We start from the raw sequence: 72,089 nt of genomic DNA on the forward strand, positions 1-72,089 counted from the left end.
ATTCCTGCTTATGTTTTCTAAGTGCTGTGTATTTCTAGGGTGCGAGTCCTGGATGGGTGCCACCAGCCAACTAATGTTGTTACATAGTGTTACACTGGAGATAATAGAAGGATGTGTAGCTTAGAGTGAGGAGCCTGCAGTCCCAGCGTGGACAGTGACAGTAGACAACGCCAGCAGTTCACCGTAGGGCATTGCCCTATTTGTTGGTTGACATCAGGGTGAATTATCACTCTTGGCCTACAGTGTACCCTGCCTGCCTGTGTACTGCTCTATTCTCACGGGACCCAGCAGCAGTTTCCTACAGATAGAGGCACTAGGGACACATGGTGCCACATTTATCACCCTGCAAATTAATGGAAAAAATAGGAAGTGAGGCGAGGTCTCAAAGCAAGCTGTGGACTGAGCAGGATAATTGGGAGGTTTTCACCGCAGCATGCATTCTCATTATGCCTTAGTGATGCATCATCTACTACTGTACCACCTCAATCTAACTCAATTAGGACTTGACAATCGATGAATGAGCTCATCGTTTTCTTTTTGAAAGCAGATATGTCCTTAAAACTCTGTTCACACAGTATATCACTTTAAAATGTTGCCCAAGATGTTTCTAACAGGGTGGATATTCCCTGCGACTGGTAGAGTTCTTCAGTGTTTTCTCTTGTGTTGAATGTGCTCTGGGTTTGATTTGTGTTTGTCTGCTTGCTTCAGGTAATGAGCTGATTGAGCACACCTGTTCCCCTCCCTATAATTGAGGAGCTTAACGGTGCGCGTTGGGCGAAAGTCGAGCCATATCAAGTTGCAATGCCAGTTGCTGTAAGGTTGAGTTGTATTGTTGATGGCCAAAGCTATAATACTGCATATCACTTTTGAGTGACCTGACCAAATTCACAGAGAAATGTGTGTTATATACTGTCATCAGTCTAAGAATCGGTAGATCTGTTCTATTTGAGTTATGTCTATGCTTCCCGTTCTTACGTTTCTGTTTGGGTGTTTTACTTTCAGTTTTATATAACAGCTGAAAATACAATATTTTCCGTTATGGAAAATATATTTCACAGCAGTTTAGATGGTACAATAATTCTCTATAGGAGGACGTAGATGTACTGTCATTGTGGTGCCAGGACAACATCTCCCTCAATGTCAGCAAACAAATGAGTTGATTCTTGATTTCAGGAAGCAGAGGAGGGAACATGCCCAATCCACATCAACAGGACTGCAATCGAGAGAGTCAGCAGTTTTAAGTTCCTCTGCGTTCACATCAGAGGACTTGACATGGAACAACAACACCACCACTCGTCTCAAGAGGGCTCAACAGGGTCGCTACTTCTTAAGGCAGCTGAAGAAATTAAGCATACCACCCCGGGTCCTCTCAAAACACTACCGCTGCACCATCGAGAGCATCCTGACCGCTTGCATCATGGCCTGGTACGGGAACTGCTCCATCCACGACTGCAATGCCATTCAGCAGGTAGTGCCGGCTGAGTACATCACCGGGCTCCCACCCATCCAAGACATCTACTCGAACCGGTGCCTGATGAAGGCCCGCAGCATCATCAAGGACCCCACACACCCCAGCCACAAGCTATTCTCTCCCTTACTGACGGGCAGACGTATCGGAGCATGAGGTCTGATACCAACAGGCTCAGAGACGATTTCTATCTACAAGCCATCAGACTGTTGAACACCTGAACTGGACTGACCACCTGCTCTGATTCTCTGCACCTTAGAACACAAGCACTCACTCACGTGCACACCCACGTATACATTCACAACTGCTGCTACCAGACTCTTATCATGATTGCTAAATACTGCACAATTTTAACACTTGCCCCCCAATACCCCCTTCCCCAAAACAAAATATTTTACAATGAAGGGTGCCTTCCTGTATTACGGTAAAATGTTTATTCTATTCTACTGAGACATTTACGATGTTCCTATTATTTTCTTATTATTGTTGCGTTGTCGAAGGAAACTGGAAGTAAGCATTTCTTTGGACTTTTCAGCCCTGTTTACATGTATATCCTACTACTAGTCAAGTTTTGTGTATAAACATACCTCAACCGCTCCTGTACCCCTCACGTTGAATGAGGTACTGGCACTGACCTGTATATACAGTTGAAGTCAGAAGTTTACGTGCACTTAGGTTGGAGTCATTAAAACTCATTTTTCAACCACTCCACAAATGTCTTGTTAATTAACAAACTATAGTTTTGGCAAGTCGGTTAGGACATCTGCTTTGTGCATGACACAAGTACCTTGTGAAGATGCTGGAGGAAATGGGTACAATTTTATTTTTAAGAATGTGATGAAATAAATAAAAGCTGAAAGAAATCATTCTCTCTACTATTATTCTGACATTTCACATTCTTAAAATAAAGTGGTGATCCTAACTGACCCAAGACAGGGACTTTTTACTCTGATTAAATGTCAGGAATTGTGAAAAACTGAGTTCAAATGTATTTGGCTAAGGTGTATGTAAACGTCCGACTTCAACTGTGCTTGCATTCTCATGTTTCTAACTCGCATCATAGTTCTTGTTGTTGTTTTTTATTTTATTCTATCTTTATTGTAATTATCACGGCATTGCTGGGAAAGAGCTCTCAAGGTAAGAATGTCACTGTACTGTTTTACACCTGTTGTATCCTGAACCTTGTATAATACAACTTGGCCTCTCTCAGCAAGATTCTTGTGCAACAGGCAACAATTTGCGGTACGGCCTTCAACACCTAACCCGGGATTGAGTCATTGAAACTGTAATCACTCATTTATAACACTGTAATAAACTATATATATTTTTAACTCTGTTTAGTGTGATCTGTTTCCATGGCCTTGTATCTAGTTGTAGTCCTGGTTGACACTGCTCTTTCCGACAAGAGTCCTTTGTTACAACTGGCATAGTATCAGCTACAGGAACAGTATTTTGTGTAAACCCTGCTACGCGTTACACGCTCAACCTCAACCTCTAGGAGATTAGAGGATGCTTTTAGTCACATGAAAATGGCCACAGGTGTGAGTCAGCTCTTGTTGTTCATTCTGTTTTTCTTTTTATCTCATTCATTGCAGATGGTTTTGGCTGCTTGCAGGATGCGGGGTATAAGCACTGCACTCTATTTTGTGTTTTGCAGCGGTGGATTATTCTCCAAGATGGGACAGTAATGGTTTATATGGACAATGAATAAGCCCTCTGCTGCACTGTGTTACCAGGGTCGCCCTAATCAGTTGAGATTGTGTGTGTGTGTGTGTGTGAGAGAGAGACAGGAGAGCAGCAGGGGCGGGCACTGCAGGGGACAGAGATGCAGTCCCTGCCTGCCGTGAGAGCTGGATTAGGCACTGGCTGCTGTTTTCAAATTGCTCTAAATTCTCTGAGATTAAGGGGGAAAAATGAATGAACAGTGACAGTCTGTCATGGGGGGAAAATGCTTAATATCAAAGCAGCCATGCAATGTCCAGAACACATCCATAAAAAACAATATACAGTATACATGGGATCCTGTTTGAAGATCTACAAATATAAATGCAACAAGCATGAACAGTGCTGGGTACAGCCTTTACTTTATTATCAGGGGGTTTACATTGCTTTGCTCACTTTCAAGGTTTAAAGAGCACCCTTTGGGCTGACGATCAATGTCCTTAGCTGAATGATGCTAACCATATTCCTATGCAGCCTTCCACTACAGGCTGTTAGTGGGGCTTTTAATGCCAGTCTTAATGTCAGACTACTCCAGACTGCATAGTGAACCACATGGGAACAATAGATCAGAGTAACCACAACCCTGCAATGTCATAGTCGAGGACCTAGGGATGTGTGTGCAGCATTACACACAAGGGAGAATAGTCATGTAATTTCGCTTACTGGCAGTATCTGTTTGTCAATGTTATAAACCCCAATACCTCTACTCCGGTAGTACTGTTAGTCTCTGACATCTCTCAAGCAGTATAGACAGTACAGACAGTACATTTTCTTCTGCAATGCATCATATCCTTTTAATGACAGTTACTTAGTTAATGGGGCAATCTGGGATTTTTTTTTTAAATATGCATGTACCAATCCCAGATTACCCCATTTATATACGACTAATTAGGACTTCAGTAACCAGCAGTCATTAGAGACATCAAACCACTGCTGGTATGTAGGTGCTCTTACCATGTCATGGTTTGCAATCAAAGTGAGCGCCAGCCGTCATAGGCACTGCTGGAGCTATTTCCAGTCTTTCACACTCAGGAAGCTGACTGCTGAGAGGTGAGGGACCAGATTGGAGGATCTGTAATGTCCATACCCAAGGGCACTAGAGGGCCTCTGTGGGAGACTGCTTACCTTGTGTGGAACACTCAAACGAGATCAGTAAATATCACCCCTCACCCACCCGTCGGTTCTCCTCCGCCGTGAACACTCAGCATATTTGATCATATAAATCAAACACACCCGTGACTAAAATATGTGCATTAGTCATATTCTTGCACCATCTCTAGAGTAAATACAAGTTGTTTTGTAGTGTCTTGTACTGTTCTAAGAATGAATCCGTTTCAACATAACAAATTCAGCTTTAATTGTACAACAGTACGGATGACATCAAAACACACGCCATGGTTATTTTTTTTTATTATTTTATAACTCATAACTTGATTGTGAGTGAATGATGACCAGGCCTGGTACATATCTGCAGGGTCCCCGTGTAACTGTAGAATGAGTAATGGGTGAGGCCTTGCGATTCCCTTAATGCAACTGTGATTGAATAAAAGCTCACAGATACAGCTTTAAAGCCAGAGGAAGGCTGTGTTTTCCTGTAACCCACACCAACAGCTCTGCTTAGCCACGGTGGAACCACCACGCCTTGCAGAGATCACAACACATCAGGTCAAAGCAAAAATACACATACATTCACTCTGGGTCTATAAATATGTTTTGCCAGAACCCAAAATATGGCTCAATTGAGACTTGTGAAGAACTCTCACTGATTTTTTTTTTTTTTTTTTCAAATCCCTGAGAAACTAAGTTTCACAAAGAAGCTGTGCCTTTTACTGGTCTTGGGAAAAAGGAGTGCTCAGCTGTTAACGTGACCAATAGCATTACAATAACTAATAGTGTACGCAGCTGCATATCGTTTACAAGATAATATACAGGTAACAGACAAAATAAAGGAAACACCAACATAAAGTGGCTTAAATAGGGCGTTGGGCCACCACGAGCCAGAACAGCTTCAATGCACATTGGCATAGATTATACAAGTGTCTGGAACTTTATTGCAGGGATACAACAGCATTCTTCCACGAGAAATTCCATAATTTTGTGTTTTGTTGATGGTGGTGGAAAACTCCCATAGGTGTTCAATTGGGTTGACTGGTTACTGAGACGACCAGGGCATATGGTTTACATCATGTTCATGCTCATCAAACCATTCAGTGACCACTCGTGCCCTGTGGATGGAGGCATTGCCATCCTATAGGGGGCATTGCCATGCTAGCCAAAATAATGGCCTGCCCAGCAGTTTTAAACATGACCCTAAGCATGATGGGATGTTAATTGCTTCATTAACGCAGGATCAACACCTGTGTGGAAGCAAGTGTTGACGTGATTTTTTGTCGGCTACTTGTAGGTAGGTGTCTTGCATGTGCTATGTTGTGCATTTGCATGCAGTTCAAATACTCTGATATACATGACAGAATGAGATTAAAATAGCCCTCTAAAAAAGAACGCCGGAAGACAAAATATGATGCAAGATTTTACACACCACAACTAAACGCTTATAATGAAAGAAGGCATAAAGAAAAAGGGGACAGTGCAGTACACATGCCATCTATTGAATATGTTGTTTTATTGGAGAAGATGGGTGGTGCGCTCCCACTGAAATACATGAACAGATGTTGCAGGACAGTAAGAAGGGCTTTTCATTCTGCACACATTTGCATTTGTTTACACAGAGATTAGCAGAGCTGCCGATTGGTCATTTAGGGATTTCACGAGTTCAAATATAACACTCATTGAGTACATTTGAATTGTTTTGCTACACATTAAGACACAACAATGCAAATTTAAAAATAAAAATAAAAACAGCGTTAAAGAGTATTTTGTATAAGGAAATCTAGCGTCTGAAACTTCAGCACCATGGACAAGTCATCGTGTGCTATAACAGCATAGGCTTCTCACGAGCTGTTACAGAACGCTTTCATGTTGTCATTTCGAAATGGTAAAGCTCAAGCTGCCCAGTAATGGCATAACAAATACTGTGGATAAAGTACATCTTTCATTTCTCGTTGTGGCTTCATTATTTTTGTACTTATGAACTCACCGAGCAAAGCCATTTTCATGAATATATAGCCTATACTGTCCATGGATGGTATAACATATATAGTCTACCTAAATAAAAACCACGTGGCTCAAAGATGCCAAGGTTAGCGCTATCAGGGATCTTTAGGACGTCCTTATACTAAACCCTACTCTTACCCTAACTGAACCCTAATCCTAACCTTAACCATTTTACATTTCAACTTCAAAATTGTCAGGGACGACGTCCCAATGATCACAGATAGCAAGGACAAAATATGTAACTCATAGCGCACATATTATCTACGCACTGAACACGATTTACTGTATGTGCAGGTCGAGATTGCTTGACTGTAGTTTCTCAGCACTGCAAATTAACCTTACCCGAGGTGGCAGCGCTGTGCACTAAACCCTTAGGGGGGTAACGTCACTCCCCCTGGCATATCAGCCTCTGTCCTCTATTCTTGTCCACCACATCGCCACAGAGAACGTCAACATCGCATCCATCTTCAACTAGAAATGGTTTACAAACTATATCTGACCAAAGCAGAAATCCTCCCCGATTCCGTACGCATCGGCAAGGAGTCATTCCTATGCTCTGGTATGCATGCTGGCTGAAGTGTATTCTAGTGAATTTGGGAAAGGTCATTTAAAGTGCAAGGTGAGTGCGCCGAGAATGATTTGTGACAAAGGAAATATCAGCAAGAGGCAACAACAGTAACTTCAGGGTCTCATTGCAAACGCGCCTTTACACAAGAGCACGGAATAATCATGCCTGTACGGAGAGGTCATGTTGCGCCACAAAATACATTTCTTGGGATAATAATACGGAAATTCGAGGGACAGAGTAAGTATAACATCCCTGGTATCCTCGTGCTAATCTAAAGTGTTTTTCTTGGCATTGTGGCGCGTGTGTTTTATTAGTCTGTTTGTAAAAGTGGGCATAGAGTGGGCATAAAGTTAGGTTTTTAAAAGCTGTTGGATTGTATGAATTAACGTTCATATTTCTCCAATTAAGAATGGGTTTGTTCATTTAAAGAATGCGTTAGAGGAACACATCAAGCAGTGTCAAGAATGTATTCTGTTATGCTCTAGTCTTAGTCAATAGATGTTCTCAGAAATCAAGTGCTATTTTACAACTTCTCGACAGTTATTTCAAATTATACCACATTTGTATTAATGATATCAAATACTGGACTGTCTTCAATTTACAAATACTCTTAAAATGTTCATAAACCTCAAATCTAGACACCACAAACCAATTGGTTTGATAGCCTTGTGGTTTTTTGTTTCCTTTTTCTTGCAGATAGGAAATTTGTCATAGCCAATGCCCGGGTGCAGAACTGTGCAATCATCTACTGTAACGATGGCTTCTGTGAGATGACTGGCTACTCCAGACCGGACGTCATGCAGAAGCCGTGCACCTGTGAATTCCTCCACGGCGAGCACACTGACACACATGCCATCAGCCAGGTGGACCAGGCTCTGATGGGCTCAGAGGAGCGCAAGGTGGAAATCACATATCATCGCAAAGATGGTGAGTCAGTCAACCGGGCCAGCGACAGAGAGGTGGCCTTATACACTAGGTGTGACACGCTGTCTCTGAGAAATCATAAGCTACAGTCCCACCGCAAGACGTCCACCTCCATGTGAGTCCCAAATGGCACTATATTCTCTTAATAGTGCACTACTTTGGACTAGAGCCCTTTGGGTTTTAGTGCACTATAAAGGGAATATGGTGCCATTTGAGATGCAGCCTTGTTTTGATTATATGTGCTGATATCCTACTCGAGAGAAACGGTGAACGCAGCAGAGATGAGGTTATGCAGTTTTGACAGTGCACTTGACAATGAGAAGTAATGAGAGATTTTCCTTCAATTAAGAAAGTGTCTCCATTGACCTGTGCGATAAATGTCGCTATTCATGTGTATGGAGCAAACAGCATTTATAGGCAATTAGTATTTATAGGAAAGCACTACCAATATCCATATTTCCTGTCTATGTAGAATGCGGATCTTACTTTGCATTTACTGAACGGTGCTACTTATGGAAAATATTGTATTTAACTACCAACAATAACAATTTAGGTCTTAAACCATTATGGATATCATTGTTTTGATGAGGTGTGATGTGAGAGTTTCAGTAAATGTTATTATATTCTAAGCGAGGAAGCAAGATAACCTTTGACAATGATATCTGGCTTGATTTCTTTTTTTTAAATTGCCATTGCGTAATGGAGGTGTAATCAGTGGCTTGGCAGACAATGCCAGTAGGCTGAACATTCCAATTTATTGAAGACCTTGGCATTGGAGGGGTATTATGTGATATACAGCATCTAGGAGCATGAACCAGCACATTATCAATTTCCAATTGTATGTATAGTAGAGACTGTCCGTGGCAATAGGGTAGTTTGTACCTTCTCTTGGTCCTAGTCGTCACTAAGACACATGCAGCAGAGCGAGTGGATCTTGACTCTGACAAGGTCAATGGGGATTGGTCAGCTGCCATGGCACAGTAGGGAGTAGTGTGTTGTCTGTGACTGACAGAGGAAAGGAAAGTGCTGTCTCAGTTCACTCTGGTCTAGAGCACAATATGCTGCGACTCACCTGCCTTCCTCCGAGGCTGTTCCAGACGATTGTAATGACGATACAAATAGCTAACAGCGAATCAATGTCATCTTGTTTCACAATGACAATAAATCAATGAGTGACTGCAGTATTTACATGCCGTCCTGTGAAATGTCTCAACAGTGGCGAGACGGGCCATGCCCAGTCACAACCCTTATAGAGAAATCTATGAGAGTCTGAACAAAACAATTCATCCAGTAATCAATGTACCATCATCAGACTGGAACCAGGGCTGAATCCCAAATAGGACCCTATTCCCTACATACTGCACTACTTTGGACCAGAGCCTTATGGGAATAGGGTGCCATTTGGGATGCCGCACCAGCTTCAAAAGGTGGGCCTTTCTGTTTTCCTCTCAATTAGATTTAACTGTCGGTTCCGAGTTTTTCCCCATACAGATCCTATTCTAATTCCTAATTCTATGGCTTTTCCTGAGCACATGAACTGAGCAAGAAAAGGACATGTGAGCTACTGTATTGAGCTTCATCCCTGTGAGGGGTGACACCAGGTTTCATTCTAACTGTACTGTGCATTATGTCTATGAGGCATTGTTATTCCAGCATATGTTCAAGGTCCTTGACTCCTCTAGATGTAATCCGAAAAGCAGATGTGGCTATTATCTCGTCTATCCTCGTTTTGACTGTTCTCGTGAGGACCTTCGGTCCTCTTTGGGTTCCATTTTCTTGAGCCACTATCTCCACATGGGTTTAGTGGTTTTTTAGCTTGACTCCAGACATGATATGAACCGTGTTCAGTGCAGGCAGCAGTGCTGTGAATTCGCGGTGAATTAAAAGGAAGTTGCTGCTCAATGACATACATCTAAAAATGTAATGCCACCTCCTGCCATTGTCAGGCAGTGCGCTTTTTGGTCAGTATAATTCACCCCTCAAAGGCATTGCAGTGTCGCTCCTCTTTTCAAGGGATAGTATATGATGACAGGAAGGCAGGTCGTATTTTTTTGTTCCCCCGGCTCACGGCAATAAAGAGCGTTTAACCCAACTTTTTCTCTGCCGTTCACTTTATATGTACATAGTGAAAAATGACTGTAGATTCACTGGAAAATCCAAATAGTTCATTTTTTTTACCTTCCAGCAGCAGCAGTCATTAGCCTTGACATATTTCTGCTAATCACGTGGGAATCAGAGCCAGATGCTCCTCGAGTAAGTCGAATAGATTGTTTTAGAATCCTGGAGAAAGACAACAACACAAAGTACCCTAGGGAGCCATTGGTGAGGAGTACCTCTCTGAAGAGCAGGGTTTTAAGGTCACTTTAGTCTCCGTGTAGTTCTGTATAAACTCAATGTGTCAATCATGGTTAATAAGGAATGGGAGCAGAGTAAAAGCCATACGACACATTCAAACTTAATCATTACACTCGCTCTCCCTCCCTCCCGTGCCTCGAGACAGGACTCTTAATACTCCTCAGATGAGTCTAGAGTGAGGCGCAGAGCTCATGAATAAAGATGTCAAGGATGACACTGCGGTGACTGGGAGTGAGCAGCTTACCGCGTAAATGCATTACAGGGCTATGGAAGGGCACAATCCACAGGCTCCCGTAGATGGGAACACAAATGCAAGATTCATGACATCCTTGCGAGCAATGGGCCTATCGACGCGAGTTGTTTGTCGACCCCACTTTGCTAAAGCATTTAGCTAAAGCCTATCACATTTCACCGAGTGGAAATGACATTAGACACAATAGGGCTGAACCAGTGTTGACAACATAGAGGAATAGTTGAGCATAAGGATGGATAGGCAATAGTGTCACGGCATAGGAAATAGGGGAAGTGTGTCTGGCCAATATTAAATCATGACTCACAACTCGATGGTGTTAGACCTCAGGTGCTCCCTCTTGCTTGCTCACTCTCGGTCTACAGGAGTGCGATACTATCAAATGAATCATAGTCATGCAGACATGTTAGTATAAAACTGCAGATGGGAATAGTCATGCTTAATATAAGCATCTCTAATTTGGTTTTCATACTGTGTCATGTTCCCATTGTGGAGGGGGGGGGGGGGGTCTTGAAATGCCCGGTGACGACATCATCAGCAACACATCGCTAGCTCTTTGCCCTGCAAAAAGCTGAAAAGTGAAGCTGTTCATGCGTATGCTTCGAAAAGGACAGTCAAGACCACAGTGAGATACACATCCAAAACCGTCGCCACAGGCACATTATCGTTCATCTCGGTGTTGAACAGTAAATAGTTGTGAGAGGAGATAAATCCGAAATCACAACGCCTTCCCTCTCAAAGAAGATTCATCATCAATGAGATAAATAACTTCCTTTGCTGGGCTTTGTAAAACGGCCCTATTCCGAGGGGTGTAATAGTACCTTGGAACTGAATGAGTGAGTACAAAGGGAAGCTGACACTGAGCAGCACGCTGAAGTTAAATACATAACAGTCCCAGCATAGCTAGCCATGCTGCTGAGGTATGCGTGGGTGCAGGGTTTCAAAGGTGACTCCCCTTTGAGGAGCTGGAGGGCCGTCTCCCCCCGCTGCAGGGTGATGGGGAGGGTGGGGCCGACAGGGGGGGACACAGGGCACTCACAGTTGGCTGCTTCGGGAGACCTGGATGGCTGCGCTCAAAAAGAGGTGCATGCATTTTTTATTGATCTTAGCCTCTTTGGTTACTCCCAGTATGTTGCAAAGCACATTTAGTGTTTGCCAAGGTCAGACGTTTATTAGAAAGAACCCATTCTATCAGCATAAAGATTGGATTGAATTAAAACATATCAGGTTTGAATTAGATTAGTAGATTTCGCTGAAGTCTTCGATAAAATGGGCCTGATATAAATGCTGTTCTAGACAGGCTCTCTGTAATTATCATCTGACAAAAAGATAATTAACACAGAGTACAGTAGGTAGCAGATGGAGTATTGAACATCACAAACACACGCCTTGGCCAGTCGCCCTACATATCCACATATGAATTCATATCTCCATTTCATGGGGGACCCTCTTGAATCCAATCCAACGGCCACCAAACCATCTGTTTTACTTCCAATTAGCTTTTGCCAGCAATTAGCTATTTCAGCCCATTGGATGACAAATATCAGCTAGCTGGATAGCTAGCAAAACACATACAGTAAGATGCACTTGAAATTGGTGTTCATCTTGATGACTTAGAGGACACTGATTAAAGATAAAAGTAGGCCATGATGACTAGCTTAGGGCAGTCTCAACTGAGGCGAGATATGGCCACATGGCCAACAGACTCCAAACAAAGGGTTAGTATGCCTTCCCTCCCCTTACACATTCCCCTCTCGAATGGCTGTGCCCCTTGTGCAGTTGTGTATGGCCTCCGCAACACAGCCCTGCAACAACCACGTCACATTGTATTAGCACGATAACCGCGGAGAGTGTCATGACTCATGTATCGCCTGCTCCGTCTGGAACTGCTGTTTTTCTCTCTCTACATGTTGAGATTCATAGCGAACACCAAAAAAATGAAGATCCGTGTTAAAGGTTTTTTTAATATGGGAATGTTTCTCCCCTCGTTGCACTAGCATTTAACCTTAAGACGCGTCTGCTGAACAAAATAACGTGTGCCTATATCAATGTAGTTTCGACTAATGCGACGTGCCCATAAAGATCCGAAACAGTGTGGGTGAGTGCTGAAGGTCCTGTGTTTAAGGGGTGGGAAGTACTGCTCGTAACTAACTGTCCTAGCCCCGCCCTTCTAAAAGAACCTTAAGACTTCTCTTTCTCGCCAGAGTGCTTCCGTACAGAGAAGTATTTCCAAGACGAAGAGATCAACACAGCTGTAGACCTTTAGCAATCAATAATGGCTCGATGTGCAGCCATCTTTTCAATTATTGATGGTGGAAATAGAATCGAATGGAATTTCCATCATCTTGAAATGGGAACTGATATCCATACAGCACTTGTATCTATGTATTCACACAGGCACAATACTTCTACGGGACTGGCAAGACATTGACCTTGTGCAGTCATTGGTAAGGAATGACATCTATTTTTATCCATACTTGAAAAGCATTGAAAGGAAAATTATAGTTTGCAATGCCAAGGTGATGTACGGTCATCATGTGTATAGTATGCAAAGTAACACGAATTCAGATATATCTGATCTGTAACAATTTAGACTATTGTCAACACATTGAATATATAGTTAATTAAGAATCAATTTCCCTTATCAGTTATGTGTCTGCAGACTTTTGGAAAAAAATGTGAAATTCTAAGTCTTATCAAATCTTTCAGTTACCACGTTATTTTCCGAAGCCTCATATCTGTGCATCTTAGGAATCACACAATTGCTTTGCCCGCTGAGCTTATGCATTCATAGTCAGCTTGATAAAAGCTTTTTCCATGACAGGTGTATTATCCTTAAAGGCCACAATATCAGTATGATCTGCATTTCTCTGTGGCCTGGAATCTGACATTCAATGGGACCAGAAGGTAAAAGCGTTGAAAATCTCATTTGACCTTCTGCCAGTCTGAAGACAGTGATCATGCTTCGGGGCTGAGGCAGCTCCTTAGGGACTGAAGGGGCTGCTAGATTGACACTTGAAGGGAAACTTGAACCCACCTACTGAAATTAATGATAGACATCCAATCACTAGGAGAGACACTAATGTACACTATTAGACCTTTGTATTCTGCTGAACCTGCCACTTTCAATTATCCCAACCTGCCTGCAAATGATTACCAACTCACACAGGGGGGAGGTGGTAACTGGGTCGTATTCATTAGTGCACACTATATTTCGTGTTGGACAAGTTCAGTTAGTCCCTCCTTATTTCAGTCAGTTGTTTGCTATTTGGTACCTAGTGAATACAACCCGGTACGCAACTAATAACGCAATTGTTTAGGATATGTATAGCACTGAATAACATGTCTTGAACCATAGGTCAAATGCACCACTAAATGCTCTTATTGCACATTTCCCAGTGCTTCTCAGTGTGATTTACCACCAACCTGAGAGGTGCACATAGTGTACGCAACACTGTTTATCCTGGCCGCTTTCCACAATCATGCACGTGGTCTGATGTGATCCGTGTACTGGCAGAGGGAATGAACTGGGGAATTCTCCATTCAATCAACACACCGGAGTCTGTCTGCCATAACAATCCTTCCTAATGACAGTGAAAGGTGTGAATAGTCCCCTGACCACATGAAACCAGGACTAGGAAATGATTGGCCTGTTTCACTCCCGAGTTCTATTTGCTTGTACCTTATTTCTAGAGTAAGCATGTGTGTGTGTGTGTGTGTGCATTTGTGTGTATGTTAACATCATATTATAACGTTAAACCATCTTGTATTGTGACAGAATCATCTTGAGATCACATGACTAGGCCGGATATGTCATCAGAAGTATCTAACATGATGATTCTGATTCTTACATTCATCACCCCGGTGGAGGTAAAAAAAGAAGAAAATAGGATGTTGGCTATTATACACCTGCGTAGGTGACTTTCAGCAGGAGACAGGGTGAGGCACCCCAATAGCTCAGCCTTTTAGCGGGGTATTGTTTTCCCATCTGGTAAGTTAAATCAATTCCCAAATATGCTGCCACAGAATCATTCTGGGTCTCCTCTTTCTTGCCGCATTTTCTTTACTCTCCTCACACAGTAGCTAGTTTCCACAGATCTAAAACGTGACGCAGTGTGAAACATTAATGTATGCCAACTAACAGACACAAGATCCGTGTATGCACTGAATCATTTATTGCTGAGATAGATGTCCAAGGAGATGAATAGGGGTAATTTCCGTCATGTAATTGTGGGGGAAACCTAAATGCAGTTAACTAAAATCGATGAATGATTAATGATTAAAAGCAATGACAATGAGCAGTATTGATAGCAGAGGAGATGAGTGAGGAGTTTCATACAACGGACATTATAACCCATACCAGATGAAGGCGCTTCCCTTATCACCAGTTCACCACAATTACAAGAATTGTGGTTACGTGGTTGCCTTACCGAGCTACTGTAAGTTGAATGCACGGACTTTAAGTCGCTCTGGATAAGGAGTGTCTGCTAAATGTACAAAATACAAATCCAATAGAAATGTAAATGTTTTTCACAGTTTTGGACATCAAATATTGTTGTGAAGAATGGCCATGCCATGGGGGCTCCTATTAAAGCCTGACATGTAAATGCAGTCCAACAGAGGATTGTTAGGTTTAATCAGACAGACATCCTACTGCCGATGAATGTGACTGGCAGTGTGGATGTGAGATCCAGCTCTGAGGAGATTACTGTGAACACTGGTAACGTGTCCTCTGCTGGCCTGGCTGGTAGACGGTGAGAGACACATTTGCATAGGGGCGGATGGGCATCTTTTGATCTTCTTTGCGTATTGCTTATTACTGCACATCGGGTGCTCTTCCTAAGAAGGGCAGCAGATGTGCGGCTTGTTTTATGAGGGCATTGAGACTCTGGGAGAAATGGAGTCCCACTGATGAGAGGATTTATTTCTCTCTGGCATTGGTGCTTCTACTCTGCATGACTCTGAATTAGTCTGAACCCGCCTTTTACAATTCAATGATAATGCTGATGGCATTATAATGCAGTGGGAGATATAGGGTTATGGAGATATAGGGTTATGGAGGCTGCACTAAGAGATTAGGGCTGGAAAATCATCAGTTGATCTAATGACAGATTTAGCCACCAGATAAATCGGCATCATCAGTACCAAGGCTATATTAATTTTTAAACCATGTATAGGCAACAGGAGACCACCCTCAACCTCCTGGCCCTCCATTTGCTGACGACAATGTGCGCTTATGAAATGATTTTGTGTGCAATAAGGACTGCGGTGGTCCATGTTTGCTGTGATCTAGTGTACTATAAAAAAAGATGTCTCTCCTATTCTTACCACCTTGCCCAGTCATATTCAAGGTGCCTAGGGGTTCTGATGGGTCTAACCTTGATTTGCATTTTGATAACATACCGTATCTACAGTATTTCACTTTTTAATGTGTAGAGTATTGCTTACTATGTGTTGTCCAATGAATTCTGCAACCACTCCCTCTTCAGCTGTTCAAAAAGAGGACTTTGCATTATCATGTCTTTGTACTCCCTGACGAAGGCCCTGCAGCCGAAACACGCCAGCGTTTTTAATCTTTGTTTCCATTGAACATGCCATACAAATAAAGGCCTTTTAATGAATTATATGAAGAGTGCCTTGGCCCTCCTATCTTTTTGAAGGAATGCCTCCTATTCAAATGATATAGCCGCACAAACATATATAGTTTCTACGTGTTTATATGGAAGGACCCTTAACATTTCAGTATGTATTTCTGTTTACGATGCTTTCTGAGAAGCTTGTTTGGTATCCTTTGAAATAAGCGAGCAACACAATTTTCCTGACATTGATGCCCTACCAAGGCCTCGGGGAAGCTGGCCTAACATATTGCACCGGCTCTAAATAGATTGGAGGACCCTAAGGAACCAAAACCCATTTTTCATGTATCACCATTTTTGTTGGTAATTAGGTAGTAGTGCAGCTTTAGCATATGTGTTATAACTAATTGACACAGACTTCAGCCGAGTTGAGGTAACTGGAAGAGAACAGTCAATCTCACTTAAGAAGGTGCTGATGGCGTTGTCAACTTTTTCTCCCTATATTATTACAGCATGGCTCAGCTATAGCATGACAAGCATTCAGGCTGGCAGATTGTTGTTGTTTTGATGTAGTGTCTCCAGCAGTGCTGAAGTCATTTGCAATCTGTTAAAACTCTCTTGACCCTATTAAGTTCTGGTGTGGATATTCGAATGGTTTTTAGGGGTTTGCGCGATAATTCAAGTACAACATATTTAGTAATACTATTACCTAACATAATACTGATTTGCTGATGAGATGATTAAGCTTTGATGAAATGTTGCATTCCATGTTTTGCATATACTATGTTGTAGCCTAAATGCTTCCGTTTCTGTAGAACACATATTCACTGGGTGGGGGTCGGTTTCTTAATCCAGTCAGTGCATTCCAGATATTTGCCATCTTATGGGCACAAGAAAGATACTTTTTGTCTCAAATGGCGGCCTATTCCCTAGTGCGCTACTTTTGACCGGGGAACGCAGCCAAGATCTTGATAGTGGATTTTTCCTCCTCTTGAGGAGGCAGCTCAGCGGTAGTGGGTCTGGCATGACCCAGTAGAAACCCTGGGAGTTGACTCTGTTCCAAGCGTAGTCCTGTCCTCCTATGTGTCCATTGTAAATGATACCCTTTTTCGCTGTATACAGTAGTGCACTGCTTTTGACCAGAGCCCAATGAATCCTAGTCAAAAGTAGTGCACTATAAAGGGTATATGGTGCCATTTGGGCACATTGTATGTGCAATGTCAAGCTCTGGCCTGTGTGCTGAGTCCAGGATAAAGCACACTACTTGTAAGGTGCCCTCTTGACCAGTCTGTGTCCATGTCGAATCAGCAAACTGCCTTACTATCATAAAGCTAGGGAATTTATGATGAACACTTAGCACTAAGAGAGGTGCTAGGATCGTGGCATTACAATATCAATATTGCTAGAGGAAAAATAATAATTGGAATAAAAATAATCTCTCTAAGTATTGCCATCTAGGGGTCGAAATTCTCTTTTGCAGGACATGATTTTCCTCTCTGCTCAGAGAGCGGAGGATGCCATGGGTTCCAACACTATATTATTATTATTATTATTATTATTATTATTATTATTATTAAATTGGAGCATTCTCAGGTAGAGTAGCAGGCATCCATCTTAGAATGGATTAGAAGTTATACTGTTGTGGAGCTCAACTGTGGAAGGAGAAGATGAGGAGCATTAGCTTTTAGACATGACAGGTTTATTATTTCTTACAGGGACGGACTTCCAGTGCTACACTCACATAATCCCGGTGAAGAACGAGGAAGGCGTAGTGATGTTGTTCATTCTAAACTTTGATTACGTACTTGAGGAAGGAAGCAGCGACTCGACAGAGAAGCTGAATCACTCATCCCCGGAAAGAACTGATTCCAGTGAGTATCCGGATTCCTGCCCTGTGTATGTCTACTGGTAATGTGGATATGCAGTATTACCCTTTTTTTTTAACGAAATGTCATGTTTCACCCAAAATTGAACCCTATTTCCTATAAAATGCACTACTTTCGACCCTGGTCAAAAGTAGTGCACTATATAGGGAATAGGGTGTCATTTAGGAGACTACCTATGTAATGATGTAAGACCGCAGCTAGATCAGGGGGAGCTCATCACATAGGGAGTCCTAACTGACTTTGCAGTCGACTAATAGAAGTGCCTTCCTTCCAGTTCCCAAAGACACACTCCTCTTCTATCGAAGGGCAATTACACATATGGATACTACTAATTGCAATTATTCATGCTCATCCTCATCTACAAGAGGCTAATTAGGCAAGTTGTAGAAATTCAACCCAGGTTCCTGGAACAAATGTAGCTTGAAGTAAATGTCCAATGTTTCCAGATTTGTTTGACAAGTTTGAGGTAGGGGTTTTTAAGTGTTTTTTTTCACCAATTTATGCTTTGGCTGCGAGTATGAATATAGGACAAGGCATTTCCATTATTTGGGTATGAGTTAACAGAATATGAACTTTTAAAAGTTATGTTTACAGCACACTAGATTGTGTTTCTCTTCACAAGAAACTGAATAGGTTTTTATTTCACAATTTATTTGGACTCTGTCATTGTGGAATTTTGCCATCTCTTTATTTTGCTTCGTCTGTGCTTATTTTTAGATAGGGAACAAAGCAGTGGTATTTGAACTGGGGGCTGTGTCTCTTTACCATCTCCTCCACTGCTGTGTGTCAGAGGGTGTAAATGTCAACAAGACATCTCTGCTTGCTCCTGATTCTGGAGGTGCCGAGCATCTCTTCTCACTGAGCAAGGCAGAGCCATCCGCACGGTTCAGTAGGAATCCTGAACACTGCACTGCACCCAAGGCGGTGGGGGGGGGGGGGGGGGGGGGGGGGGGTGCACGTGTCCACTGTGTGTGTCGTGTGCGTGTTGTGTGTGTCATCTGTGTGTGCATTATCTTTGTGTGTGTTAGTGTGTGTGTGTGTTCATAACACCACTGATCAGAGCGGATTGCTTGATTTTCATACTAAAGGTCTTTACTGAGGGGATCAAACGCCACAGAAAGAAGGAAAAGATAAGCATGATGGGGGATCGATCAGTAGCTTCCTCACCGACAGGCATCGGCTTGCAGTTATTGGCCTCATACAAATATGCTTCCCTTTGCAAAGTGATTTTGGGGGCAATGGGGGACTAATTATGAACCCGTGCATACTGTCTCCAGGTATCATAGCAACTAGCACAATAGTATGAGCGAAGGCAAGAATAATCCCTTCTTCACAGTCTGCACACAGAACCCCCTTCTCAGCAAAAATAGAAGTACAAAATTACAGAGAAAAGAGATGCATTGGACCGTATGAAAATGAATCTTTCCTCCGTGCTATTTATAGGGAAATGACGGCGGTATAGATTCACATAAACTACAATACATTATTTGAATTCAGGACTTCATTGTCAGCTAAATTCACTGGGTGCAACCAATAGCTGTTCTGCCTCTCTGAACCATTTCATTCTAATTTCATACTGAGTTATTGCGACGGATTAATAGCTGCTGTATGGAATAGAAAATGAATGTGTTTAGAGTAAATGACGCCTAGAAGGCTTAACGGTATAAAAGAGAAAGACCACATGCTCTCTCTTTCTTCCCAATGGAAATAAATACTCTACACTAGTGGGGCTGAAACGAGAAAGCGTATTCTAAATTGAATTCCCTGTCTTCTTGCTTCTGTATTGCGTCTATATCCTGTTCCTTTGACATTTCTACAAAACACACAGGAACTGTGTTCTACATAAGTACATTCTGACATAAGCAGGAGTAAAACACTAAAACAGCCATTATTAATTCAGAAGGCTCCGTGAGGATCAAGTGCTCTCTGCCCTACCATTCATAAATCAACAGCTTCTACTTGCATTCATACCAAGCCATTGCAGGGGGATGAAAACAAAAGTGTGTGTCAGCTGGTGAAGGAGGCCATGTCTGGTGATGCTGGGTTTACAGATCGATGTCGTTTTATATACAGATGAAATAAGTGAGAGGAGAAAAGCAGTAATGAATCCAGTAGGCTACTACGTAGGCTTGCCAAATTCCGGTAACTTTCGCACATTTTTCCCCCAATATCCTGGTTGTAGTTTCCGGATTTCCTTCTAATTTCCTTCTGATTCCGGAAATCTTCCATCTGGGATTTCCTGAAGACCTGAGAATTTTGGAAAAGCTACCAGAACTTTGCAACCATAACTCTATACTACTGGAACTCGAAGTTCACCTGAAATATGCAGCCCGCTACATTCCTCTGGCATCTCATATGAGTGTAAATCAAAGACACCTACAGTAGAGATGCTGATTCCTATGTCCATAAAAAAAAAAAAACAGGTCTAAATTGCAGACTTCCTGCAATTGGGGGCTATTTCAGAGGCCTGTCCAGGGGCCCTGTTGAGAGTGATGGCTTTATTGTGTATTAGGGTTGTAACATAAGTACGTGTGGTTGGGGAATGGAAACAGATGGCAGTGACACGATGCAAGGAGGGTGCTGAACGATGGCTGCCTCATATTTATGAGTGAGCCTGGGGCTCACTTTCACCACTTCTATTGTTAATGAACCCAAACTACAGTTCCCTCACTGGTTTATATGTGCCTGTGTGTCACTCTGAAGACGTTACTGCACAGTGGACACACATGAGGCACACATTAAATTAAATTAAGGAAGGAGATTAACTTTCCGCTAAGTGTTTTCACTTATGACCTTGAACGGAGTATGATACATTGTGATACCCTGCGGTGTATGCCAATACATAGTGTCCACGTATCAACACTTTTAATTCATTAATCCTCAAATAAGAAAGAACACTATGACAGGCATTACAGCAGTATACACGCTATGCACTATGGGTAAAGGGCCGATCAAGGTTATCCAGTCACGTACCATTGAATGCCATTGGATTAGAGGTTGATTCTCCGGCTTTCTGCTTCCTCTGTTTGATCATGAACACATAAGGTAATCCAATTATAGAATTCCACACAATCAGAGAAATGAAAGTGCACCTTCCAGCTCAAAGAACAGTAATGAGATTGGCATTCATTGAAAATGTGACTGAATTGACTAAATAATTGTTGCTATTGCTTATGCTTTAGATCTTTGACATGTTATGTTAGTCAAAATCAAACTTTCTCATCATTTAATCATTTGATTGTTTGGTGCAGGAATAAACACGTCCAACATTTTCTGTTGTTTAGGAAAGGGACGATTCTTCCGATTCCGCCAGGCTGCCTTGAGTCTGGTCTCCAACAAACAGTCTCTTCCACAAGAAGACCCAGATGCCGTCGTGGTGGACTCCATCTCCCCCAAACAGAACGAGGACTCTGTGGCTCTGACCAACTTCCAGTCGCCCCCGACCGAGGACAACTGTAGCCCCACCGATGCCAACGACACACGGGCCCTCATCAGCTCCAGCCACCACTCCTCCCAGGCCAGTGTGCATGGACCCGGACCCCTGGACCACTCCTCTCCCAAGCAGCACCCGTGGGACAGGCTGTACCAGACGGAGGCGCACCAGTCCACCACCTGCCTCGCACACACCATCTCCAGAGGCAGCATCAGCGGGAGCAGCATGAGGCGAGCGTCCTCCGTCCACGACATAGAAGGCTTCAGCAACTCCAAGAGCATGTTCAGGGACCGACACGCGAGTGAAGGTAAAGTAGGACGATGAAATGTCTAGCGAAAGCTTTGTGGTCCCTAGATTTCGAATGGGGACAGAGCTATTGTCATTTTTGTGTCTTGTGAGTACTCCTTGCTCAGGAATTGTGTATTACAGCATACTATTACGGATCCATGCCAACAATATCTGCATCCACAGTACTATTTCTATCTTCTCTCTTCCTCTCGCCACTTTGATGCTGCTTTTAGACAATGGTCGCTATATCAGAGGTAACGATGCGTTCACTGACCATGCTTGTTGTGCATTGGACTGTTTGAAGCATGTGTCCTAATCAAGCCAATTGACCACGAGTGATGATGATTTCTCCCTGAAATTCTACCCTCAACGAAGCGCTGCACTTGAGAATGTGTTGTGACTTAGACAGTTGAGTGTTTTTTTGTCATGTCAGCTTTTTTAAATGTCTTTGAATGATTGATGAACACCTCCTGAATGAAAGCCTGCTGCCTCCACTGATTGCTAATATTGCCATCCCCACCCAACCTAACACATGCATGAAAGAAAGCTATTTTGCTTTCTGGGGTCGGGGGGGGGGGGGGGGGGGGGGGGGATCAGTGGTCACTATGCTCTGTCTGCTTCCCATCAAAGAAACATCCCTGTTTCCCTGATCACCAGCGCCAACCATCATCAAATGTGTGATGTTTGGCTCACTGCTACAGTTTTTGACCTCTGTCCAGGTACTACTCCATGTCCTTTACTAGAGCTGTGCTATACTGTATTACCACCTCTCTACAGTCAATTTCTTTGGGTTGTCTTTACGTTCCAGGTCCGTTCAATCATCTCAAGTCCAGTTTGCTGGGCTCCACCTCTGAGTCCAACATCAACAAGTACAGCACCATCAACAAGATCCCGCTGATTGCGCTCAACTTCACGGAGCGGAATAACGAAAACAAGGCACACTCTCCCCCATCGTCAGAAAACACTATCATAGCACCCAAGGTTAAGGACAGAACGCACAACGTCACTGAGAAAGTCACACAGGTGAGACAATTGGCTGTCTGGAAAGCACATTTGACTCTTTTTTTTTTTCCCCCGTACAACTTTCATGTTACATGATGTGTACGAGCCACAAAATAAGCCATTTACCAAATGAATGCCAGACACATTGCTGCCTATATTATTCATTATGTTTGTACAAATGGCTGCTTTTGAATCATATATTTCCACACTGTTTGACATTGGTACTAATGCAATGAATTGGAGAAACAATCTCATCAATGAATAGCCGGTGTGATTTGCTCTGTGGAAAAACAAGTCCAGCAGTGTAATACAGTATGCAGTAGAATCGCTCCTGCTTGTTCCCTCAACAAGTAAGCGCTGTATAGTGACTGTCCTCTCATTACCGTCAGTGTCAAACCGTCAGCACAGGCTGTAGGGTAGAGCACCAAGCTTTCCCGTACAACCAGACCTTCTTTGACAAGCACTCCTCCTGACAATGACATTCTATAGAAGAGACGAGCCATTCTCACTCATAAGTACAGCCATCATCCGAACTCTCTGAATTCTCTGTGTTGCACTACCTTGAATTGGCCATTCGGTGGGTGGGTTTTTCACATTAGATACGGTAGATGTCGAGATGCATGGGAGAATCCATAATTCATCTTGTAGATGTACTGAGGCAACTTAAAACAAAGGCCTCTGTCCTCATCATTTCTCCAGCACTATCATCAGATAGAAGGTCTCTCTTTGCAGCCTGTCAGAGCTCATTAAGATCCAAAGGAGAGGAAAGCCACATACTAACTGGACATTATAAACTGGGTGGTTTGAGCCCTGAATGCTGATTGGCTGACAGCCATGGTATATCAGACCGTATCAAATCAAATCAAACTTTATTTGTCAGATGCGCCAAATACAACAAGTGTTGACCTTACCGTGAAATGCTTACTTACAAGCACTTAACCAACAATGCAATTCAAGAAGAGTTAAGAAAATATTTACCAAATAAACTAAAGTAAAAAATTGTGGGGTACCGAGTCAGTGTGCAGGGGTACAGATTAGTTGAGGTAATTTGTACATGTAGGTAGGGGTGAAGTGACTATGCATAGATAATGAACAGCGAGTAGCAGCAGTGTACAAAACGAGTGGGGGGGGGGGGGGGGGGGTCAATGTAATAGTCCGGTGGCCATTTGATCAATTATTCAGCAGTCTTATGGCTTGGGGGGTAGAAGCTGTTAAGGAGCCTTTTGGTCCTAGACTTGGCGCTCCGGTACTGCTTGCCGTGCGGTAGCAGAGAAAACAGTCTATGACTTGGGTGACTGGAGTCTCTGACAATTTTATGGGCTTTCCTCTGACACCACCTATTAATTATATAGGTCCTGAATGGCAGGAAGCTTGGCCCCAGTGATGTACTGGGCCGTACGCACTACCCTTTAGCGCCTTACGGTCAGATGCCGAGCAGTTGCCATACCAGGCGGTGATGCAACCGATCAGGATGCTCTCGATAGTGCAGCTGTAGAACTTTTTGAGGATCTGGGGACCCATGCCAAATCTTTTCAATCTCCTGAGGGGAAAAGGTTTTGTCGTGCCCTCTTCACGACTGTCTTGGTGTGTTTGGACCATGATAGCTAGTTGGTGATGTGGAAACTCTCGCCCCACTACAGCCCTGTTGATTTTAATGAGGGCCTGTTCGGCCCACCTTTTCCTGTGGCCCGCTATCAGCTCCTTTGTCTTGCTCACATTGAGGGAGAGGTTATGTTCCTGGCACCACACTGCCAGTTCTCTGACCTCCCCCTATAGGCTGCCTCATTGTTGTCGGTGATCAGGCCTATCGCTGTTGTGTCGTCAGCAAACTTAATGATTGTGTTGAAGTCGTGTTTGGCCACGCAGTCGTGGGTGAACAGGGAGTACAGGAGTGGACTAAGTACACACCCCTGAGGGGCCCCGGTGTTGAGGATCAGCGTGGCCGATGTATTGTTGCCTACCCTTACTACCTGGAGGCAGACCGTCAGGATGTCCAGGATCCAGTTGCAGAGGGAGGTGTAGTGAACGCTGAGTTGTAGTCAATGAACAGCATTCTCACATAGGTGTTCCTTTTGTCCAGGTGGGAAAGGGCAGTGTGGAGTGGAATTAAGATTGCGTCATCTGTGGATCTGTTGGGGAGGTATGCGAATTGGAGTGGGTCTAGGGTATCCGGGAGGAGCCATGATCAGCCTTTCAAAGCACATCATATAGCTACCGACGTGAGTGCTACAGGGCGGTAATCATTTAGGCAGGTTACCTTCGCTTCCTTGGGCACAGGGACTATGGTGGTCTGCTTGAAACATGTAGGTATTACAGACTCATTCAGGGAGAAGTTAAACATGTCGGTGAAGACACTTGCCAGTTGGTCTGCGCATGCTTTGAGTACACGTCCTGGTAATCCATCTGGCCCCGCGGCTTTGTGAATGTTGACCTGTATAAAGGTCTTGCTCAAATCGGCTACGGAGAGCGTTATCAAACAGTCATCACAGTATACCACAGGAATTACAAAATCTTTATTTTTACTGCTCTAATTATGTTGGTAACCAGTTTATAATAAAAATAAAGCACTTCGGGGGGTTGTGATATATGGCCAATATATCTCAGCTAAGGGCTGTGTCCAAGCACTCTGCGTTGCGTCGTGCTTAAGAACAGCCCTTAGCCGTGGTATATTGGCCATATACCACACCCTCTCGGGCATTATTGCTTAATTAGATTACAACATTGCTTAGATAGCCAAAATAAGCCCCAGAGTCAGAGTCCAACCATGGAGAGAAGCTAACCCAGAAGCTGTTGAGCAATGGACACTGTCTGTTGTATCTCTACCATTGTTATTAACAGAGCACTGCGAAAGCTTTTGTAAAAGCTACTATTTTCAAAAGATGTATTGCTATGATATATAACCTGATTATCCTCCCTCAATTCTATCATTAAATCAAATTGCATTTTCAAAATGATCTACCCCTACAAAATCTATACGTGAATTTACTACCGGAATGTTAGACGGTAAGGCAGTGATTCTGTAGCCTGGTTGCCTTCGCTGTTCAGCAATTACAATCCACTCCTTGTAATTTGCCAAAGACAGGAGTGGAATGTTAGCTAAAAAGACTGTTACCCAGACTTGGGATTCTGTGGAACACATTTGATATTGGGAATCCTATTATTCCTTCCCAAGACGGTGGCAATCATCCTGTCTGTCAAATGAGAGGAGAGGACTTGTCCTAATAGAGTTGGACTGTGCCTCACTTACTCTCAGCTGAATCATAGCGGCTGTCAAGTCCTTGAGCCAGGTACATTACCTCGATTGCTCCGGCAATAGCCAGCTACTGAGATAAGGGAGTTAAAAGCTGCCTCGGATAGATTATTATATTGCCACTTAGAGAAATGTTTGACACTCAAATCTACAGAGTAAAACTTTTTGCCCGAATTTGTTTAAATTAGTGCTCTTGGTGATTGCTGTCCCCTCCTCTCTGCTACTACAGGTACTGTCACTGGGTGCTGATGTCCTTCCAGAATACAAGCTCCAGACTCCACGCATGGACAGATTCACCATCCTCCACTACAGTCCCTTCAAAGCTATGTGGGACTGGCTCATCCTGCTGCTGGTCATCTATACAGCCATCCTCACACCCTACTCTGCTGCTTTCCTACTCAATGACCGCGAGGAGCAAATGAGGCGCGAGTGTGGATACTCCTGCAATCCCCTGAACGTGGTGGATTTCATGGTGGACATCATGTTCATCGTTGACATCGTTATCAACTTCCGGACCACATATGTGAACCTAAACGAGGAAGTCGTCAGCCAACCAGGGAAGATCGCCATTCACTATTTCAAAGGCTGGTTCCTTATAGACATGGTGGCTGCGATCCCCTTTGACCTGCTTATCTTCGGTTCAGGATCAGATGAAGTAAGTCATCCCTAATGCATGTCTTTCCCTGTGTTTTTCTCTCTGGGAGTTTTATTGCATATCACTTCAGCAGTGCTTCCACTCTTTTCCCATTTATTAAGCTCAGACTTATGCCCGTGGGCTACATCTTAAAGGCTGAATTTTTCTGTCTCGGCCCTGAAAGGATTACTGTATTAAATTGCATGTTGTTGTTGTTGTTTTTTTTTGAATGGCCGTCGTTTCAAAATCCATTTACGTGGATTAATGGCTTCAATGATGCATTTAAATGAGGAGCGAGCCAGCAGAGCCCAGCAGTGCTGTGTGCACAGCTGACATACAGATGTGAAAGGCCCATTGGCAGGCAGGCCCACAGGGCAGGATTAAGCAATCATAGACCCCAGGGCTTTGGATTTTTATGCCCCCCACCACCCCCGACACACCCTAATTTTCTGTCAACAAATCTGCGCACAAAGTTGCGTGGTAAATTTACGGTTGAAGATGAAGCCCCTTTATAGTAAAGCCGTAACATTTGCGATGTGGCACAGGCTACTGTTTTTAGGATTTCTAGACATGGGGGAAAAATTGTAGGAGGGTTGGGATTTTTTTGGTGGCTTTTAATAAATGCATTTCATTTACATGGCAGAAGACATTAGTAGAATACTTTCTTATACCACACAAATGAATGAAATGAGTGGCTACTCTGACACTGACAAACTGAGATCAATAAAAACGATCTGGTCTTGAATTAAAACAATAGCCCAGGCCAATGAAGGGACACACAGATTTTACAATATTAGGAGGAAATAAATGAATAAATATATATAAAGGTAGGGCCGTGGAAAAGCAAAAAAAAAGGTAGGCACGTGGATCAGAAAACCACTCAGTATCTGGTGTGACCACCATTTTCCTCATGCAGCATCTCCTTTGCATTGATCAGGCTATTGATTGATCAGGCTATTGATTGATCAGGCTATTGATTGTGGCCTGTGGGATGTTGTCCCAGTCCTTTTCAATGGCTGTGTGAAGTTGCTGGATATTGGCGGGAACTGGAACACGCTGTCGTACGCATCGATCCAGAGCATCACAAACATGCTCAATGGGTGACATTGTCTTGTGAGTATGCAGGCCATGGAAGAACTGGGACATTTTCAGCTTCCAGGAATTGTGTACAGATCCTTGCGACATGGGGCCTTGCATTATCATGCTGAAACATGAGGTGATGGTGGCAGATGAATGGCACGACAATGGGCATCAGGATCTCGTCACGGTATATCTGTGCATTCAAATTGCCATCGATAAAATGCAATTGTGTTTATTGTCCATAGCTTATGCCTGCCCAACCCATAACCCCACCATGGGGCACTCTGTTCACAACGTTGACGTCAGCAAGCCGCTCGCCCACACGACGTCATACATGCCGTGTGCCATCTGCCCGGTATTCATCCGTGAAGAGCACACTTCTTCAGCATGCCACTGGCCAACAAAGGTGAGCATTTGCCCACTGAAGTCAGGTTACGACGGCGAACTGCAGTCAGGTCAAGACCCTGGTAAGGACAACAAGCAAGCAGATGAGCTTCCTTGAGACGGTTTCTGAACGTTTGTGCAGAAATTCTACGGTTGTGCAAACCCGCAGATTCATTAGCTGTCCGAGTGGCTGGTCTCAGATGATACTGCAGGTGAAGAAGCCGGATGTGAAGGTCCTGGGTTGGCATGGTTACACGTGGTCTGCGGTTGTGAAGACAGTTGGATGTACTGCCAAATTCTCTAAAATGACGTTTCAGGCAGCTTATGGTAGAGAAATGAACTCGCCAATTGCATGCTCTCTCAAAACTTCAGACATCTGTGGCATTGGGTTGTGAGACAAAACGGCACATTTTAGAGTGGCCTTTTATTGTCCCCAGCACAAGATGCACCTGTGTAATGATCATGCTGTTTAATCAGCTTCTTGATATGCCACACCTGTCAGGTGGATGGATAATCTTGGCAAAGGAGAAATGCTCACTAACAGGGATGTAAACAAATTTGTGCACAACATTTGAGAGAAAAAAGCTATTTGTGCATATGGAACATTTCTAGAATATTTTATTTCAGCTCATGAAACAGAGGACCAGCACTTTACATGTTGCACTTATATTTTTGTTCAGTATATAGACAGTGCATCGGAAAGTATTCAGACCCCTCCCCCTTTTCCACATTTTGTTACGTTAAAGCCTTATTCTAAAATGGATACAATCAATCTTTTCCTACACGCAATGCCCCATAATGACAAAGTGAAAACAGGTTTTTTAGAAATTTGGAGGCACAGATCTGGGGAAGGGTACCAAAGATGTTTTCACCATTGAAGGTCCCCAAGAACACATTGGCCTCCTTCCTTCTTAAATGGAAGAAGTTTGGAACCACCAAGACTCTTCCTGGAGCTGGCTGCCCAACCAAACTGGGCAATCGGGGAGAAGGGCCTTGGTCAGGAAGGTGACCAAGAACCCGATGGTCATACTGACAGATCTCCATAGTTCCTCTGCGGAGATGGTTGTCCTTCTGGAAGGTTCTCCCATCACTGCAGTACTCCACCAATCAGGCCTTTATGGTAGTGGCCAGACAGAAGCCACTCCTTAGTAAAAGGCACAACAGCCTGCTTGGAGTTTGCCTAAAGGCACCTAAAGGACTCAGACCATGAGAAACAAGATTCTCTGGTCTGATGAAACCAAGATTTAACTTTATGGCCTGAATGCCAAGCGTCACATCTGGAGAAAACCTGGCACCATCCCTACGGTGAAGCATGGTGGTGACAGCATCATGCTGTGGGGATATTTTTCAGCAACAGGGACTGGGAGACTAGTCAGGATCGAGGGAAAGATGAACGGATGCAAGTACAGAGAGATCCTTGATGAAAACCTGTTCCAGAGTGCTCAGGACCTCAGACAGGACAACGACCCTAAACACACAGCCAAGACAACGCAGGAGTGGCTCCGGGACAAGTCTCTGAACGTCCTTGAGTGGCCCAGTTAGAGCCCAGACTTGAACCCAATCGAATATCTCTGGAGAGACCTGAAAATAGCTGTGCAGCGATGCTCCCCATCCAACCTGACAGAGCTTGGGAGGATCTGCAGAGAGGAATGGGAGAAACTCCCTAAATACAGATGTGCCAAGCTTGTAGCGTCATACCCAAGAAGACTCGAAGCTGTAATTTCTGCCAAAAGTGCTTTAACAAAGTATTGAGTAAAGGGTTTGAATACTAATGTAAATGTGATATTTCAGTCTCTTTTTTAAAATAAATGTGCTAACCTGTTTTTGCTTTGTCACTATGGGGTATTGCGCGTTGGAGAAAAAACAATTTAATCCATTTTAGAATAAGGCTGTAACGTAACAATATGTGGAAAAAGTCACAGGATCTGAATAGTTTCCGACTGCACTGTATATACATACGTAAGCTACTAAATAAACTTTTCAGTGCCACACTGACTCACCCAATGATGAAGATGAAGCCATAGGCTACTCACCGGTGATGGTCGCTGCGCTCCTCGTGGCAATAGCTTATCTCAAGATGAGCTACTTTTAAAAAACAGTGCTGTTGTTCGCTCAAAATTGGGAGTTGTTTTGAGGACTTTTGTTCTGTTATTGGTTCTACAGACAGATTCGTCTTCTCTTTTCAGCAGTAGGCATTTGCTTTACAAACTGTACTTTTTTCTGGTGATTGTAGCCTAGAGGTTAAGAGTGTTGGGCCAATAACCAAAATGTCGTTGGATCGAATTCCTGAGTCGACTAGGTGATAATCTGACGTTGTCCCAGCAAATCCCTCTAGATAAGAGTGTCTGTTAAATGACTAAAATGTTAATGTATTTAGACATTTTTAAAAGGAAAACTGACAGCTGAAACCAACCATAGAAATATAGTCCACAGATAGCAGTTCCCATTCAAGTCAGGAATGGCAGCCATTGCTACTGTAGTGTACCCATGAGTTTAACAAAATGCCATGGTAAGAAGTTCCAAAACCCTTCTATGGATGATATGTCTATGGCCACAACGCAACAAGCTGTTCTGTATTTGGCTGGCATTCTGCCCAAATTGCTGCCTTACTGACGGTAGGCATACTGGTAACTGCCATAATAAAATAAATAAGTAAATGAGGGATACAAAGTATATGTTATGGGGGTGCATTTTCCTGCCATGGTTTAGGTCCACTTGTCTGTGCCAAGGCACATTGAAACTGTTCTGGCAGCTCATAGTGGCCCAACACCCTATTAAAACACATTATGTTGGTGTTTCCTTTATTTTAGCAGTTACATGTATGTGATTGTGATAAAACTTAATTCACAGTTGTTTTTTGAAACTATTGATTCTCTGTGGCTAAATTATGCTTTCTGGTGTATTTTGAACATTGAGAGTGGGCTCCTGTGGGCTCCTGTGGGCTTTGGTCCAGGGGCTTCCCTGTAAGCCCCTGCATTAATCCAGCCCTGGGCAGGCCGGCATGTTTGCTTGTTTGTTAATGAGGGAATATCCTTTCAGTGCTTTATCATGCTCTGTTGGCACACCCATAGAAATAAGAATGAATAGAACAGGCGTTCCCATTCAAGTCAATGATGGCATAATGGGTGGATTGGTGGCCATGTGAGTCTACCCATTGGAGCAAAGCAGAAAGTAAAAGCAGGAAGTGTACCCATCAATCTGTGCTGTGATTTGTTGAATCCTAGGTTGAAGATTACAATGTTAAGACAACGAGGTTCTAATCTCCCCTAACCCTTTGCAATTCATGAGACCAGCGTTGCTAGTTAGTTATTTTCTAACGCTTATGCATGGAATTATTATATTGTCTTAACCTTGTTTTTTTAAAATGGGTTGAATCAACTCAAATGACATTACAAAAAATGCATTCCATTGCATGAGCCACATCACTTAACATAATTTGAATGAACATTCTACATTACCATTGGAATTATTACATCACAATGCCAGACAGCCATTGCGAGTGTACCTATGAGTTTACCAGTCAAATTTCTAGGGTTAGACGTTCCAAGCCCGTTCTATTTAGTCTTATTTCTATGGGTTCACCAGAACACGAGAGAGACAGCTTGCGATTCATTTCTAAAGCATAATCACCTATTCCACCTCTACTACTGAGTCAGCTCCCGAGTGGTGCAGCGGTCTAAGGCACTGCATTTCAGTGCTAGAGGTGTCACTACAGATCCTGGTTCGATTCCAGGCTGTATCACAACCGGCCGGTATTGGGAGTCCCATAGGGCGGTGCACAATTGGCCCAGCGTCGTCTGGGTTAGGTTTTGGCCGGGGTAGGCCGTCATTGTAAATAATAATTTGTTCTTAACTGACTTGCCTATTTATATAAAGGTTAAGTGTATGTATATACAGTGCCTTGCGAAAGTATTCGGCCCCCTTGAACTTTGCGACCTTTTGCCACATTTCAGGCTTCAAACATAAAGATATACAACTGTATTTTTTTGTGAAGAATCAACAACAAGTGGGACACAATCATGAAGTGGAACGACATTTATTGGATATTTCAAACTTTTTTAATAAATCAAAAACTGAAAAATTGGGCGTGCAAAATTATTCAGCCCCCTTAAGTTAATACTTTGTAGCGCCACCTTTTGCTGCGATTACAGCTGTAAGTCGCTTGGGGTATGTCTCTATCAGTTTTGCACATCGAGAGACTGAATTTTTTTCCCATTCCTCCTTGCAAAACAGCTCGAGCTCAGTGAGGTTGGATGGAGAGCATTTGTGAACAGCAGTTTTCAGTTCTTTCCACAGATTCTCGATTGGATTCAGGTCTGGACTTTGACTTGGCCATTCTAACCTGGATATGTTTATTTTTGAACCATTCCATTGTAGATTTTGCTTTATGTTTTGGATCATTGTCTTGTTGGAAGACAAATCTCCGTCCCAGTCTCAGGTCTTTTGCAGACTCCATCAGGTTTTCTTCCAGAATGGTCCTGTATTTGGCTCCATCCATCTTCCCATCAATTTTAACCATCTTCCCTGTCCCTGCTGAATAAAAGCAGGCCCAAACCATGATGCTGCCACCACCATGTTTGACAGTGGGGATGGTGTGTTCAGGGTGTTGCTTTTACGCCAAACATAACGTTTTGCATTGTTGCCAAAAAGTTCAATTTTGGTTTCATCTGACCAGAGCACCTTCTTCCACATGTTTGGTGTGTCTCCCAGGTGGCTTGTGGCAAACTTTAAACGACACTTTTTATGGATATCTTTAAGAAATGGCTTTCTTCTTGCCACTCTTCCATAAAGGCCAGATTTGTGCAATATACGACTGATTGTTGTCCTATGGACAGAGTCTCCCACCTCAGCTGTAGATCTCTGCAGTTCATCCAGAGTGATCATGGGCCTCTTGGCTGCATCTCTGAACAGTCTTCTCCTTGTATGAGCTGAAAGTTTAGAGGGACGGCCAGGTCTTGGTAGATTTGCAGTGGTCTGATACTCCTTCCGTTTCAATATTATCGCTTGCACAGTGCTCCTTGGGATGTTTAAAGCTTGGGAAATCTTTTTGTATCCAAATTCGGCTTTAAACTTCTTCACAACAGTATCTCGGACCTGCCTGGTGTGTTCCTTGTTCTTCATGATGCTCTCTGCGCTTTTAACGGACCTCTGAGACTATCACAGTGCAGGTGCATTTATACGGAGACTTGATTACACACAGGTGGATTGTATTTATCATCAGTAGTCATTTAGGTCAACATTGGATCATTCAGAGATCCTCACTGAACTTCTGGAGAGAGTTTGCTGCACTGAAAGTAAAGGGGCTGAATAATTTTGCACGCCCAATTTTTCATTTTTTGATTTGTTAAAAAAGTTTGAAATATCCAATATGTCGTTCCACTTCATGATTGTGTCCCACTTGTTGTTGATTCTTCACAAAATAATACAGTTTTATATCTTTATGTTTGAAGCCTGAAATGTGGCAAAAGGTCGCAAAGTTCAAGGGGGGCGAATACTTTCGCAAGGCACTGTATATATATATATATACATATTTAAAGTCAGTCAGTGAATATTGACAACAAATCAAAATAAAAAACGGTGCCGAGTCATCGTTTAATTTCGGCATGTCACAATTTAATTTAATACAAAATCGTTCATTGTTCAGTTTAGCCCCATTGTCTTCTATGCTACCAAGGTTTGTCTCACTTTTTCCTTTCAAAATGTATTTTTTTTTTCCTGATTTAAAGAAGCAGATGTTTTCATGTACTGTATGTGTTGGATGAAACTGCACCATGCCTATGAAACAGGTGTTTAGGGGTAATTGGTGACCATTTTTATCAGTTTGCTTTATTGAGCTATTTTATCACAACCTGCAAGTGTTACTGGATTCACATCTTTGCCCTTTCGAAGCACAGTTGGTGTCTAACAGAATGATCAGGGAGCTTCATAACCAAGCCAGCAGGCTCCCGCGCTGTGTTTAAGGTCTCTCTCATGCTTTAGCTGCTTAAGCGTAAATCATAGTCCACAGCTGAGACGCAGTAGTCCAGCATCCCATTGTGACATAGCTATTCTACACATTTTGTCATCGGGCGTAGAGTAAATGTAACAATTTTATAACAAATATAATGCAATTCTATTCATTTTGCCATGGGGCAGAGAGAAAAATGTGCAGTTTTACAGATAATTCTATCCATTTTAGCATGAGGTGGATATTATTTTTGCAGTTTAAAGCGAATTTCCTGCTTTTATACACATTTTGCCATAACTTATCAATATGCAGTGGTGGAAAACGTACCCAATTGTCATACTTGAGTAAAAGTATAGATACCTTTTAATAGAAAGTTACTCAAGTAAAAGTGAAAGTCACCCAGTAAAATACTACTTGAGTGAAAGTATTTGGTTTTAAATATACTTTAAGTAAATGTAATTGCAAAAATATACTTAACTATCAAAAGTAAAAGTATAAATAATTTCATGTCTTATATTAAGCAAAGCAGACAGCAACATTTTCTTGTTTCAAAAATGTATGGAAAGCCAGGGACACACTCCAACACTCAGACATTATTTACAAAAGGTGCATTTGTGTTTAGTGAGTCCGCCAGAACATAAGCAGAAGGGATGACCTCATGTTCTCTTGATGAAGTGCGTGAATTTCACAATTTTTCTGTTCTGCTAAGCATTCAAAATGTAACGAGTACTTTGGGTTGTCAGAGGAAATGTATGGAGTAAAAAGTACAAGATTTTCTTTTGGAATGTAGTAAAAGTAGTCAAACATATAAATAGTAAAGTACAGATATCTCTAAAAACTAGTACCCGCAAAACACCAGTCTCAATGTCAACAGTGAAGAGGCGACTCCGGGATGCTGGCATTCTAGGCAGAGTTGCAAAGAAAAAGTCATATCTCAGACTGGCCAATAAAAAGAAAAGATTAAGATCGGCAAAATAACACAGGCACTGGACAGAGGAACTCTCATCCCGGAGTCGCCTCTTCACTGTTGACGTTGAGACTGGTGTTTTGTGAGTACTATTTAATGAAGCTGATAGTTGAGTTCTTATGAGGCGTCTGTTTCTCAAACTAGACACTATAATGTACTTGTCCTCTTGCTTTGTTGTGCACCGAGGCCTCCCATTTCTCTTTCTATTCTGGTTAAAGCCAGTTTGCGCTGTTCTGTGAAGGGAGTAGTACACAGCGTTGTACCAGATCTTCAGTTTCTTGGCCATTTCTCACATGGAATAGCCTTAATTTCTCAGAACAAGAATAGACTGATGTGTTTCAGAAGAAACTTCTTTGTTTCTGGCCATTTTGAGCCTGTAATCAAACCCACAAATTCTGATGCTCCAGATACTCAACTAGTCTAAAGAAGGCCAGTTTTATTGCTTCTTTAATCAGGACAACAGTTTTCAGCTGTGCTAACATAATTGCAAAAGGGTTTTTTAATGATCAATTAGCCTTTTAAAATTATAAACTTGGATTAGCTAACACAATGTTCGATTGGAACACAGAGTGATGGTTTTTGATAATGGGCCTCTGGACGCCTATGTAGATATTCCATAAAAAATCTGCCGTTTCCAGCTACAATAGTCATTTACAACATTAACAATGTCTACACTGTATTTCTGATCAATTTGATGTTATTTTAATGGACAACCAAAATAGCTTTTCATTAAAAAACAAGGACATTTCTAAGTGACCCCAAACTTTTGAACGGTAGTGTATATATATCCACACACCTTGCATTCGGAAAGTATTCAGAGCCCTTCACTAATTCCACATTTTGTTACGTTACAGCCTTATTCTAAAATCGATTAACAAAATACATCTACACGCAATACCCCATAATGACAAAGTTAAAACAGGTTTTTAGAATGTTTTGCTAATTTATTAAAGATAATGTCCCTTTAGAGAATTTGGCAGTACGTCCAACTGGCTTCACAACCGCAGACCACGTTTAACCACAACAGCCCAGGACCTCCACAATCCAGCTTCTTCACCTGCGGGATCGTCTGAGACCAGCCACCCAGAAAGCTGATGAATCTGTGGAGTATTTATCTCTGTAATAAAGCCCTTTTGTGGGGAAAACCTCATTCTGATTGGCTGGGCCTGGCTCCCCAGTGGGTGGGCCGATGCCCTCCCAGGCCCACCCATGGCTGCGCCCCTGCCCAGTCATGTGAAATCTATATACTAGGGCCTAATTTATTTATTTGAATTGACTGATTTCCTCATATGAACTGTAACTCAGTAAAATCTTTGATATTGTTGCATGTTGCATTGTGGGTTTTGGCCTGACTTGCACTCCTTGACGAGTTATTACAATTGGGCTTTAGAGGGCATGTTAATATGGAGTCTATTTTATGTTGGTAAAGGACTTGTTGTGCTATTACATCAGAGTGGTCTTGTAGATTAGACGTAACATAGTCAACTTAAATCCAGGACACTCAAATTAATATTATATGTTATGTGGTTACATAAGATAGAAGGTTACTTAAGGCAAAAGGGGGGTGGATGGATGGGTCTATAGCAAACCAAAGGTTGTATGTTTGAATCTCATCACAGACAACTTTAGCATTTGAACAACTTTGCAACTCGGCTACTTACTACTTAAATAGCTACTTTGCAACTACTTAGCATGTTAGCTATCTTTTCCCCTAACCCTTCCCCCTAACCCTAACTTTAACCCTTTAACCTAACTCCTTAACCTTAAACCTTACCCCCTAGTGCTAGCTAACGTTACCTCAGACCACGTTGATTATATAAGCCCTATGTGGAGCTAGACCGGGGATGGGCAACTGGCGGCCTGCGGGCCGCACCCCTTTTGAAGCCCCCTCCCCGCCCCAAAAGGACTTGTTGCAAGTGCATCAGCAGTTTTTCCTCTTTATGTCAGTAATTGATAGCCATGAAATTAGCCCATGTCAGATAAATAAAATGTAGATTGGTAAGTTAGTCTAGCGGCCAAAAAGCTTTCAGTGTAAAAAACAGATGTATAGTCTGTAGAAAAGATAATGGACCAATATCATTTTAAATAATATAATCAGCTAGACAGTGAGTGGAACTGAAAATTCCAAAAACATTTTGGTATTAAGTTTCAGCAAAAGAACATGGCAAAATGCATAGAATTGGAGGAAATTATCAATGTTTTCAATTGTACCTGTTTCACATATTGCCCTGCAGCCATGTCTCACTGCAGCTTCAACTCTGAAATCTAAGGCCATTCAGCAAACATACTCCCTCAGCCACACCACAGGCTCAGCCACACATAGAGCACTAGTCAAACACTTGGACACACCTACTTATTCAATGGTTTTTATTTATTTAGACTATTTTCTACATCATAGAATAATAGTGAAGACATCAAAACTATGAAATAACACATATGGAATCATGTAGTAACCATAAATGTATTAATTATATTTTACATTCTTCAAAGTAGCCACCCTTTACCTTGATGACATTTTTGCACACTCTTGGCATTCTCTCAACCAGCTTCACCTGGAATGCTTTTCCAACAGTCTTGAAAGAGTTCCCGCATATGCTGAGCACTTGTTGGCTGCCTTTCCATCACTCTGTGTTTCAACTCATCCCTAACCATATCAATTGGGTTGAGGTCAGGTGATTGTGGAGGCCAGGTCATCTGATGCAGCACTCCATCACTCTCCTTCTTGGTCAAATAGCCCTTACACAGCCTGGAGATATGTTGGGTCAGTGTCCTGTTGAAAAACAAATGATAGTCACATTAAGTGCAAACCAGATAGGATGGCGTATCACTGCAGAATGCTGTGGAAGCCATGCTGGTTAAGTGTGCCTTGAATTCTAAATAAATCACAGACAGGGTCACCAGAAAAGCACCATCACACCTCCTCCTCCATGCGTCACGGTGGGAACCACACATGCGGAGATCATCCGTTCACCTACTCTGCTTCTAGCAAAGACACAGTGGTTGGAACCAAAAATCTTGAATTTGGACTCATTAGACCAAAGAACAGGTTTCCTTTGGTCTAATGTCCATTGCTCATATATCTTGGCCCAAGAAAATCTCTTCTTATTATTGGTATCCTTTAGTAATGGTTTCTTTGCAGCAAATCGACCAAGAAGGCCTAATTCACATTGTCTCCTCTGGACAGTTGATGTTGAGATGTCTGTTACTTGAACTCTGTGAAGCATTTATTTGGGCTGCAATTTCTGAGGCTGGTAACTCTAATGAACTTATCCTCTGCAGCAGAGGTAAGTCTGGGTCTTCCTTTCCTGTGGCGGTCCGCATGAGAGGCAGTTTCATCATAGCGCTTGATGGTTTTTGCGACAGCACTTGAAGAAATGTTCAAAGTTCTTGAAATTTTCCAGATTCACTGACCTTCACTGACCTTCACTGACCTTCATGTCTTAAAGTAATGATGGAATGTCGTTTCTCTTTGCTTATTTGAGCTGTTCTGAAAATATTATGGACTTCTGTATAACACCCATACCTTGTCACAACACAACTGATTGGCTCAAACGCATTAAGAAGAGAAGAAATTCCACAAACGAACATTTAACAAGGCATACCTGTTAATTGAAATGCATTACAGGTGACCTCATGAAGCTGGTTGAGAGAATGCCAAGAGTGTGCAAAGCTGTCATCAAGGCAAAGGGTGGCTACTTAGAAGAATCTCAAATATATTTTGATTTCTTTAACACTTTTTTGGTTTCTACATGGTTCTATACAGTTGAAGTCAGAAGTTTACATACACCTTAGCCAAATATATTTAAACTCAGTTTTTCATAATTCCTGACATTTAATCCTAGTAAAAATTCCCTGTCTTAGGTCAGTTAGGATCAATCAATCAATAAAATGTATTTATAACGCCCTTCTTACATCAGCTGATGTCAAAGTGCTATACAGAAACCCAGCCTAAAACACCAAACAGCAACAATGCAGGTGTAGGTGGCTAGAAAAAACTCCCTAGAAAGGCCAGAAACTAGGCAGAAACCTAGAGAGTAACCACGCTATGAGGGGTGGCCAGTCCTCTTCTGGCTGTGCCGGATGGAGATTATAACAGAACATGGCCAAGATGTACAAATGTTCATAGATGACCAGCAGGGTCAAATAATAATAATCACAGTGGTTGTTGAGGGTGCAACAGGTCAGCACCTCTGGAGTAAATGTCAGTTGGCTTTTCATAGCCGATCATTCAGAGTATCTCTACTGCTCCTGCTGTCTCTAAAGAGTTGAAAACAGCAGGTCTGGGACAGGTAGCACATCCGGTGAACAGGTCAGGGTTCCATAGCCACAGGCAGAACAGTTGAAACTGGAGCAGCAGCACGGCCAGGTGGACTGGGGACAGCAAGGAGTCATCAGGCCAGGTAGTACTGAGGCATGGTCCTAGGGCTCAGGTCCTCCGAGAAAGAAAGAAATAATTAGAGAGAGCATACTTAAATTCACACAGGACACCGGATAAGACAGGAGAAATATTCCAGATATAACAGACTGACCCTAGCCCCCCGACACATAAACTACTGCAGCATAAATACTGGAGGCTGCGACAGGAGGGGTCGGGAGACACTGTGGTCCTGTCCGACGATACCCCCGGACAGGGCCAAACAGGCAGGATATAACCCCACCCACTGTGCCAAACCACAGCCCCCACACCACTAGAGGGATATCTTCAACCAACAACTTACCATCCTGAGACAAGGCACAGTATAGACCACAAAGATCTCCGCCATGGCACAACCCAAGGGGGAGGCACCAACCCGAATCACCACCTTATTTTAAGAATGTAAAATGTCAGAACAATAGTAGAGAGAATTATTTATTTCAGCTTTTCTTTCTTTCATCACATTCCCAGTGGGTCAGAAGTTCAATTAGTATTTGGTAGCATTGCCTTTAAATTATTTAACTTGGGTCAAATGTTTTGGGTAGCCTTCTACAAGCTTCCCACAATAAGTTGGGTGAATTTTGGCCCATTCCTCCTGACAGAGCTGGTGTAACTGAGTCAAGTTTGTAGGCCTCCTTGCTCACACAAGCTTTTTCAGTTCTGCCCACAAATTTTCTATAGGATTGAGGTCAGGGCTTTGTGATGGCCACTGCAATACCTTGACTTTGTTATCCTTAAACCATTTTGCCACAAAGTTTGGTAGTATGCTTGGGGTCATTGTCCATTTGCGACCAAGCTTTAACTTCCTGACTGATGTCTTGAAATGTTGCTTTAATATATCCACATCATTTTCCTGCCTCATGATGCCATCAATTTTGAGAAGTGCACCAGTCCCTCCTGCAGCAAAGCACCCCCACAACATGATGCTGCCACCCCCGTGCTTCACGGTTGGGATGGTATTCTTCGACTTGCAGGCCTCCCCCATTTATTTCCAAACGTAACGATGGTCATTATGGCCCAACAGTTCTATTTTTGTTTCATCAGACCAGAGGACATTTCTCCAAAAAGTACAATCTTTGTTCCCATGTGCAGTTGAAAACCATAGTCTGGCTTTTTATGGCGGTTTTGGAGCAATGGCTTCTTCCTTGCTGAGCGGCCTTTCAAGCTATGTTGATATAGGACTCGTTTTACTGTGGATATAGATACTTTTGTACCTCTTTCCTCCAGCATCTTCACAAGGTCCTTTGCTGTTGTTCTTGGATTGATTTGCACTTTTCGCACCAAAGTTGGTTCATCTCTAGGAGACAGAACGCATCTCCTTCCTGAGCGGTATGATGGCTGCGTGGTCCCATGGTGTTCATACTTGCGTACTATTGTTTGTACAGATGAACGTGGTACATTCAGGCGTTTGGAAATTGCTCCCAAGGATGAACCAGATTTATGGAGGTCTCAAAAAAGAATCTGAGGTTTTGGCTGATTTTCTTTTGATTTTCCCATGTCAAGCCAATAGGCACTGAGTTTAAAGGTAGGCCATGAAATACATCCACAGGTACACCTCCAATTGACTCAAATTATGTCAATTAGCCTATCAGAAGCTTCTAAAGCTATGATTTTCTGGAATATTCCAAGCTGTTTAAAGGCACAGTCAACTTAGTGTATGTAGACTTCTGACCCACTGTAATTGTGATACAGTGAATTATAAGTGAAATAATCTGTCTCTAAACAATTGTTGGAAAATGTACTTGTGTCATGCACAAAGTAGATGTCCTAACCGACTTGCCAAAACTATAGTTTGTTAACAAGAAATGTGTGGAGTGGTTGAAAAACAAGTTTTAATGACTCCTGAGACAAGGCCGAGTATTTAAACTTCCGACTTCAACTGTATATTGTGTTATTTAATAGTTTCTGTTTTCACTATTATTATACAATGTAGAAAATAGTAAAAATAAAAACCCTTGAATGAGTAGGTGTGTCCACTCTTTTGACTGGTACTGTACATAAGAATCACTGTCAGTTTTATCCGTTAAAGAGCCTCTGAAATAACCAAACGCAGCTACTAGCCTCACTTTCCAGGGCCATATTATAATTGTCAGGTAAATAAATGATCTCCTTGGAGGTGACAATTGTAAAATGTTGCTAGAGCCATTGTTGATGAGACAGAGCGAGCAGCCACCTCCCTGGGACTCGTTCATTGTGTTACTTTCCTCCTGCCCAGACATCAATATAGCAGATTTTATCTGTGTGCTCTTTGTTTCACATTCCGTGTTAGTACGACATTGACCAGAGCCATTACATAGAAAGTCGGCAAGATTAAGAATCTTTTAATTGTACTGTTGAGAGGAGTCTAGAGAGAACTCACTACTAATGTTGATGAAGTGACGTTGACTCTTTTTTGGTCAAACATCTGTTGGTAATGGCTGAGCGCTGAAATATATTTCCAATGCACCTTTGTGATATCAAATACAGTAAATCACTACCAACTTTGCATAAAATGTATTATTCATATTTGGCAAGGAACATGTTTCACAACATCTGATCATGTCACTCTTATTACTGGAGACCTTGCTAATTATGCACCATCTCTTGTCTCTTTAGACCACCACTCTGATTGGCTTATTGAAGACAGCCCGACTTCTGCGATTGGTGCGTGTTGCCCGGAAACTGGACCGTTACTCTGAGTACGGAGCGGCTGTACTCATCCTACTCATGTGCATCTTTGCACTCATCGCTCACTGGCTAGCTTGCATATGGTACGCCATTGGCAATGTGGAGAAGCCTTACCTGGAGCACAACATTGGTTGGCTTGACAATCTTGGGGTATCCATTGGCAAGAGGTATAACTTCAGTGACCCTAACTCTGGGCCCTCCATCAAGGACAAATACGTCACAGCACTTTACTTCACTTTCAGCAGTCTAACCAGCGTGGGCTTTGGGAATGTCTCCCCAAATACCAACTCAGAAAAGATATTCTCTATCTGTGTCATGCTGATCGGCTGTGAGTCTGATACTTCCTATTTCCTTTTACTTAGCTGCTCGGAATGTTTAGAATGAACTAACATTCACAAGATTCATTGTGCTTATAGATAGCACAAAGGACTGGTGACTTTTACTTTTTCTGTGTGTTGTGCAGCCCTCATGTATGCCAGCATCTTCGGTAACGTGTCAGCTATCATCCAGCGGCTGTACTCGGGCACGGCCAGGTACCACACCCAGATGCTCCGGGTTCGAGAGTTCATCCGCTTCCACCAGATCCCCAACCCGCTAAAGCAGCGGCTGGAGGAGTATTTCCAACACTCCTGGACCTACACGAATGGCATCGACATGAACACGGTAAACAGAAAAACCTCCATTCATCACACCGACATAGTTCAATCCTCTTTCTTGCAATGTGATCCTCATGCAAAATGTTTTAAAAAAAACAACTTTTTTTCATTTCTGCTTTTCAAATGGAATAACATCTACGCTGGTAAGAGCAGGAGGTACATATGTGAAAGTATGAATTGTAACCATTTCCATGTTAAGCTTAATTGCTTTACATTTTTGTTTGGCTTTTAAATCATAATATTCTGCTCGCAAAATATATCATACTTGCCCATGTGTAGACAGTAGACAACCGTCAACACCATAATCCATCATCATCACTTTTCTATTCAGTTTTTGAGTGAGGTGTTTGAGTTTCCATACCATCTCCTGTGTAACAACAGCCCAACGCTGAGCTTCCACATGCATGCCAGATTACAATTACCCGAGTGCTTTGAGCTGAGGCCAAGGGCATATGTCACAGATTGGCTTTATTTGTGTCCCCATTAGCTTTTACAGAAGCAACAGCTACTCATCCTGGGGTCCACAAAAAAAAACACAAAACATGACAAGTAACAAAACACTGATAGACAAGGACAGTCACACAAGCACAACGATAGACAAAAAAAGAATAATTATACTAAAAGGTCTGCATGTGGATGCATGAGCTTGCTTGAAGGATACAGTAATGCTTTTTCCTTTTCAAGTACAGCATACTGTAGAAAAACTTCGGGACAACTTCCTGCATCTTTCATTGTGAAAAAGGTCCTAACTGCCTGTGTTTTATAGTATCTGAAACACTGTTGTGGGGAAACAGGGGAATAGTTTAGCCCAGAATAATTTGCATGAATTGAAGAGGTAAGTATATTCTGTTATTGTTTTTGTCACAACCGGTAGCCTATTTTAAATTCCAGGAGATAAAAACATATTGAAATACTAACCATTTGAGAAGGGTGATCATAACAATGACAACATACTGTACATGTGAAACACTGTTTCCTTACTCCTGAGGTGAACCTCTGGTGGTTGCGTTCTATAAGTGTTTAATTTTTCTACAAATACTCTAGGTGTTAAAAGGCTTCCCTGAGTGTCTGCAGGCAGATATCTGCCTCCACCTCAACCAGGCTCTGTTGGAGAGCTGTAAGGCCTTCCACGGAGCCACCAAGGGCTGCCTGAGAGCCCTGGCCATGCGCTTCCAGACCACCCACGCCCCCCCAGGGGACACCCTGGTCCACAGCGGAGACGTCCTCACCGCACTTTACTTCCTGTCTCGGGGCTCCATAGAGATCCTGAAAGATGACATTGTGGTAGCCATTCTGGGTAAATGCATGTGAACTATAGAAACTGGTGTTTTTTTCCTGGTCATGTGGTCAGGAGAAATGAAATGATATGCTATTATTAGGCAGGGCTCCAGACTGCGACCATTTAGTCGCATTTTACGACCCTTTGACTTGACTGTGTGAGTACAATTCTTAATTGGTTGCATTGATACGAGCTGCAAATTCTATCTGCTCACTCAAAATGTTCTGTTTTTTTAGATTTTTAACCGTTGAAGTGAGGAGGGCCTCAGCTTTCTGTATCACAACCGGCCGTGATTGGGAGTCCCGTAGGGCGGTGCACAATTGGTCCAGTGACGTCCAGGTTTGGCTGGTGTAGGCCGTCATTGTAAATAAGAATTTGTTCTGACTTACCTAGTTAAATAAAGGTTCAATAAAGAAATTACATTTTAAACAAAGCCGTTTCATTTAAGGACCAACAAATTGAAAGCTGTGCCATTTAGATGGCAAAATAGATTTTTGATGTACTGATTCTATGGCACGTTGTTTATGAACTGTTATGCAAGACAACGGCGGATTCAAAACTTAGCATTTTTCAATTTCAATTATTATACAAAACTCTTCCAACCAATAGAATGTTTTATATATATAGTTGAAGTCGGAAGTTTACATACACTTAGGTTGGAGTCATTAAAACTCGTTTTTCAACCATATCCACAAATTTCTTGTTAACAAACTATAGTTTTGGCAAGTCAGCTAGGACATCTACTTTGTGCATGACACAAGTAATTTTTCCAATAATTGTTTACAGACAGATTATTTCACTTCACTGTATCACAATTCCAGCTGTATACTACTCCCTTCACAGAACAGCGCAAACTGGCCCTCACCAGAACAGAAAGAGGAGTGGGAGGCCCAACTGAGCAGTCTGAGAGATGGCTTTTTCTTTGCAACTCTGCTTAGAAGGCCAGCATCCCAGAGTCGCCTCTTCACTGTTGACGTTGAGACTGGTGTTTTGCGGATACTATTTAATGAAGCTGCCAGCTGAGGACTTGTGAGGCGTTTTATTGCTTCTTCAATCAGGACAACAGTTTTCAGCTGTGCTAACATAATTGCAAAATTATTTTCTAATGATCAATTCATTTTTTGAAATTATCAACTTGGATTAGCTAACACAACGTGCCATTGGAACACAGGAGCGATGGTTGCTGATAATAGGTCTCTGTACGCCTATGTAGATATTCCATTAAAAATCAGCCGTTTCCAGCTACAATAGTCATTTACAACATTAACAATGTCTACACTGTATTTCTGATCAATTTGATGTTATTTTAATGGACCATGTATTTAGTTGCTTATATATATCAACAAAATACATGGGGATTGGACGTGATGCAGACAATTACATTGATGGAAGCTACAATCTATCTGCAATATTAAAGCTGATCTACCCGCTAAAATCTTAATTTATTAAATAAAGTTAACTTTTTTTTTTTTCTTTTTTTTTTACCCCTTTATCTCCCAAATTTCGTGGTATCTAATTGGTAGTTACAGTCTTGTCCCATCGCTGCAACTCCCTTATGGACTCGGGAGAGGCGAAGGTTGAGAGCCGTGCGTCCTCCGAAACACAACCCAGCCCAGCCAAGCCGCACTGCTTCTTGACACAATGTCCGCTTAGCCCGGAATCCAGCCACACCAACGTGTTGGAGGAAACACCGTACACCTGGCGACCGTGTCAGCGTGCATTGTCAGCGCGCCTGGTCCGCCACAGGAGCTGCTAGTGCGCGTTGGGACAAGAACGTCTCTGCCGGCCAAACCCTCCCCTAACCCGGACGGCGCTGGGCCAATTGTGCGCTGCCCCATGAGTCTCCCGATCGCGACCGGCTGCGACAGACTACTGCGCCACCCATTCAATTTACTGTTAGATTAATCAATTACACAGCTAACGAGGAGCATATTATATTCAGCGATCTAGTTAATGAGTTGGGTTTCCACTTCCTCGGATGGTGAATTTTCCCTAAATAATTAGCCTATGTGATGTGAGTACACAAAGAAAGATATAAGCAAATTAATCTATTGAACAAAGGAGTCAAATTCTGGAGCCCTATTTTGATATGGCAACAGTGGCCTAATTGTCATCCCCAAAATTCATGAAAATCACTGGTTGCTCATCAAAATAATGTAGCCATAGTGGAGGAAGGAAGCGAACCCACATCTCTGGTATGACAGGTAAACACCCTACACATCACGCCAATAGGGTCAACTCACTTGGTGGGAATTGTAAGGTGGCATACTGTATATAGCAAGAATCACTACACTGTCCCCTCCAAACAGGAAGGCAAGTAATCCTGCTTTGAATACTCAACCCCCTCACACGTACAGTCGGGGCTGTGCCTCCCTATGACTCATGCCCACCATTTCCCTTCTTACATCAATGCAGCAAAAGGTGGGTTCGGGAAAAGCAAACCCATGTCGCTGGCATGAAAGGCAAACGCCCTACGCATCGCACCGATTGGGTTAACCCACGAAGTGGGAATCGTAACGTGGCTCATATAGCGAGGATCAATACAATATCTTGAATTATGCATTCCTGCTGCTTGGACATGTTAGATCACAGGTGTCAAATGCATTTTATGGAGGGCCGAGTGTCTCCTGGTTTTTGTTATTTGCTTTCAATATGTGTTCAATTGAGACCTAGACAACTAGGTGAGGGGAGTTCCTAACTAATCAGTGAACTTGACTTGATCCATCAAGTACAACGGGGGGAGTGAAAACACGCAGCACATGGCCCTCCGTGGACCGAGTTTGACTCCTGTGTGTTAGATGAAACAACTTATTTCTTAAATCAAACTATTTAAGTATCACTGTGAATGATTTTATCATGGGCTGGTGCCACCAGGGGAATGGTTAGTTAGGAGCCCTGTTAGGGCCAGGGGTGGGGTTTTCTGGCCATGTGATCTGAGCAGGAAAAACTCCAGGCTCTATACATGCTGATTGGAAGACAGCTAATGCTGATTGCTAGCTTTTTAAAAGCATGTTTGCTGGATGGGTTGAATTGAATTATTGATTTGAATTATTCCGTCCTAGCCAGTGTAGGGTTTCGTGCTCATATGATATTTGGCAATGTGTAGAGCTAGATGTCAACTCAGGCAGAGATACACAGTGTCACCTCCCAGAGGAAAGATGGCTGGTTATTTAAACACCGATCCACTGCAGCAGACCTGCAGTGGGAGTTCTCTTGTCCAAATCTGACAACTGACTGCAACAATGTGTTCTGTCTGATCTACCTGGACTCGTAAGCGTGACCACCTGAATGTATTTCATACCAGCTGCCTTATCGTTATCCTCTTATTATTCTTAAACAATAATAGTGACTAGAGAAGTTACGTAAACCTCCATTCCGAAGGTCTTGTCTTGTTTTTTTTAAATTTGATTTGATTGAACCTTTTATTTTAACAGAGAAGACGAATTGAGACCTCGGTCTCTTTTACACATGCGCTCTGTATATGTAGGTACAGTGTTATTGCATTGGAGTTGTTCATCTGACAGAATGGAGGCTCTGACATTTATATTAAGTGGCTCCGCGTGAGACTGTTTGGCAACTTCAAAGAGCAAAGTGAAACAGCTGTCATTGCATAGCACCACTGCTCTTTTAATAGCTGCAAAAGGGAAGGGACACAACAGATGCATAGGAGAGGCATAAGAAACCAAACAAGGAGGAGATGTTATCTTCTGTTATCTGATTGTTAACAGTTCTTGGCAGTATTGTCTTATAGGTATAGTGTTTCACCTATATGCATTTGGCAGTGGCTGCCACTTAAAAGGAAAAATCAAATATTACAAATTTGTGATGGTAAAACGTTGGTGTTAATCTAACCGACTATAACCAGATATAAAGTATTTACAAAGCAATATCATTTAAAATCAGACCATCTTTGAGAACCGACAATCACCAAAATCAAAACTAAACAGTCGGGGAGAATCAAAATGTACAAAAATGTCATGGCATGTGGCCCCCATGGATTTTGTTATAATGTTTGAGTCACTCAGACAGCATAAGAACACAGGCATAAGCCAGGGCAAAATGTGTACAATTGGAAATTAGCTACCGTTGCTAAAAACAACATCTTATGGGGAAGCACTGAGGTAATATTGGTTAGTAGTTATTAAAATGGCCTACACATGAGAGTAGTAAGGAATTGTTTTCCATACAGTAATATCACACTTGAAACCCACTGACTACCAGGTTTTGCAGGCTAAGCCTAGATTAAATTGAGCATCTTCCATCACATGAAAGAGGTGACATAATAAGGTCAGAACCAGGCCAAAGCTGCTGTGTAACACAAAACCAATAATAGGAATTACACTGGAAGATGCATATCTCAAAGATCCGCATATTTGGAAACAATACATTGATATATCACAGCAACCTTCCAAAAGCCAAATGAAATGAATTCTGCCACTAGAGCATATCTGCCCAGGGAACACTTTTAAGAAAGTAAAACGGCAATGAGCCATAGGGAAATCAATTTGTATGCATAATGTATGCTTTTGAGAACCAAAACCCTCCAAAAATGACGATTGTTTGTATGCTAATATTCCATTGAAGACTATTGTTCCATTGTAACCCCGGTGCAAAGCCCTGGTGTGAGAGCTATGTGTAGGCTTTCATGTTGGAGGTGTCTGGTCCCTGCTGAGTTGGAACACTAAGGCTCGAGACCACTCCTCATAAGTCACTTAAAGCCACACAGCAGTCCAACCTATTGCATCTCATTCACACAAAATGCTGCACAGGGGTTGACATTTATTAAGAATTGACACCACTGAAAGGTCTCTTAAGATGCCCTTTAAGGCCAGGCACCACGCCCTAATAGGCCTAAATATTTTGGGGTTTAATTTTGTTATTAAGACACTCCAGGACCGGACTTACACATGTTACGACATATAGTCCCGTTTTTAACATTCTCTATGAAATGAGCTTTTTAAATGATACGTGATTCAATGTAAGGAGTTTTCAAATGATGGATGTATGTCCATTTAAAAGTGTTTACATTATGACATTTGGTGAAGGTAGAATGATACACTAACAAAAATGTACAACAGACGGTTGGACAGACAGAATAGGCACTCTACTTTTCGTATCCTCAAAAGGCAAACCCAGACAGAACGTCCTTCTCGTATACCAGTCCAATCCATTAGTCTACACACAGACAGACACAGAGCAATTCTCCTAATCTTCTGAGATTATATGACCATCCTTTATTCGCTGAGACTACAACCAGCTCTCCTAATGTCTGGTGTATTCTCCTGATAATTCTCTCAAAGAAGAACCTAACCTCATCTACAATCTCTCTCTCTCTCTCTCTCTCTCTCTCTCTCTCTCTCTCTCTCTCTCTCTCTCTCTCTCTCTCTCTCTCTCTCTCTCTCTCTCTCTCTCTCTCTCTCTCTCTCTCTCTCTCTCTCTCTCTCTCTCTCTCTCTCTCTCTCTCTCTCTCTCTCTCTCTCTCTCTCTCTCTCTCTCTCTCTCTCTCCACTCACCAGGAAAGAATGACATTTTTGGAGAAATGATCCATCTGTACGCCAAACCTGGAAAGTCCAATGCGGACGTCAGAGCCCTGAGTTACTGTGACCTGCATACCATACAGAGAGATGATCTCTTAGAGGTGCTTGACATGTACCCTGAGTTTGCCGATTTCTTCCTGACAAATCTGGAGCTGACGTTCAACCTCCGAGATGAGAATGGCAAGGTATATCGACGCTGAACTAAAACATAAACACGACATGCAACAATTTCAACGATTTTACTGAGTAACAGTTCATATAAGGAAATCAGTCAATTTAAATGAATTATTTAGGCCCTAATCTATGGATTTCAAATGACTGAGAACACAGATATGCATCTGTTGGTCACAGATACCTTAAACAAAGGTAGGAGCATGGATCAGAAAACCAGTAAGTACCTGGTGGGCCCACCATTTGCCTCATGCAGCGTGACATCTCCTTCGCAAAGAGTTGATCAGGCTGTTGATTGTGGCCTGTGGAATGTTGTCCAATTCCTCTTCAATGGCTGTATGAAGTCGCTGGATATTGGCGGGAACTGGAACACGCTGTCGATCCAGAGCATCCCAAACATGCTCAATGGGTGACAGGTCTGGTGTGTATGCAGGCCATGGAAGAACTGGGACATTTTCAGCTTCCAGGAACTGTGTACAGGCCGTGCATTATCATGCTGAAACATGAGGTGATGGTGGTGGATGAATGGCACAACAAGGGGCCTCAGGATCTCGTCACGGTATCTCTGTGCATTCTAATTGCCATCAATAAAATGCAATTGTGTTAGTTGTCCGTAGTTTATGTCTGCCCATACCATAATCCCACCGCCAACATGGGGCACCCTGTTCCCAACGTTTACATCAGCAAAACGCTCGCCCACACGACACCATACACATTGTCTGCCATCTGCCCGGTAGAGTTGAAACCGGGATTCATCCATGAAGAGCACACTTCTCCAGCGTGCCAGTGGCCATTGAAAGTGAACATTTTCCCATTGAAGCCAGTTACGACGCCAAACTGCAGTCAGGTCAAGACCCTGATGAGGACAATGAGCCCTCAGATGAGCTTCCCTGAGATGGTTTCTGTGCAGAAATTCTCAGTTTGTGCAAAAACCCACAGTTTCATCAGCTGTCCGGGTGGCTCTGCAGGTGAAGAAGCCGGATGTGGAAGTCCTGGCCTGGCGTGGTTACACTTGGTCTGCAGTTGTGAGGCATGCTGGATGTACTGCCAAATTCTCTAAAACAATGTTGAGGCAGCTTATGCTAGAGAAATAAACATACAATTATCTGGCACCAGCAGGGGTGGACATTCCTGCAGTCAGCATGCCAATTGCACGCTCCTTCAAAACTTGAGACGACATTGCAGGCAGCTTAACTCGCCAATTGCATGCTCTCTCAAAACTTCAGACATCTGTTGCATTGTGTTGTGTGAGAAAACTGCACATTTTAGAGTGGCTTTTTATTGGGACACCTGTGTAATGATCATACTGTTTAATTAATCAGCTTCCTGATATGCCACATCTGTTAGGTGGATGTGGTGGATGTGGGTGAAAGGCTCGCTAAGAGGGATGAAAACTAATTTGTGCAAAAATTTTGAGAGAAATAAGCTTTTTGTGCATATGGAAAATCATTTTATTTCAGCTCATGAAACATGGGACCAACACTTTGCATGTTGCGCTTATGTTTTTGTACGTCAGATGGTGCACATGGTCATAACACTAGCCTGTTGGGTCCTCTGTCGAAACTGTATGGTCAATAAACGTACAGTATTCGGTAGCATATTCTGACAATGAAATAGGCCTGACTATAACAAAAAAATATTTACCATATGAGATGGTGTTAAACAAAAACATGATATAATCTATAATAATATTTTAAAAGCCCACTCCCTGTATTCTTAGGTATTTCTTAACTATATGTTCGGAAAGGTCATTGCATAACGATGACAATTATGCGTTATGACGTTATGTTAATGTATATGTTGAGGGTATGTGACTACATTGACATAACTTTGTATTCATTTACTATGCTCACGGCCATGGCTATTAAATAGAGATGTTACATTGTGGCTTTAATTAGATGTTGCTGGGGCAAATGATGTCATGTTTGTTTGTATGATATTACATTAGCGATGTTCCCATCGTTGCAGGCCGCGTATTCTCACGCTAGTGACTCAGATCCAGAGGAAGACGTTAAGAGCACAAAGATCACAAGAAGGATCTCCTTCACACCGCATCCAACTAAAGGCGAGTTCTGTATCCACACTTTGCACGAGCACTTCCTCTTGTCATTTTTCACTGAGCAGCTCTCTCAGTCCCAGAGGAGTTCAGTGCTTTCTCTCTGTAATATTAGAGCACGGTGTGTTCCACTGCCTCGTCTTGATTACAATTCCACAGGGGGAAGCAACAAGGAAACAGAAAATGACTCCGGGAGGGAGAGGGAGTCCTACTTGTGCCTAAAGAGAACTTCAGTTGACCTGAAACAGTCAGGGAAGGAGGAGCAGATGTCCATGGGCTCGGCCATCCAGGGGTGTCCCTCGGTGGAAGACCTTGCACTGGGGCTCGACTCCAATCCCCCTGGGGACATCATGGAGAGAACTCCCTCTTTTGACGATAACATTGGTGAGCAGCAATGCAATCGTAACCCTTTCTGTGCTCACACAGTAACACCCAAGTCTATTGTTGGAGCACGGGAACTAAATGTCCCCGCATGAATCGTCAGATTTTTCTACTCATACTACTTTCTAGAATGATCTACAGTTCATTAGCGGCTTTCAAATGAGCTGTGCGGTACGGCCTGTACGGTCCCTTTGCCACGTGCTGTTAAGGTCAATGATTGGGCCCCTGAGTTCTAAAAGGGATGACTTCATATCAGTTGGGAGATGGCCACCGCTGTAAAACATCCCTTTTAAGAGGATCATAGAACCTCATCCACTTATCCCCCCCATCAGTGTCTTGTCACAGGCATACTGTTAAGATAGGCCTCCGATGTGGTCATTGCCTCGGCTACATGTCGACGAAAAGTACCACGTTACCGTACGGCCAAAAACGCCCCACGATGTCAAGTGGGTGGGTCTAAGACAGAGTATCCAGAAACAGTGAGGCAGTAAATGCACCTGTGTAGGAGGCTAAGAGCGAAGACACAAAGACAATATAGGCCTATCAATCAAATCCCACCCCACTGTAAATCCCTGAGTATAGCCATGTGCGTGGAGCTGAAATGTGTACCAAAACGAGTCTCAGTGGAGCAGTTTCTTTCACCAGCTTAAGTCACAGGCATCCTGCACTGCTTTCGCACAGATGCTCGCCCTCCAAATGTGCACGGTACGTCCTAGTTAGTTCTCACCCCGGAAGGTGAATACCTTATAAACATTAGGCCATTCATAGAACAATGTGAGCCAATTGGAATAGTCATCATTGCGAATTCTATGTATGACTTAGTCAGTGACACACGGTTCTGTGTGTTGTAAAGGCACGTGGGTAACATTGATTTTTCTCCATCAGAGCATGGAAATCAATTGCTGTTCTCCTACAGACAGTCATCTACAGTCACCTCAGGTAATGCTGTAGGCCTATTTCTTACAATAGAGACCACAGAAAAAGGAGTGTGTATTTCAGTCTGGGCATCCCAAAGGCTCCTGTTACAACAGATAAACGTGATTAAAGTTCCTTATCAGCCTGTCAGTTGTTTCAAATCATTAAAAAAAGGCTGCTCTTACCCACACCAGCATTAATCAGTGTATACAGCACGTATTAGCAGTGTGTTTAGCAGAGATAACACCAGAGTTAGCCCGAATGTCCCACCACGGCATAGAAACCCATTGTCTCCTGAAACACTAGCTAGGCTAATAAATTACAAACACAAGGAACAACACACAGAAGCTTTTCACCCAAAGATGAATAGAATAGTGTTGTTCTATTTTCAATGGTTGGATGGTTTAGTGATTACCAGGCACCTGTGCTCTGACCCACATGTGAGCTTATAAAGAATGTGTGTTTCCCTCCCTTGCCAGATCTGTGCAATGACAAATGGGTCTGCGAGAAGCCCCGAGACTACCTGGATGAGTCAGCACAATTGCAGGACCTGAGGGGCGAGGATGGCGATGCCAGTGAAATCACATACGGAGAGGTGGAGCAACGCTTAGATCAGCTCGAAGAGCACTTGAACAGGTAGGCCTACTGTACTGCACTCCGTTGGCCATCTCTGACATCTACAATGTAATGTCAAACATTCATGAACATCTAACTTCACTCCAGCTATAAAGACCAATAAAAAGATGTGAGAGCCAGAAGGGAGGCAAAAATGACAATACATATCTTGAAAACTTGATTGTTGACATGCAAAACATATTGGGGCTGTATCAACAGTGGACTAATGAAACAAATACCAAAATATAGTTTGAGTATCATTTTCCTATAAGTATTTTGTGCACTAGTAGACCGCATTTTCTACTAGCCTGGTCTGAAAAGTACTAGCCTGGTCTGAAAAGTACTACCCTGGTCTGAAAAGTACTAGCCTCGGGCTAGCGAGCTAGCTTAATTTCCATCCAAGTCAACATTACATGTAAATGGACTACTTGTTCCATGTGCATTAATACAGTACATTTGAACCCCCTTTATTTCCTGAGGCAGACAAACAGGTTGAGTGGAGAGATAACACACCTGCAGCCAGCAGGCTGCCAAGAGTAGACAGTCGAACAGCAGGTGGTACAGTATTTTTAGCAGGAATTATCACAGAATAGGAGACAACGCATTGGAGGGCTCCTGCATCCGGGTGGACCATTTTTCTGTCTCCAAAAAGACTCACATTATACAGTGCACTCTTTCTGACCCTGGGTTTTACCCAACCATTAGCAGCTACCGTTTGTGTGGTTTTAGCAACATGTCTCCACCATTTAGGCTCTATTTCAGCGGTAGCCTAATGACCATCGTTCTAAGGGGGGAGCAGCGCTGAAATAATTGCCAATTGCTGGTCTCCTCAACACAGCCATTATATTACACTAAACGAAACAAGGTTGTCTGTTATTTGAATGGCAGAGAATCCGTCTTCCCGTATGTGTCAAGAGTGACGGCCTGCTGAACAAATGATGAAGGCATTTTACTAAGCATGTGCATAATGGCACTATTTCTGATTGACGGATGGCTGCTATGGGCAATTAAAGTGATTAATCAGCATTACCACCGATAATGCTCTATATATAGCAGCAGGGGGATATGCATCCATTATGACTACCGGTAATGTGTGAATGTGAGTTAGCCAGGCATTGTTACCCCACCCTTACTGAATATTAATTATGACTCCTAGAGAGAGAATCGGTAGGACTATTAGACATAGAGAGCCGATAGAACATGTTCCCAATCCTTTTGATTGAATTGACAACCATGACGATCCAGTAGTGTCAACATAGATCACAAGCGCCCCCTAGTGCTAGAATTTGACACATACAACAACTGTACAATAAAAACAAAACAACGATAGCCTAGAGGCAGTATGGTTATTGATTGGTGTTGAACTTGTCTTCCATTAGCCTCCAGTCCCTATAACCAAGAGTAGCCGTTAATTTTCTGCATTCTGTGTTTGCAGGCTGGAGTCCCAGATGACATCAGATATTCAGACCATCCTGCAGCTCCTGCAGAGGCAGTCCACACTGGGACCTCCTGCCTACAGCACTGTGACTGCTAGTCCAGACTATCAAAGGCCAGCTGTTATGGTCCAGCCAATCGCTGCTTTGACCAGCAGCCATTGCTTCAGCCATTCATCATCACAAGTACGTACTGAACTGTTGATTTCCACAGAACAAACAGACAATGGAAATCAAGGACTCAGACTTTTTAAACACGGAATGGATATCATTTTTGAAAAGTGATGACCAGCTCCAAGGATTCTGAGGCACTTTCTAATGGTCAAAGCACACACTTACGATGAAATGTGTGTGTGTGTGTGTGTTTGCTGTTATTTATTTTACATTATCAGAGTCCTGAACTCAACTTGGAGAGGAGTCATCAGGAATCCAAAGACTCGCTGTCAGGCTTGGCTTACATGGATGATTCACCCATAGAGGACAGCCTTACAGTACTGCTTGTACAAAGAAACACACAGAACAAACATGCAGGGCATCAGCATTCCAAATCTCTCTTTCTTCCTATTGAGGACTCCTCTCCACTGTCAGACTCATCTCCCAACACAGGACTCCATAGGCCAGTCTCAGACCCAGGACCTCCAAGGCCATAGAGCAAGATCTCTTATTTTCATTTTGCCTGTCTTCTCTGAAGTGTGACTCAGGGTTTCAATTCTCTCTTAATTGCATTGCAATATGTGAAGTATCTTGTAGTTTTCCTCCTGAAATGATTTGCATGACAGATTGTTTTCGTTGCATGGTAGCTTTGATTCAGACCTCTGACAGGCAAGTGTGATGTTGGTAGGTTTACAAGGTAGTACATTTATTTTCACCATGGTACGTTTCTTTTCTTTTTTTCCACGGCTTATTTGAACCACAAGTAGCTGTATGATAAAGGCATTGTCCATATACTTCAGACTTTGTTTTAGATTGCAGTTTATTTTACTAAATGATTATGCATACACAGTATTACATGTAGCACATGGAGCTAATGTTAGCTTATCAATAGGCCCAGGAAATATAGATGGTGTATTGTGCCTATAACTGAATCCAAAAATCAAATCAGTAGCTTTATGTAGCCTCACTCTGCTCATTCTCAACATAAACTCAATCACATTGTTTTCCAATGTATTCTGCTCTCATAGTAACATGAATACGATCTTATAAGGAAAGACATGTACAAATATGTAAATGTATTTGTATTTATTAAGGAATACATAAAAGGATGGGGTGCAATTGAAATGTTAGTGGTAGCGTACGTTTGTCCTGAAGCTATGGGAGCAATAAAATGAAACTGAAGCATTTACTTTTGAAGAACTTCCAATTGGTTGACCTTTTTACTAAAGATTTGGTCCACCATATCTGTTCGTGGGGGAAATGTATTTTGCACTAAAAGCTGCTTGAATATTCAGCAATGCAATTATTTTGTGCATGCATTTACAATCCATGTTCAATGGTGTACTGTAGTATTTACAGCAGGGGATAACAAATGCCCTTGCTCTCTCTTCAATATAAATGAATGAAGACAAGACAGTATACTTGCATGTCCTAAGCACTAAAACGTTCAAGCGATGGAAGGATTTAGGTTCCATGATTACTGTATTATAATTATAGAATGAGTGTGTCACATTAAGTCAATTTCCAAACAAGGACACGTATAACAAAGTAGCAGACAGTAAACGTATAATCACAATAGTCCAACTAATTAATGTTTATTTTTACATTTCCTGAAATGAGTAGCCTAGGTATTGCATGGAAAGTAAATGCGTGGTAAAGTCCTTAGTAATCTTTTGCATAAATTTGGCCTGATTCACACAAACTAGGGGGATAAAGAAACAATTAGTTGGTCTATTTTTTAAATTATGTTTTTGATGCATTTTCAACATGTCTTGCTTTTTACACTCCACTACAAATAATTGGAATGTTTCTGCGCAGAAGTGATTACAGACACAATGTAAAGAGTACAATTGATTTAGCTAATTACCTTGCCTATTTCAAGAAATAAAAAGTATATTTAATACAATGTCAAGTGTACCAAGTATTTTATATTATCATTTTTTCATGGATGGTCATCATCAATGCACATCAACCATCCTGTGTAAAGCATTAACTCTTCATATTGATGGCGCTAATGCACAGGAATTCAGAACATAATGCAATGTTTTTCAAGGAACTCACAGGTAGGCCCTATTTGGCAAAACAACAAAAGGCCTGCAACATAAAAGCCATGGAACTGTTTATTGGCCTGGACAGATGTTTTAACACAGTCAGTGGTTTGGAGACTGAAGTCGCTCAGTGCACTTCAGAGGTTTAAAATCAAAAGGACCAAGATATCAAACGTTTAGGATATTTTCAGAAGACAGGTAAAAACAAACCGAATGATAAAGGTTTAAAATGCTAAAAACTTGTCTACCAAAGATGGAGAGCATTCATACCTTCCTCTTCAAACACATTATTCCCCAGTCTGAACTTCAAAGCTCCAGGAGTTCAAACAATCAAGAACAGGTGTATGGCTAATCAACTAAAAATACCTGCAAAATTATTCTTCTTCGTGTGAATTTCCGTCAGACTAGACGTTTTTTGGCGAATTGCTGCCTTTCTCAGTTCGGAATGTACATTCCACATTGTGACAAAACAAAAAAGAAAAAGAACGGGAAGAAGAAAAAAAATTGTGCCACACATAACCCTGCAACTATAAAACCAAAACTGCTAAACACCTCCCTTATCCCACTACTTTGACCTAACCGTTCCTTCTCCTGGCCACCAGCCTGGGGGGACGGGACTCCTTCCTTCAACATCTCCTGTAACTCTTCTGGCTTAAAATCTTTCTCTCCCAATAACTTTTCTGCTGCTGCTACTACTTTTAGCTTCTGTGACTTCCTTTCCACACTTTGCAGTACAGTTAATTACCATAGCAATGAATGCCAAGAAACCAACCTTGATAAAACACAAACTGTTCGGGTCAGTCAGTCCTGGCCTACTACTTAGTGGTATCCTCTCATGATCCCTCACCCTTTGCCCATCATCCTCTACTTCCTCACTGCCTCAGCATATGACACTTTCTGCCCTTCTCAAACCCTGGCAACCTCAACCTGTCTCACTCACACAGGACATTTCTGATCCCCAGCAACATGGGCTCCTCCCACAATTGAAACACTACTTTTTCCTCCAAAACTACACACTCCTTTGTCCGATGCCCTCCTGCACACTTCTCACACCTCAGCATCTTCATCCTACACACTGCTGCTACATGACCATAGCCTTGGCACCTGAAACATCGTAGTGGATTTGGAACAAATGCTCTCAATGGTTAATCCATATATCATAGCATGACTTTATCAGGCACTCAATATCAAAACTCTAAAGGATAGACGTGGTCTCCTCGGTGTCGCGCTCTCCACCAGGTCTGCGTCTCACCAAACTGCATGCATCACAGACTCCATGGATCCTCAACTTCAGTTGATCCATCTTCACACTCAAAGTCACCGCGGAAATCATTCATTTCAGTGGTACTCTGCTCCTGAGAGCAAAGCAATATACAGCTCTTGTCCTGAGGGCGCGATGCAGAGCCCCCGCTCCTTCAGGGTGGAAGATATACAGAATATCCACTTCTGGATACTTTCAGTGTGTTAACAGCCAAATGCTTTTCCACATCGCCAGATGCCACAAATGGGTCGGCCAAAAGACATGACTCCACTTTCTCCACAAAATGCACTCCCACTGGGCCAGAGTCATCTCAGGCATTTTCTTGATCATTGGGGTAAGGCTCAGAAGCCTTCTCCCCACACCTGTCAACACAGGTTCTTCCTCTTCACTTTTGTCAGATTCTGTCAACACAGGTTCTTCCTCTTCACTTTTGTCAGATTCTATCTCTGAACTCCCACTGTCTGCCTCCATTTCATGGTTTGCAAGATTCTCAAGCGATAAAGTTGATTCGTAAGTAATCCCAATTTGCTTGTATTCCAAGGACATAGGTTTATACTTAACACTATTGTTTCGCCTTCGCATCATAGCACTTCCTCAGACAATCCCACTGCACAATTAACACAAGAAAACAATTAAAGGTACGCTTTGTAGTGCTGAGCGCAATATCGATTCCATGCCTGCACTTCAACGCCCTTTATCTTGTGCCCCACACTCTATGAGCTTGACTGACTAGAGTGGAATTAAGAGCTGTTTTTACTTAAAGGGATATTTTAATGTTGACTGTACTGTACTATACTGACTGAATATCTATTAGAGGTCAGAACATAGAGATATCTGGGTGTCCTCTTGGACAATAAGCTTCGGTGGAGTAAATGTACAAACCATATCTACAAAAAGGGTCAGCAGAGACTGTACTTTCTCAAAAAGCTGGGATCTTTTAATGTTGACAGTACTACACTGACTCTGTTGTAGAAATCTTTCAATGAGAGAATTTTAACTTTTTGTATTGTTTGTTGGTTTGGCAATGCCACTGTCAGCCAGAAAAATATGCTGAGAAGGTTTATCACCACAGCAAGCAAGCCACTTGGAGTCAAACGGGCAGGCTTGGATGAGATCTTTAAGGTCAGTGCCCTCATCAGGCTCACAAAATCCTTTTAGACCTAAGCCACCCCCTGTACCTGGACTTTGAACTACTCCCCTTTGGGTGCAGGTATAGGGCACCCCCCGGCAGGAAAAAACAGAACTAGACAATAATTTGAGCCAGGTGTGATATCCCTCCTAAACAGCTCAGGTTAATGATTCTATCCACCCAGTAAGGCCAGCAGGCTGGTCTTCTTTCATCGGTGTATAATGTATCTATCTACTGTAACTGTTATTCATTTTGTATTGTCAATTTGTTGTCTATTGTATTTAAAAACCACTTTAAACGTGTACATGATACTGAAACAACATTTCCCAACGGGGACAGTAAAGTCAGTAAAGTAAAGTGGAAATGACAATTGAGAGCTGTTTTAAATGAATGGATGTGATGAATAGATAAGTGTGCCCAGATAAATAGAATACACAAAATTACAGTTATAACAGTTTGCTGATTAAAAATAGTGTCCAATAAGGACGTTATCCTCACAGAAACATAGGTAAAGTAATGGCCAAAGCTTAAAGGAAAAATTCAACCAAAATCTATCCACTGTTTGATGCAGTCCCAAAAGTGTCACTTGCCACATCGATTAAGCTCATTTTGTTTATTGGGACTATTCTGTTATGCCTGCTCCCGCTCTCCCTCTCTGGTGCTCGAGGGCGCCAGGTTGCCTTTCATTACGCACACTTGTCACCATCATTACGCGCATCAGCGCTCATTGGACTCACCTGGACTCCTTCACGTTTTTGATTGCCTTCCCTATATCTGTCTGTTTCCTCTGTTTCATCACTGTGTCAGCATTATTGTTGTTTCCGTTTCCCCTGTCCAGACGCTGTCCGTATTCTGTTCCTGTCTGTGGTTATTAAATGTTTTGTCCCTGTACCTGCTTCTCGTCTCCAGGCTCATCGTGCTCACATCCCACGTCATGCCTCAGCCGGCCCATCGGGCTCCCACACCTCAGCTGGCTCATCAGGCTCCCCCGCCTCAGCGTCAGGCTTTCACGCCTCAGCCGGATTGTCAGGCTTTCACGCCTCAGCCGGATTGTCAGGCTTTCACGCCTCAGCCGGATTGTCAGGCTTTCACGCCTCAGCCGGATTGTCAGGCTTTCACGCCTCAGCAGGCTCGCCAGGCTCCCACACCTCTGCCAGCTCGTCGGGCTTCTACGCCCCAGCCGGCTCGTCCAGCGCCCATGCCTTGGCCGGCCCCTCAGGCTCGCCCAGGTGGGATGCCGGGTCGCGCCCCTAGAGGGGGGGTATTTATTTTGTATCGCCTAGGGAAAGAGAATGGTCAGGACTGAGCCTGCTTGGAGGACAGTAAAAGTTTATAGAAATGCTTATTTTTCCCATTTTCCCCTTTTTTCTCCTCCATCATGGTTTTACAGATGGGAATTGGCAGATTCGATTATGCTGAGCCCCGGAGCACCGGACTATGGCCCGTCACGTGAACTAGGTTTTCCCTTCCCTCAACCATGGACTAATCAGAGATGGGGCCAAGTCCTAACTTTAGTGTCTCAAGTCAAGTCCCCAAGTTTTTGAATCATCATTACTCATACAAATGCCATCCAAACGATGATTTACAGTGTTGATAATCAGCTACCGTTCGACTGACATTGTGAAATATCCAGTTAGAATCAAGTGTTTTCTCCTCGCCCACTACATGCACGTTGAGAGGTCTGTGGTGAACTGAGAATAAACACTCACATAAACTCTTGCTCAGAGTGCATATTTTCAAGTGACAAGCATTGAAAGTATAGGAGAGTGCTCTATTTTTCCCCTTGCGTTTCCGCACCTGCCGGCACTGTGGTGCTAAGAACATAATTTAATGATAATTTCCCATATGCGATTCTCCACTTTGAGAAACGGAATTGTTTACGGTGTAATAACATAATTTAACAGGAGAGGAAGGTGGTGCTGTTCTTTTGGGAGGGGGAAATCCAAGTCTCTCAAGTCTCTTGAGTGTTACAGCTCAGGTAAAATTTCAGTCCTGAGTCATAGATAAACAAGTCGAAGTCGACTTAAGTATCTTTATTTTTGCCATGTTAAGTCTCAAGTTGCAAAATTAGCAACTCGGGACCAAGTCGCATGACTCGAGTCCACATCTCTGGGATTAATTTAAAAAATACCAAAATAATGTTTTTGAGTGGAGCTTGGAGGGTAGGTACTATGGCGTTGAATGCTGAGCTATAGTCAATAAACAGCATTCTTACATAGGTATTCCTCTCGTCCAGATGAGAGAGGACAGTGTGCAAAGTGATGGTGATTGCATCATCTGTGGATTTATTGGGGCAGTAAGCAAATTGAAGTGGGTCTAGGGTGGCAGGTAAGGTAGAGGTGATATGATCCTTGACTAGTTTCTCAAAGCACTTTACGATGACAGAGGTGAGTGCTACGGGGCGATAGTCATTAAGTTCAGTTACCTTTGCCTTCCTGGGTACAGGAACAATGGTGGCCATCTTGAAACATGTGGGAACAGCAGACAGGGATAGGGAGAGACTGAATATGCCTGTAACCACACCAGCCACCTGGTCTGCGCATGCAGCTAGGGATGCCGTCTGGACTGGCAGCCTTGCGAGGGTTAACACGTTTAAAAGTTTTACTCATGTTAGCCATGGAGAAGGAAAGCCCACAGTCCTTGGTAGCGGGCCGCGTCGGTGGCACTGTGTTATACTCAAAGCGTGCAAAGAATGTATTTATCCTGTCCAGAAGCAAGACGTCAGTCTCTGTGACGTCAGTCCCGCCATTGTTAAATGCGGTGGTTCACGCTTTCAGTTTTGCGCGAATGCTACCATCTATCCACGGTTTCAGGTTAGGGTAGGTTTTATACACTTCCTTATGAACTCAGTCACCGTATCCGTGTATGCATCTAGATAAATTTTGCACACTACCCGCAACATATCCCAGTCCACGTGATCAAAACAATTCTGAAGCGTGGATTCCGATTGGTCAGACCAGCGTTGAAAAGTACGAAGCACAGGCATTTCCTGTTTGAGTTTCTGCCTATAGGACTGGAGGAGCAAGATGGAGTCGTGGTCAGGTTTGCCGAAAGGAGGGCGGGGGAAGGGGCCTGTAGGCATCCCGGAAGTTTGAATAACAATGGTCGAGAGTCTTAGTAGCGCGAGGAGGAGGAGAATTCTCTTGGGAGCTAATATGGTCGGCATTTAATTGTGAGGTATTCTAAGTTGGGTGAACAAAATGACTTGAGTTCCTGTTTGTTCCTAGAATTATACAATGAGTTGTTCATCTTGAAACCCCCCCCCCCCCTTCTGCTTCCCGGAGAGATATTTATTCCTGTCTGCGCGATGTACTGAGAATCCTGCTGGCTTTACTGACTCTGACAGAGTATCCCGAGAGAGCCATGTTTCCATGAAACAAAGTATGTTACAAGACTCAATGTCTCTCTGGAAAGAAATCCTTGCTCTAAGGTCATCAGCTTTCTTATCCAAAGAATGAACATTAGCGAGTAATATACTCGGAAGCGGTGGGTGGTGTACGCGCCTCCTAATTCGAACCAGCAGGCCGCCACGAGTGCCTCTCCTCCACCGGTGATGTTTTCAGTTCAATTGCTCTGGGGAGAGTGAACAAAGGATCTGCTCCAGGGAAGTCGTATTCCCGGTCATAATGCTGGTAGTCCTGGTGAGTTACTGCCGCTCTAATATCCAATAGTTCTTCCCGGCTGTATTTAATGACACAAAACATTTTCTGGGCTAATAACGTAAAAAAATAGTACGTAAAAAAACAAAATACCTCAAAGTTTTCTAAGAGCTAGTCCGCGATGCTGCCATCTCCGTCAGAACCATCGACACATCCTGCACCAGGCTTTACACCATACCCTGTTCCAGGTAAACCCTACTTACCTGCGGGACAAAGCATGCCTTATCCAGTTCCAGCAACACCAGGCTTCCATCCAGGTTTAGCCGTATCCCAGTCCAGATGCACATTATCCTTCCCCGGGACAGATGACACCCTACCCGGAGCTTGCTCCGCTACCTGGCATGGATAAGCTGATTGGCTCATCATATATAAGTATCAAGTACTCATGGCCCACCTGAAATTACAGAGTGCAGTCCAGCTCACTAATGGCTACATGGACAACACGAGACCTTACACTGCTGCCTTACAAGCCCTACAGGACAAGTATGGTCAATACTGTCTATCCACTCTGGTAGGCATGCTCAGGACCCTTGAGGGGCAGAACGGCTATGAGCTCAGATGTGGATCCAACATCGACCGGCTCTTGAGCAAGATCCAACAGAGCTACCGGGATGATTTCATTGAGTACTGCTTCGATTGTGGCATCCTCAGGACTAGCACGGACCAGACGTACACCCAGCACAACTTGTCAGCCTGGTTGCAGAAGAAATCCCAGGCTAGGCGCATATTAAGCAGAGCCGCATCCCTCTATCAATGTGATATGCCTAAGCCATTCAAGAAAGACCACCTTGACTTCACGAGACAGAAGGAGAAATCTGCTTAAATCTTTTTCAACGCAAGTGGAGATCCAAACCCCAAGGAGCATGCTCAATCCAAGGAGAAATCCAAACCCAAGCCATACTGTCCCCACTGGGACAATAAAGAACCCTTTCTCAACTCATGCAAAGAGTTCAAGAAGCGTAACACAGGACAGATTGTCAAGTGGATAAAGAATGGAGAAAAAAAAGCTGGACGATCCCACAAAGCTGATGCTTGCACCCTCAGACGACCTTGCAAGACATGTAAAGAGCAGCACCTAACGATCTTTCATGACACCATACAGGAAAACCAGGAAAGCAGGCTCATGGTGAGTGTCCCTAAGACCAAGGTATACTTGGACAGTCCCAACCGATCACAGAAAGTAATGCTAAAGTTCATGAAGGTCTTACTTCACAACGGAGACCGAGCCCTGGAGACATTCACTGTGCTCGACGCTGTTCATCATCCGTTTCTTATGATGTGTTACAAATGACAATTTGTATGATATGTTACGAATTTCCAAACGTACAATATGTTAAGAATTTGCAAAACGTATGATATGTTACAAATTCTAGCTAGGTGGCTAACATTAGTTAGCTCGCTAACATTAGCTAGGCTAGGGTTTTAGGAGTTAGGTTAAAGAGTTAAGGTTAGGGGAAGTGTTAAGGTTAGTGTTAGCTAACATGCTAAGTAGGCACAAAGTAGCTAAAAAGTAGTAAGTAGTTGAATTAGCTAAAATTCTAAAGTTGTCCATGATGAAAATTTAACTCAAAACCTTTGGGTTGCTAGATGTTTGCGATATACACCCACCCATCATTTTTACTTAACCATACCAAACATTATATCATACTAAATCGAGTGTCTGAGATTTATGAATAGAATAATACGAAACGCTCTGAGACCGGGCTGGTTTGTTTTGTATTTTGATTGGTCCCTGAATCCATAGGTGGATTCACACTGGTGTTCCTCAATCGTTCCATTTATTGGAAGTTTAGTAGTCAACAGCTCGTTTTTTTTTATCAATACATTGCTCTAGTGGTAGGCAATTATATGGCAGTGCTTCCTCGAGACTGCAGTGTCGTCACTAGTTTCCACAGCCACAAAGTAATAAACCTCGCCTATGGAGGGATGTACTGCTTGGAATCTTTACCTACGATAGAAATAAGCTGAAACATTTTTATGTCATTAATTTCATAATTATTTTGGCCAAATTTCATATTCACAAGTGTAAATTTACAAACAAAAAAACACATTTTCTTACCTTACAAAAATAAATTGAACTGTATTTTAAGACAATTAAATACTCTACTAACAAAAAAACTGTTACAATTATAAGTGTATGTATGTCCCTTAAGGTGTAATGTGATATTGTACCCCTTAGCCCCGCTCCTAGCCCAATTGTCCATTGTGTTCCCACATGTACTTCCTGTATTGATTTGTTGTTAATAAAATATATATTTTAAAAATTAATAAACCTCGCCTATTTCTACAATGTATCTTCTTAAAATGTTATTTTAAACCTAACCACACTGCTTAACTTATGCCTAACTCTAACCTTAAAATAAGACCAAATAGCTAATTTTAGTTTTCATTAATATTTTGACTTTGTGGCTGTGGTAACTGGTGGAAACCAAATTGAAGAGGGAGAAACGAAACTGAAAGTGCTTGCATTGACGGGAATAGAATCTCGATTGACTCATGTTGATTTAACTATTTGCACTGCAGTTAGCCTACTCTTCCGTGTGCTTTTCTACGTGACTCAGGACTTCGATGTGACCAGGCATTTCGTGTATATCTCTGATCAACCTGATCGATGGCCGCTGACAAAGATAACACCGCCAACATCAGTCTGATTGAGGACTTCAGACCTAGGCTGCGGAAACTCATTGAAATCGAGTTTGTACTGGATCACCTGAACTTCTTAGACAATGACAACAAGGACTTGATCCGAACTAAGGCGAGAAAAGAGAGCAATCTAAAGGCAGTGGATCTACTTATTGATACAATCATCAGGATCCGGCCACTTCCGAAAGGTTGGTTCAGGGAGTTTGTGGATGCACTGTCAGCTGGGGGTTGTAAACATGCTGCCACCTACGTGGAGGATAGCCCTCCATGTCCTGCTCTGGAGGCAGAGAATGACAACTGCGTCAGACTAATTGAACTTCTGTCGCCAAGTCTTTTGGGGATGAAGACTACTGATGTTTGCTGGGACTGTTTTTCTAAAGGTATTCTCACCACAGAGGACCGTGAAATTGTAAGTAGTTGTATGTGCGTCATCCGGGTTTGGCCGGGGTAGGCCATCATTGTAAATATGAATTTGTTCATAACTGACTTGCCTGGTTAAATAAAAAACGTTTTTTTTATTTTTTTTTTAACTCTTATTAAATCAGATTATTAATGATGACCTAAATGTACAAGAAGGGTGCCATTTCGGCTCGCAACCAGGGCATTCCTGCATGGCAATATTCTGGATATCCCCTGATTGTCTGTGCGATTTAAAATGTGGGTCAAAAAGGAAATAACAGTATGATCTGCGTTTTTAACTAGCTACCCATTCAGGTCGTTCAAGATTGACATCGAAATTGGACGTCTATCGATGTTTGGAAATTCCTTCAAAACCGGACCCTAGGGGCAACAGTGAGCACAATTACCATCAAGTAGGCTTAGGTTTTGCTAGAGTTGAAAGAGAGCGACCCGGCTCAATGTATTTTACTGGTTTGTGACTCACTGACACCCCTTGGTTAGAGGGGAATAAATCAGACTAAGAGTTAACACACACATGAACTTTACTCACACACAGGAGAAGATGAACATGGTTATGTACATGGGTATGTAAATGTGTATATATGTAGCCGATGTAAAATGGCTAGTTAGTTAGCGGTGGTGCGCGCTAGTGGCTTTTCAATCGGTGACGTCACTTGCTCTGAGACCTTGAAGTAGTGGTTCCCCTTGCTATACTGTTACATATACATGGGTGTGGTTCTGTAATGAACAGAAACAGATATATAATAAATATGCTATACACAAGATAAATACACAGGCCCAAATAGATATTTGTAAAGTATGATTTGCAAAGCCAATCCGGGCCTAGAGGGGTGCGACATATGGCTATTGGTCCGATTGGCTGAAGCCATGAGCTGGAGGTGATATTAATCTCTCATGTGAAGGCGAGAAAGGGTGAGGTTTGGTGGGAGTCAGTCAGCGCAGCTCCAGTCACACATAAACAACAACAAAACATGCAGGGGGATTCTGTAACAAGAGTTTTATGGGTGGGGGTGGTGGATGGACAAGGTTTGTTTTAATGTTTTAAACCCTATCCCAGACTTTGACCCTTACCGTAACCATTCGGAATGAGTGCCTCAATTTAACCCTTAACATTTGACATTTTGAGAAATGGAAACGATAGAGTGCAGCAGGAGCAACAATCCTATGACTCTGGATCAGAAGGTTTTGTGTTCGATCCCAGTCGTGGACACTGGTTTTAATTTTTATATTAGTGTTTTGGAATTTTAAAAAAATCTATTTGACCTTTTGGAGAAATTAAATGATACAGAGCAGCAGGAGCAACAAAAACACTTAGAAATTTGACTTTTGGAGAATGTGGATGAATGTCTAATTCTGCAGTGAGACCTTGTTGAGCTGTGTACCAGAGTCCTTCTAGAGATAACTATCTAGCTAGCTAACACACAGTGTCCTTCGCTCCCACCGGGAGGACACCGGTAACACAGCTAGCTAGGACACTGGTAGACCGTGTCCTTCGCCTCCCAAAAACTCAGAATGTATTATTTGTTTCCCTTTTCACCCACATTTTAATAGCATAGACAATCAGAGAAAATCATTTTTGAGCGTGGTATATTCATCAGTGCCAGAAAGAGAATGTCAAAAAATCGTCAAGATGACATGCGGACCCCAAACAGGCAAATAATGGTGCAGTGTACAACGGTGTACAGAACGGCATCTCTGAATGCACAACGCGTCGGTCCTTGTCACGGGTGGGCTATTGCAGCAGACGACCACACCGGAATCGACTAAAAACAAAAACAAGAAGCGTGGGCAGCTATCACCAACACTGGACAGTTGAGGAGTGGAAAAAGATTGCCTGGTCCAAGGAAACCCGGTTCCTGTTATGTCATGCTGATGGCAGTCAGGATTTGGCTAAGCAGCATGAGTCCATGGCCCCATCCTGCCTGGTGTCAATAGTACAGACTGGTGGCGTAATGGTGTGGGGAATGTTTTCCTAGCACACGTTACATCCCTTGATGACAATTCAGCAATGTTTTACTGTCCCGAAGAATTCACGCTGTTCTGGGGGCAAAGGGGGATACATCCCGGTACTAGATGGGTGTACCTAATAAACTGTCCGCTTAGTGTATTTATGTAATATATCTCTGGACCAGATGAGGGCAGACTAATGCCACTAACTGCACTGCAGCTTTGATGCGAGTACATAACGCTTACATTAGCCTATTTTTAACCCATTCTATTTCTGTTTTAGATTTTAGCTGAATGTCAAAACCGAGGAAATATGGGTGGGGCTCGTGAACTGCTCAGGAGAATCGTGAGATTCCCGCCCGGATGGTTCTCCACCTTCTTGAAGGCCTTACAGGACACTGAACACAATGACCTGTGTAAAGAATTGACAGGGGAGTCACCTGGTGATAACTTGATAGGTAAGAATGTATAGATTGCCCATACATTGTCCTTCATGCTAGCCTAAACCATGCTCCTTTGAACTTGAATAGTATCTTTGAATAAGTTGTAAATATTGACTAGCCTATCTTTTTCTCATCGTGATATAATTTATAACATGACCAATACACCAGATGAGCCAGGTGTCCTGATGGCTGTGAATGAAGCTCCAGGGAATGTGGATCCCATGGTGGAGGAGGGTCCTGTAGAAGCAGCGGGGAAATATTTTCTCCCAGAGCAGGAGACATTGGATAGCAGTGTGACCAGCATGCATCTGGATGAACCTTCAGAGGCTGACTCAGAAATTGCAGGTGCAATATAACACCGTCATACCCTTTTACTGACCTTTACAGCATTGATCATGAGAGTCAAGGTTGTAGTGCTGGGCCTTTTGTTCATAAAGCGTCTCATAGTAGGAGTGCTGATCTGGGGTCAGTTTTACATTTTAGATTATAATTAATGGACATGGGCGACACGCCTGTTCATAGGTCAGCACTCCTCCTCTGAGACGCTTTATGAACACGGGCCCCGGTTGAATATTCAATCTTTAAGGATAAATAAGTAGAGTGCTAGAGGACGGTGCATTGGAGACACATTTTTGAAACACTGAAGCAGTACTAGTTCAAAGCAGCAAATTCAGTTGAAGTCGGAAGTTTACATACACTTAGGTTGGAGTCATTAAAACTTGTTTTACAAGCACTCCACACATTTCTTGTTTTACAAACTACTATTATTCTGACATTTCACATTCTTAAAATAAAGTGGTGATCCTAACTGACCTAAGACGGGGAATTTTTACTAGGATTAAGTGTCAGGAATTGTGAAAAACTGAGTTCAAATGTATTTGGCTACGATGTATGTAAACTTCCGACTTCAACTGTACAGTATTTATACTGAACAAAAATATAAACACAACATGCAAGGAAGCATAGAAGGAAATCAATCAATTGAAATAAATAAATTATGCCCTAATTTATGGATTTCACATGACTGGGCTAGGGTGCAGCCATGGGTGGGCCTGCAAGGGCATAGGCCCACCCACTTGGGAGCCAGGCCCAGCCAATCAGAAAGAGTTTTTCCCAACAAAAGGGCTTTATTACAGACAGAAATACTTCTCAGTTTCATCAGCTGTCCAGGTGGCTGGTCTCAGACGATACTGCAGGTGAAGAAGCCAGATGTGGCGGTCCTGGGCTGGCATGGTTACATGTGCTTGTGAGGCCGGTTGGACATACTGTCAAATTCTCTAAAATGACGTTGGAGGCGGCTTATGGTAGAGAAATTAACATTAAATTCTCTGGCAACAGCTCTGGTGGACATTCCTGCATGCTCCCTCAACTTGAGACATCTGTGTCATTGTGTTGGAGTGGCCTTTTATTGTCCCCAGCGCAAGGTGCACCTGTGTAATGATCATACTGTTTAATCAGCTTCTTGATATGCCGCATCTGTCAGGTGGATGGATTATCTTGGTAAAGGAGAAATGCTTATTAACAGGGATGTAAACCAATTTGTGAACAAAATTAGAGACAAATAAGCTTTTTGTGCGTATGGAAAATATCTGGGATCTTTTATTTCAGCTCATTAAACATGTGACCAACACTTTACATGTTGCATTTATATTTTGTGCAGTACAAAATCTGTGTAAACAAATGTTAACACATTAAGCTGAAAATATCACATTGAGATGGATGACTTTAACCTTTGAAAATTATTAACACGCCCGTTGTGTAAATAATTATTGTTGATCTTTTTAGACCTATATAGTGGCACAGAAGAACCAATGGAAAATGGGAAACCGGAAAATAGCTTGGATCTCTCAATGTCAGGTAATATTTAATTCACCTTGTCCTGTTCTGTTTCATATGCAGCAATTTTTGGAAAATAGCTCAACCCCTAATCATTCTTTGAACAAAGTTAGAAACTGTATTTGACATTACCTTAGAAAATAATGCAGTTGGATTATATGTTAGATTCATAGCATAGGCTCTTTTTAAAACATTTTGAACTATTGCGAGTCATCAGACAATCACAAATATAGTCCTACTGTACTCCTCCACCATGTACAAAATGGGGAACCATCAAAGTCACACTTGAAGGGCCATCCCTCACTCTAGTCTGCAGTTTTGGATTAAGTCAGCAGCACTTGTACTTTGTCCTTTAGCATTAATCTTGAAACGTGGAATCAGTTGAACACTTTTGGGAATGAGTGATTGAATGCTGGAACTATATAGGAGAAGGAGAGGGCGCTTGCAAAGCTTGCTCAAATGAAGGCCAAATGTGCAATGAAATCCGGTCTGCTATTCCGTTCATACGTTTACCTCAAATTCCTCACTCAGTCAAATTTCCTGAAAAGTTATTGTTGTTGTTTCTTCTCAACCTGCTGTGATGTTAGTCGTACGTTGCATCATGTCCTCGTGACATTCTCTGAAAGCTCTCTTCATTGTTTTATGGGTTTAAAACATCCCATAATATCTGTCAGGACCTCGACCAATCGCATTTCCGAACCAGGTGTTGCGCTGATGAATAATACAGATCCCTAAAAATAATTAGATTCATTTGTAATTATAGTAAAGGTATAATAAGCATTGTTGCTTGTACTTTAGTTAACCTTTTTGAATATGATAGAATGAAAGGAACTTTCTATTGGTTTTTCAATTTGGAGGAGAATCCATAGTTTGGGTGAGAGAGAAATGTAATGAGAGACAAGTTTGAATGGAAGAGTACCCTAGAGCCTATCCTATTTGGCTCAGAGAGTATGTTCCATGTGTATCATGACAAGCCACACAGGTTAAAGAGGACGGAGCATAGCCAAAGCTCCCAATTGCAAACACATGCTATTTAGAGTCCATATAGGGACTAAAGGAAGAGTTGGATGTTGTTACATGGTTATGATTCAGTAATATGCCAAGAGTGCGCAAAGCTGTCATCAAGGCAAAGGGTGGCTACTTTGAAGAATATAAAATCTAAAATATATTTTGATTTAACACTTTTTTTGGTTCCATATTTATTTCATAGTTTTGATGTCTTCACTACTATTCTACAATGTAAGAAATAGTCAAATAAAACCCTGGAATGAGTAGGTACTGGTACTGTATGTTAGACAGTGATGCCTTGGGTTGCCACATGTTTCACACGCTTGAAATCAATTTAAGTATGAAGGAATTTGCCCTTTTAGAGGCAACACTTTTAGTTTTCTCACCTCACATAAAAAAGGTGACTGATTAGTTCACTTTAATAGGCTTTTTATAAATCAGCCAATTGATATTTATGCCATGATTCCGCCACAAGGGGTCTGTGACATCATGATGATGATGCGGAGTGATGAGTCATGGGACGTCAATGTTACGTGGCAGATGAGCCAGCAGGAGGCCTCGGCCAGGTGA

General features: G+C 42.6%; 2 protein-coding genes across 4 annotated transcripts in view; both read left to right on the plus strand.

Moving 5' to 3' along the window:
• The first annotated feature begins 6,993 nt into the window (after nt 1-6,993).
• LOC139380295 (voltage-gated inwardly rectifying potassium channel KCNH7-like) lies at nt 6,994-56,956 on the plus strand. Of its 2 annotated transcripts, XM_071122878.1 has the most exons (17): nt 6,994-7,109; nt 7,569-7,799; nt 17,693-17,848; nt 21,148-21,603; nt 21,818-21,838; nt 22,393-22,607; nt 26,066-26,491; nt 41,858-42,257; nt 42,393-42,592; nt 43,630-43,882; nt 49,381-49,586; nt 51,541-51,637; nt 51,788-52,012; nt 52,895-52,948; nt 53,404-53,560; nt 54,975-55,158; nt 55,365-56,956. In XM_071122878.1, exons 1-17 carry the CDS (start codon nt 7,034-7,036, stop codon nt 55,620-55,622), a joined length of 3,615 nt encoding a protein of 1,204 aa, XP_070978979.1. In that variant the 5' UTR covers nt 6,994-7,033; the 3' UTR covers nt 55,623-56,956. The 2 variants fall into 2 exon arrangements, with proteins under 2 accessions (XP_070978979.1, XP_070978980.1); XM_071122879.1 differs by lacking the exon at nt 52,895-52,948.
• An 8,670-nt stretch (nt 56,957-65,626) lies between these two features.
• LOC139380283 (interferon-induced helicase C domain-containing protein 1-like) overlaps nt 65,627-72,089 on the plus strand; it is an 18,068-nt gene continuing 11,605 nt past the window's right edge. The window contains exons 1-4 of one of the 2 annotated variants that reach the window (XM_071122848.1): nt 65,627-66,274; nt 68,516-68,690; nt 68,844-69,020; nt 70,461-70,532. In XM_071122848.1, the coding sequence (XP_070978949.1) occupies nt 65,834-66,274; nt 68,516-68,690; nt 68,844-69,020; nt 70,461-70,532 (865 nt within the window). In that variant the 5' untranslated portion in view covers nt 65,627-65,833. The remainder of the gene's footprint in view (nt 66,275-68,515; nt 68,691-68,843; nt 69,021-70,460; nt 70,533-72,089) is intronic. The other variant, XM_071122849.1, reaches the window with a different exon arrangement.

The sequence above is a fragment of the Oncorhynchus clarkii genome, chromosome 22 (genome assembly GCF_045791955.1).
Source record: "Oncorhynchus clarkii lewisi isolate Uvic-CL-2024 chromosome 22, UVic_Ocla_1.0, whole genome shotgun sequence".
Lineage (NCBI taxonomy): Eukaryota > Metazoa > Chordata > Actinopteri > Salmoniformes > Salmonidae > Oncorhynchus > Oncorhynchus clarkii.

Excerpts from the sequence above, each read along its gene's own strand:
- LOC139380295 (XM_071122878.1), top strand. The coding sequence starts at position 7,034 with ATGCCTGTACGGAGAGGTCATGTTGCGCCACAAAATACATTTCTTGGG. Across the intron at positions 17,849-21,147 it reads CCCGGAAAGAACTGATTCCA|GAAAGGGACGATTCTTCCGA; the intron begins GTGAGTATCCGG and ends TCTGTTGTTTAG. Across the intron at positions 53,561-54,974 it reads CTCGAAGAGCACTTGAACAG|GCTGGAGTCCCAGATGACAT; the intron begins GTAGGCCTACTG and ends CTGTGTTTGCAG.